Here is a 72089-nt window from a genome sequence, read left to right on the forward strand (position 1 = left end):
ACATAAAAAGCTTGCAAATTAGGAGCTGTAGAGATAATAAATGAGTTAAGGAGTTGGCCTTGCACCTGGCAAACCCACATTTTCATTCCTGACACCACATATGCCTCCCCCACCCCATCAGGCATCACTAAGAGTGATTCCTGATAACTTCCAGGCATAAACCAAAAGCCAAAAAATTGCTAATTAAATCTTTTGATATCAATACACACTTATATACAAGCTTTTTTGTCCTCATTTTTGTAGATCATCCTGTATCATCGTTAGTAGTCCTTAGACTTCAACTATTGTGGTCACATCCCCAGTGACTCTTTGTGAAAACTCTATAAATTTTTTATTTTTTTCTTTTTGTTTGTCTAAACTATAACATTAGTGTACCTAATAATAACATCATGTAGGAAAGCTACCAGAAATTCTTACATAATTATAATTGATAATCTCACCAATATCTCCAATTTATAAAATTTTTGTTTTTAAGCCTAATCTTGAAAAAAATCAGGTTTTCTTAAAGAAGAAAGAAAACAATAGATTTGATTTTCTTCAGCTATATTCCCTTTGGGATTAATTAAATCCTGTCCTTGTAAATCAGAGGGGAAAAAATAGAATTATTGTAGCAACAAATTTTCCATTCCATCACTACTGTATAACCCAATAGTTGCTTTACAAATTATGGCACATGATGAGAAATACGTTTTTAGTTAACCAAATATCTGAGCTTTTCTTCCTTCAATTCTTTTAGGTTTGTCCCCTGAAGATGAATGTGGGTGTCAGAAAGGTAAAATAGGAGATTAGAGGACTGGCCTTGCATGTGGCTGGCCAAGACCTTCAGTTGAATCCCCAGCAGACATATGGACACCAAGAACTACCAGGACTGATCCCTGAGCACCACCAAGTGTGTAACTACCCTTATAAAAAAAAGTGGATGAAAATGAAATTATGGGTGAACCTAGGATACATAGCCATGCTAGTACACTAATCCCAGCACACCAATGCTTTCACATGTATCTGTAGTCATGTGGAAATCCAGGGCAACATTAAATGAAAGTATAAACATATTTTGCTATAATGTGTGCGTTTGTAATGGTGTGTGTGTGTGTGTGTGTGCGTGCGTGTGCACTCGCGCAGAATGAAAGATAAAAATACTTCTAGACAGCTAGAAGATTAATGGAGAAAAGTTAAAAAGAAATGCCTATATTTTCCAACATACTCTTTCAGAGCTATAATTAAGTTAAAACCAAATTATTGCTTTGGGATCTACTCTGCTGTGACTAGAGTGAAAAAAACAGTGAAAAGATACCAAGAAGAGAGCATAGGAAGAAATGAACTTTACCAACACCTCACTTTCATGCTTCTAACCTCCATATCAAAGAACATTAATTTCTGTTGTTAAGATCATTTCTGTTACTGGGAACCTATGTAATATTATTATGGAAGCCATAACAAATGAACACCCAATCTATTAAACAAGAATTTTCAATGCCACCAATGTAACTTGAAAGGAAAATGCTTTGATTTCCCGTAAATATTGCCATTAAAAATTATATTTTTAAGTTCATCCATATAGTAAAGAATACATATATACTCATCTTATTTTTGATTTTTGCAATCATTCTATGCAATTTCCTATTCCATAATATATTCTCTAGATCTTTATTTGAATTCATGAAGTAGCAGGCTAATATTTTTAACCTTGTGATTCTGTACCCTTTTTTTAGTACCTTTTTAAGGGTACTGGAACAAAGAGAAAAAGTATTCAAGTGTATATGTGTCTAGAATATTTTCACTCATAATTCTTTTCCCACCTAATGCCCTCAATTGAGTTTTTTTTTCTCTATTATATAAACATTCACTTATTCTCCCAAATAAAGGTCCAGAGAAAAAAATTACTTTTGAGAAAAATGTTAATATAGACATGAATTAATGTGTATTATTCAAAATGAAAAGTTGATAGGGAAACTTCAGGTGTTTCCTTAGAAATAATATTAGAAAATGATACTCTGACTCTTCCAACTATTTTTAATTCATTCTAAATATCTTTTTTATTCTAATTAAGTATCTTTAGGGGAAATCATTAACTTCTGTTGTTAAGGTATCCAATCTACATAACATTATTATGAAAGCCCTAACAAATGAACAGAGCCTGGCAAGCTCCCCGTGACGTATTGGATATGCCAGACACAGTAACAACAAAGTCTCCAATGGAGACGTTACTGGGCCCGCTCGAGCAAATCGACGATCAACAGGGGGCCTTTTAACAAATGAACACCCAACCTATTAAGCAAAATCTTTCAATGCCACCAATATAGCTTGAGAGGAAAATGATTTTATTTCCCAGGAAATATTGCCATTGATGATTATATTTTTTTCACTTCTCCAACAGATCTGTTTTTTGAAAGGAATGAACTTTAAGGAGAAAAAACATGGGCAAAGAGGTAGGGAATAGAAAATAAATACAAATGTAAGCTGAGTTGCTAATTATTTTATAATTACATCAAAGCAGTAAAGAGAATAGGCCCTGTACGAAACAAGACAATAAAAGTTCAGAGATTCTATGAATACTTTTTTGTACATTTTCAGTGGTTTTTCATAACAGACAATACAAAATATATTATTCCGGTTGTACTTTGGGACAGGGATTGGGACTTAGGATGGAAATATCCCAAATACAGTGGTGGGAAGGTGTAATAGTGGTGGGATTGATGTTTGAATATTAAATGTAATCAAATATTGTTAACTACCTTGTAAAATTTTAAATAATTTTTAAAAAAAAAAAAAGGTTCAGAGATTGAGGTGTTCCCTTAGGCAGGGCTGAAGATTTCAGTCTCTGGTTATTTGGGATTTAGGCGGCAGTCTTTGTTTTGGATGGATCACTAGATGCAGCACAGTTCATGCTCTAACCAGACTTGAACAGCAGAATGTCCACCTGGTCCAGGTAGAAGTAGATGAAGTTTTTGGTTTCATTGTCACATAACTACCAAAGTTCCTCCCTATGATGCAGTGACAGGTGGGATTGTACTTTTTATCAAACTCTTTTTAATGGGGGCCAGGATGTCATTCTCTATGTTGTATTTCTCTAGAGCCTGAGTCGCGCACTCCACCGAGTCCTGTTGCATCTCCTCCGTCGTATCCTCATGTTTGATCACAGCCTTTGTGTTGCAGGCACATGGTCACCGGGGAGCAGGGGTTGCAACGGTCTCCTGGGGGAGGAACTGGCGAAGTTTAGACATAGTGAGCAGCACAGTTGCTCTCAAAACCATGGCGCATCTTGATGATTATATTTTTTAATCACTTAATCACTTAATCACTTAACTTCCCGTTAGTCGTCGATTTGCTCGAGCGGGCGCCAGTAACGTCTCCATTTGTCCCTGTCGCGTGCTAGTGTAGCCCAATGGCATCTCTTCGCTCCGGGAACATGGAGGGCCTCAAACCGATCGTTCATGATCTTGACAAAGAAGTCTGACCATCTGGTAGGTGGGCGGCCACGCGGTCTCTTGACATCCCGTGGAATCCAATCAGTAACAGCTCTAGTCCAACGGTCGTCTTTAAATCTCATTACGTGACCAGCCCATCTGATTTTCGACACCTTGGCAAATGAGACAGCGTCCCTGATCCTTGATCGTCGACGGATGTCAGAACTCCGGATTCGTTCTCTCATTTGAGTGAAACGTGATATTCCAAGCATAGCTCTTTCTATTCTTCTTTGGGAGACCTGAATGGCGTTCTCATCTTGTTTGCGTAGGGCCCAGGTCTCTGAGGCATATGTTAATGCAGGAAGAACAGTGGAATCAAAGAGATGTGCCCGGAGACGGAGGTTCTTCGTCCTCTTAGCTATTTCTTCGACGTTCTTGAAGGCGTTCCAAGCCGCTCTCTTCCTCCTGCGCAGTTCGGGTGCCAGGTCATTTGTCATGTTGACCTCTCGACCTAGGTACACATAGCTGTTGCATTCGGAGATGGTCGTTCCATTGAGAGCGAATGGGGCGTCAGGAACAAGGCTGTTTCTCATAAACATTGTCTTCGTAAGATTCAGCTGTAGTCCTACCTTTCCACACTCACGGTCAAAGTCGGCCAGCATTTGTGCCGCTTGGCTGATGTTTGGTGTTATTAAAACAATGTCATCATTTATTTTTTAAATGCACTCATATAGTAGGGCTGGAGCGGTAGTACAGTTGGTAGGGCATTTGCCTTGCACGTGACAGACCCAGGTTCTATTCCTCCGTCCCTCTGGGAGAGCCCAGCAAGCTACGGAGAATATCCTGCCCTCAGGGCAGAGCCTGGCAAGCTCCTGTGGCATATTTGATACGCCAGAAACAGTAACAACAAGTCTCACAATAGGGATGTTACTGGTACCCGCTCGAGTAAATCAATGAACAGGGGGACGGACAACAGTGCTACGACTAGTGCTACTCATGTAGTAAAGAAAATATACACCCATCTGATTAGTGATTTCTTCTCAAAAGGTTCTGAACTTAAATATTGAGTTATTTATTTAATGATTCAGCAAACAAACTCCTTCTAGAACTCAATGATGCTCAGCTGAGGGAATTTTCACAAAAATAACATTTTCTAACATTTGAAGAAGGTCTTTTTGTTTGTTTGTTTTTTGTTTGTTTTTGTAATCAACGTCAGTTAATAAGTTAAGGTCAGAAGTGATATCGTCTAGTTAGCAGAATCTAGAATATTGCAAGATATTCTACAAGACATATAGTCTCTTACTATAGAATCACCCAAACCAAAATGTCAAAAGTGTCAGGTATAAAACCCTTTTGCTCCACATACAGCATAAAGACTCAGTCCTGGGGTTGCAACAAGTAGGGCATTTGCATTGCACGCAGCCAACCCGGGTTTGATTCCCAGCATCCCCTGTGTCCCCTGAGCACCGCCAGGAATGATTCCTAAGTGCAGAGCCAGGAGTAACCCCTGAACATCGCTGGGTGTGGCCCAAAAAGAAAAAAAAAGACGGTCCTTGCCCCTTGAGCTTACATACTTAGGGAGATAGTAGTTAATCAAACTGCAAACAAGGGTATGTAGAATTTCAGTTTTCATCGTGACAGCGAGAAAGACGTACATGGAACCCCAAAAGGAACATTTTTTAAAGTGCATTTGGATTGAACCATTATGGCAATGATAGTTGGAAATGATCAGTCTGGATAAGAACTGCATGATAAAAGTAGGTAAAGGTATAAACATGATAAGCTCTCAGTATCTGTACTGAAAACGAGATGCCCAAAAGAAGAAAGAGAGGGAGATGGAGAGAGAGAGAGAGATAGGGATAAAAAGAGAGAGAAAGAGAGAGAGAGTGAGAGAGAAGTGCCTGCCATATAGGCAGGCTGGAGTGGGATCAGGAAGCTGGAAAACTGGGGACATTGGTTGGTGGCGGGAAATGTACACTAGTGGAGGGATGAATGTTGGAACAACGTATGACTGAAACTCACTCATGAACAGCTTTGTAACTGTATATCTCATGGTGATTCCATTAAAAATAAGTAAATCAATAAATAAAATGAAAGTGTATTCGGGCCTGAAAGTCTGTCAGATGAATCTTCCCTGAGGAAGTTGGAATAAAACTGGATGAAGGATAAATAAGAGATAGTTTTGTAGAAAGAAAATACATAGCTCACTCCAGAGTGGACAGCATATGCAAAGGTTCATGGTAAGAGGAATCATGGAGAGTGACTGCAAGAAAAACAAGGTGGCCAAGCAGGGTCAGAAAGGAGTTACACATAGTAGGGATGAGAACTTCATAGTTCTCTAAGCAAAATTATGAGGCATATTTGTCATGAATTATATTTTACTTTCAGAAATGTTAATAGTAATAAAAAACAAAAAAATAAATTGTACTTGTAAATGACACACCAATATTATCTCAATATTATCTCTTCCATAGGGTCACTGTTAAAATTAAAATAGTTAATATATCCCAAATATTGAACTACATTAAGTTAAATAAAAGTGTTATAATTATTATAATACTTGTCAGAAGTATATGGTATATTCTGCTTTTTACCTACTCTGCTACCTTTGTCCTTCACTTACTGACACTAAATATATTTAGTAAATATTATGTCTTTAACATCTGAGGTAGCTTATCCCTCCAAATACCTCTGTCTCTCTGTCTCTATCTCTGACTGCCTCTTTCTCTCAGTCTCTCTTGCTCTCTCTCTCACATACACACACACACACACACACACACACACTAAATCTAACCACACAAGATCTGTGCCAAAGAGTTGCTTGTGAAGAAAATCGGGCATATAGGTGTGTATACTCATTCATCAACATATAAATGGATGAAGCTAATTACTACAACTTGCAGGAGCACTGCTACTTAAAGAGAATTAAACATGGTATACCATGAAAAGTCAAAACACTTGAAAATTACATTTTGAGAACCTGTCAAATAGATAGCTCTATGCTAGAGCATGGGAAAAACTGTGTACTCAGAAAATCATTAGGAACACTGAGACTGCTAATAAAGGGTTTAACTCTTGTCTTTACAAAGACTTAATGTCCCCATGGTGAGATCTAACAATTTTCACAAATTTTCTTTTACTGAAGTATATTTGATAGTTCCATGAGTCGATTTAGCTGTAACAAGCAGTATCAAATAAACCATGTTGTTTCTGCTATGAGGGCAGGCTTGGGGGTGGTTGGGGAAATGGAGATAATGGTGGGTGGAAAGTGACAGTGGTGGTGGGATTGGGCTTGGAATATTGAATGACTATAACAAATGTATCCTGAACAACTTTGTAAACCATAGTGATAAAGTAAAGAGGGAAAACCTTATTTTTTTAAATCTTGCTTTGATCTCGTCAAACATATACCAGACCTTCATTGACAGGGGATTCTAAATTCACCGTTTTAGCTTGGACTAATTATCCAGCAACAGGGGAGAAGATCCTCAATAACTGTACCGTCTTCTTCTGGGAGATGGGAGCTTTGAGGCATCTAGATAGCAAAGCAATTTATTTCTTTCATGGCTTTTGCTTGGGAGGGTGCTATAAAGTCTCAGTCCCGCTGGGTAGTGTCTCCAGACTCCTGAACTCTCTGTCTCTATATAGTAGAGCATCTGCAAGGTCTTAATTTTTATCAAGATAACTGAGAAGTCTTGTTCTCTCTTCCCTTTCCTTGCTGAAGGTAGATCTACCTCTTAGCATGTCCTCTCCCTCTTAACCCCAAAAGGCTTTTTCTACTTCCAACATTTACAGCACAGAAGGAACCCACTGACCCTATATTAGAAAAGGTAAGTGATGGCTTCCTACATAGATACTTCAGGATTTATGAATTAATCCAGTCTATGAGATACGGTGTCTCTCTTGGAATTCACTTGGAAGCCCAATGTTTCTGAGTAGAATAGTAACTACTCTCAATCTAAGAAATGCTGAGAAATAACTAATGTACAATTGGATGAAATGTAAGGATTAATAAAAATATTTTACTAATCAAGGGCTTTATTCTATCCTTTACTATGAAACAAAGATATTATTGATATCATCTCCTTAAAAGATTGGAAGGACAGGAAGAGTTAACATTTGTTCCGATAGAACTGATACATCAAGGTCTTCTAAATACTTAATCTCAACTCCATTAGGTAAGTATTACTACATATTTTAACAGGAGGAACCTAAATTAACATGAGCTTATCTGCCAAGAGATAATGCTATTACAATAATAGTGCAATAATAATAATAAATTGAGATTCTATCTTGTATCTTATCTTTGCCAACTCCATTAATGAATTTCTTTGCTCAGCGCTAACTAGGCATCCGGAGAGCTTCTCTGGCTCCCTGGATTTCTAGGATGAATAATGTTTCTCATACCATTTTTGCCAAGTGGGTCTGGGCTGATTGGAGAGGTAAGAAAATAAGGCTGTGGGGTTTAACTTAAAAACAATGAGATGGGTGTGGTTTCAGGAAATGAGAGACTGACTTCTAGGTATTTATGCTAATATGTTTTTTCACCTTTCATATGTACTGCGCATATATTGACAACTTAGAATCACAAGTTGATGATATGCTGCTATAATGAATTTCATTTTAGCTGAACCATTATTTTATCTATTACCTCACTACCTTTCATTTTGTGATAAATTTTCAGGTTCAGATAAAAGGTTAAAATTTATTTCCTGAACACTATATGACTGAACCTAATCATAAACAGCTTTGTAAGAGTCCATCTCACATAGATTCAAAAAAAAAATTACTTCTCCTGCTAATTTTTTTTCTGAGAATCTTAAAATCACAAACTATGGGAAAGCCCCTGTCACTGTCACTGTCCTCCCGTTGTTCATCGATTTGCTCAAGTGGGCCCAGTAACATCTCCATTGTGAGACTTGTTGTTTCTGTGTTTGGCATATCGAATACATCATGAGTAGCTTGCCAGTCTTCGCCGTGCAAGCAAGATACTCTCAGTAGCTTGCCAGGCTCTCCAAGAGGGGTGGAGGAATTGACCCGGGTCATGATATACAATTTTAATTACAGTTTTATAATATGTATCCATATACTTCATAACAAATATACAGTCAGATTTTTAATTAATATCATCTCTCTCATTAGTATATATAACCATTAGGGTATAAAGATTTTCATTGTATACAGTGCTTAGAACTTAATTAAAAATAAGCAAGTGACTTCAGCAGGAATAATCAAGGTATAAAGTCACATATTTTTAAGCATTCTCTTAAATAAGAGGAACTCATTTTTTAAAGAGTATAAAGAAAAGACTGGAGTACATGTCTGGTACACACAGGATCCCAGATTATATCCCTAGCAACATGGCCTCCTAAGCATTGCCATCTGATAGTCCACTTCCAAGACCCCTCCGTATCCTGAAATAGAAAAGGAATATTGAAGGATAGTCTGTCTTGTGAAAAGAGAGAAAGTGACTAACTCCTGGATCTGTGCTCAGAGGTTATCTGTGTGGGTACTAGGAAAACCCTAAGTGCTGCTGGAGATCAAACTAGGTCAGCTGCATGCAAGACAAACACCTCAACCTCTGTACTATCTGTTCAATACTATAAGGAAGGATTGGTTCCTCTAAACTTCCAAGTAATAAAAGCTTGAAAGTAATATTTGTATGTTTTACATTGGATTAGGAGTTATATTTTAGGGAAGACATTTTACATTTTAGAAAAGGTATTTTAAATTTTGATTTCATTTAAACCTCACAACAACCCTTAATTCCATTTCTGAAGTATAATTATCATCCCTATTTATTAATAAAAAAATAAATAAAAAACCTGTGATTCAGATATTTCATATTTTCTAACTACCTTCACAGAATCAGGAGGTGGGATTATTCAAATCATATCATTTTCTTTCAAAAACTGATTTCACTGTGTTATGCTGTACCTCGGTGTGTTATGAGATGCTGACTATGCTAAGTGACATTACAAATAATTCAAAGCATAATTGAAAGTGCAGAGATATCATTGTATGACTGAAAGTCAATCCTGAAAGCTTTGTAACTGTATCTCACAGTGATTCAATAAAAAAATTTAAAAAAAGAAAGATCGAAGAGAAAAAAACAGTGAGAAAATGGACATCACTTGTTAGCTATTGGAAAGATAGCAGATGGCTACAACTTGTCCTCAGTGTTCTTAAACTTTGTGACATTTTGTTCTTAACATCTAATCATGTTTCTCCCTAAGCTTGAAGTGGGTTTCTGTGAGTGATTTTTTAGAAGTGTTGCTTTTTTATAGAGAGATTTATTTTCAAGGAGCATGTTGAAGAATAAATTTTAGAATTAAACAAGTTAAACAAGGTCATTGCAGCCTCTTTTCCAGCTTCTTGAAGCTAAGATGATCTCATCATAGAAGTGGAATGGGTCCTGTCGAGCGTGTGTCTATTCATTAGAAGGCTTTCAAGGAATCTATGTGCCTTGCAGGATGTCACTTGAGCACCTTAGAAGAGGAGGAAAATAAATGAACTAGCTTGGTCTTTTTGAATAATCCTCAAACTCACAGGAAGTGTTTTCAGACCTCTTTCAGCTTATGATCACATCATCTCAAGTCTCCCAAAGTCAGCAGGAGCCCTGATGGTCAAAATCCATATTACCCTAATCAAATATGGATAGAGAAACCAGGAATTTGATGGACTTTGTTTCTGAGTCTTTTAAAAAAAATATATATGTATATAATCAATTTTAGGTCCTTATAAATTCTGTGCTTTGGGATGCTGCTTTTCTCTTCAATTTAAATCGCATTACTATCCCTTCAGTTTTGCATATATTTTTAATACACAAGAAACCATTCTGCAAAAATATGAAATGAAAGAAAGAAAAGTGGCGAGTCAGTAAAAAAGAAAGAGAAGAAAAGAAAGAAGAATAAATTTAAATAACTTTTAAATTTTATCTAAATGACCCGGCTCCCAAGAATTCCAAAAATTTCTTGATAATTTCTTGTGAACTCACTGAGGAGTTAATTTTAATTCCACTTCTGAAAAATAATTTCTGAATGGCACCAACTCCTTCAGCCTCTTATGATCTGTCATTTCTTAAGTAATTTGGCTCAATTCTTAGATGAGATATTGTGAGATTCGTATTGTAGAGACTTGGCCAAAGCTCATCTCAAATAATGAATCCTTCCTGATCTTTCTGCTTTCTAACTTCAGTTCTGATTACATTTGATTCATGAGTGTGAGCCAGAACCTGTCGATCTGATTCTTCCTTCTGTCTATAACTCTCAACAGAGACCAGCTATTGAACCAATGACCTGGGAGAACCGTTCGCTGTGGCTGGAATTTGTGTTCCTGTCCTACCCCTCCAACCGAGAGCTGTGTGTCTTATCTTTCCTAGGAGTCACCCTGGTTTATATGTTTGTCATCACTGGCAATGTCCTCATCGTGGTGGCCATCTGGACAGAAGCTCGCCTGCACACGCCCATGTACTACTTCCTGGGCAGCCTCTCGGGGGTGGAAATATGCTACACGGCTGTGGTGGTGCCTCACATCATGACCAACATCCTACAGTCAGAGAAGACCATCGGCTTACTGGCCTGTGCCACTCAGATGATTTTCTTCATTGGACTTGGCAGTGCCGACTGCTTCCTCTTGGCAGCGATGGCCTACGACCGGTACGCTGCCATTTGCCACCCCTTGCAGTACCCTCTCATCATGACCTTAACGCTCTGTGTCCGCTTGGTGGTGGCCTCGGTGGTCATTGGCCTTTTTCTGTCCTTACAGCTGGTGGCCTTCATCTTCTCTCTACCATTTTGCCAGGCTCGAGGGATCCAGCACTTCTTCTGCGACGTGCCACCGGTGATGCGCCTGGTCTGTGCCAACAGCCACTTCCATGAGCTCTCGGTGCTGGTGGCAGCCACTCTAGCCATCGCCGTGCCCTTCTTCCTCATTGCCACCTCCTATGCCTTCATCGTGAACGCTGTGCTCAAGATCAACTCAGCAGCCGGCCGCCACCGGGCCTTCTCTACCTGTTCCTCCCACCTCATGGTGGTCCTGCTGCAGTACGGCTGCTGTGCTTTCATGTACCTGCGCCCCAACTCCAATTATAACCCCAAGCAAGATCAGTTCATCTCATTGGTGTATACGCTGGGAACCCCGCTGCTCAACCCTCTCATCTATACTCTGAGGAACAATGAGATGAAGGGGACCTTGGGGAAGATTCTGACAAAGAATTCCGTCTCCCAAAACAACTAGGTGGGGGGTCCAAACTAGGGTTTGTTTCCAGATCATGAAACTCCCCCATACCACTTGGATTTCTGTCATCCAATATGGAAACTGAACTTGGGAAAATGGGGTAGGGCTGGAGGGATAGTTTCTTTGCTTGTAATTGAAGCTGATTCGATCCCCAGAATAATACCAGAAGTGGTGGTCCCTAACACCACTGAACACCACTGGGTGTGGCCCCTACTTCCCTACCCCCCAAAATCAAATAAAATTTTAATGGTCAAACAATCTGTATACTCTTTATGTTCTGGGGGAACTTATTCTTATATCATTTTTGCTCAGGGATTTCTCTTTAAAGAGAAAACTAACAGGCACACTGCAATTGACATTTGTTAAGTATAAGATGTCTGAAGTATGTTCTGGAAATGCATGGTCATTTGGAAGGTTTTAGAGGAAATAAACACAAAAATGGGTTATAAATGTAAGTATGAATGCATAAACTTTTGGGAATACACATCATACTAAAATTTTCGGGAAAGCATTATCACCCTTAGATCTCAAAGGCAAAATGTGGATACAGTATTATTTATTAATCAATGGCCAATGAGAACTAGATTTATATAAAAAATTGCAGCAAACTAAAAGATCTTTTCTTACAACTGCATTAAAAAATTGTGTAAATAGACCACAGCTTGTTTATCCATTCATCTTTTGTTGGGCATTTGAGTTGTTTCCACATCCTGGCTATTATACTAAGCGTGGATTCCTTTATGCTTTCTTCTAGAGCATTATTATTTTAAGACCTAGTCTCATATTTTATATACTACATATAGTTACTTCAGTGTTCATTGTTGATCATATTTTAATTTTAATGTTGAATTACATTTTTAATTAATGCAAGTTGAGTGAGAAAGAGTGTATATATGTGTGTAAGAGAGAGATCTGCAAATTTTTTCGGCTGACTGATGAATTTTTTTCCTTATTGTAGTAACAAGAGACTATCTAAACTAGTATAACTATTTTCCTGACTTTGAATCTAAAGACTAGCCTCCAAAAATTTATTAAGGTTTTGATATTACCACTATAAGCCATATTATTTATTTCTAAAATTCATCCAAACAGTGAAGATATATTAAGTTCAATTACATTGGATTTCATTTCATTGATTTTATTGGATAAGTTTGAAAAGTAGAATTGTGTAAATTTAATGTATCCAGCATAATACTTTGATATATTAATATATTATAATGTTTCTTAAAGTAATACATTATGTTATATACTTATCACACATTGTAGATGATGTTCAATAAACTGTAACATTAAATGTGTGTGACTGTTTTATATTACAAAAGTCTCATTTGCTGATATTTACTTTCTTTGTGCTTCTTGTATTATTTCCAAAAAAAAATATTGCCAAGATTAATATCATATTGCTTTTTTCTTATGACTTTTTCTCATGCCTTCTTCTAAAAAAATGATGGTTACATGGAACTGGAGCTATAGTACAATGGATAGAGCACTTTTCTCACATGTGGCCAAATCAGGTGTAATCCATAGCATCCAACATGGTACCCAAGCTCTCCCCAGGGTCATTCCCAAGTACAGAGTCATTAGTAATGAATGAACACTGTAAGGTATACCCCAAAAACTAAATTTAAAAAAATTTTTGTTATCAGATCTTATGTTTAAGTCTTTGATCCATTTTGAACAACTTCTATTAGTGGTGTGAAATATCCATGTTTTACATTTGTTGAAGAGACTCTCTTTACCCTGTTGAGTTTTCTTTTCTCCATTTTTGAGTTGGCCATTCATGTCAGAATTTAATTCTGGGTTTTCAATTCTGTTTCATATTCTGGGTTTTCTGTTCTGTTCCATAGACCTATGTGCCCTTTCTTACACCCATTTTTGTATTTTTTGGTCTTCTACCATTGTAGTAGAGTTTGAAATAAGGAAACATGATTCAGTATTGTCCTTTTATTCTTATGCATACTTTGGATACTTGAGGTCTTCTGTCATTCCACATAAATTTTATGATTATTTTTCTCATTGTTAGAAGAATGTGTTCGATATTTTGATGGGAATTTCACTCGTCCATAAAGAGCTTTGGCTAGTCTGAACATTTTAAACATATGAATTACTCTGATCCATGAACATGGAATGGCTTCCATGTAGCTGTGTTTTCTGCAGTTAGGGAAGATAACTGGCATACTGTCGATGTCAACTGCTAGTGTATTTTTTTTATTTAGGTCTTCTCAAATAGTCAATCATCTGAGTTTTCAATTTTGACTTTTAATGGCTTCCTTATAATGTATCTCTGAAAGAGACTGTTTACAATGAGATCATAAGATCTGTTAGCTTCAGGGACTTTTCCAGTATTGAGATATTCTCACTATTTCACTATTTCTTTGAATAACTCTCCAATCCCTTCTCTTCTCCTTTTGATATCCCTATTATTCTTCGTTAGTCTCTCCTAATGGAGTTTGATTAATATTGTAAAGCTCTTAAAAATAAATCTTTGTTCTGATTCTTTTTCCACCTGAATCATTTCTAGATTTCTGTCTTCTGGACTATTTGTTGTGTCTTCCATTGAATATAATCCATTTCCAATACATGTCAATTAATTTTTTATCTCATTTATTGACTGCTATATCTTCAGAGGTTCTATTTGGTTCATTTTGAGAGTACAATTTATTCCCATAAACTTATTAGCTTAATTTCTAATTTCATCAAATTGCCTTTTTGAAAAGTTTTTGTTTTTATTTGTTTTCTTTGTAACTTGCCAGATTTCTTCATAACTCCTTAATTCTCTGACTGTTTAGATTGTGATCTTCGATGACTTTGAGTTTGGTTGCTGTGGAACTGTCATTTTCTTTTGCTGATACTCTAGCATGATTTTTCATGGTGTTGGTGAGATCTGCAACTGCTACTATATTTGAAGCAATGAACAATTTTTCTATTTAGGTAAAGTTTTGTTGATTTTTATTCCATCAGTTCAACAAGTTGACAACTAGAGATCTTTTCTTATCCCCAAAATTGGCACAGTACCTCAAGTTTTTGCTTCGTCTTTCCAGAAATGGCCCCTGGCTATATTTGGAAGCATATTCCAAGAAAGAAGAGGGTTGCAACAAAACAGAATAGTTGTGCGCTTTGCCTTTGGAATTTGGTGTGCCTACAGCCCAAATATTTTTTGGTCAACCATTTTGCTGACTCCAGACAAAATAGTAATCAGAAAGTTCCTTCTGTATATCTTAGTCTTTTACTTTCCCTCCTCCTAGTCGCAAATGTCTTTCCTCATAGGACCTGGAGCCAATGAAGAGCAATAAGATCTCTAGTCCATAGGTCTGGATAAATTTTCACCTACCTTTTCACTCTTCAACACCTCTGCCAAGGGGATCACTAACCAGGGCCTTCGCCTCTGCTGTTTCCTCTGGGGTCATAAACACTGCTGCTTCTAGTAATGTTCATTCATTCATTAGAGATAAATTGAAATATAATTGCCATCTTAATAATATTGAAACTTTTAATGCATTATCATGGTGTATTTTTATTAGTGGTATTAACTTGCCCGGCAAGCTACCGAGAGTATCTCGCCCGCACGGCAAAGCCTGGCAAGCTTCCCCTGACGTATTCAATATGCCAAACACAATAACAACAAGTCTCAAAATGGAGACATTACTGGGCCAGCTTGAGCAAATCGATGAACAACGGGAGGACAGTGTTAACTGGTCATAATTTTTGTATAATTATATCTGATATTCTTTCACTACGTGTATACCAGTATGCTATGTTTTTTTTTAATACATTTGGGACCAAATACCAGCTGCGTTCAGTGTTTACTCCTGACTATGCACTCAGAAATCACTTCTGGCAGACTCAAAGGACATTATTGGGTTCCATGGGTGATTTGGGTTTTAAAAACTACAGTAAATATATTTTTTCTGTTTTAGTTTTTTATTTGCTTCCTATCAGGACATATGAATTTATTTATTTATTCTAGTTGTTTGAAAATTATTTTTTATTTTCTCTGTGCATAATCATGTCTTCTATAAATAAAAATAATCATACTTTTTCATTTAAAGTTGCTATAATATGCAGCTATAAGAAAATGTAAAATAATGCATTTCATGGTAACTTGGATGGAACTGAAGGGTATCATGTTCAGCAAAATTTCGTTGGTAAGAGAAGAACAAATACTGGATGATCTCACCTACCTATAAATTAGAGAGAAAAATGCAAGCTAATAGACAATATCAAACAATGGCAACCCTTGGCCTTGGATTACAAAACATTAATAATGGGGGTAGTGGCTAGGAAAATGATGATAATATCATAGGTGACATAAGGAGAGTTGAAGGAGATCATGACTTTGGTGGTGATAGAGTAATTTTATACAGAAATCCTATATACGTTAGCACTATCATAACCATATTTCCTGAGCTATGTATAATATAAATAATAATACAATTTATAATAACAATTATAAATATAATACAATGTGAATAATACAATTTAATAAATTATTACTAATTATTAAATCATAATAATTTATTTGTTTAAATAATACAACTTAATTTAATCTACTTGTATAAATAATACAATTTTATAAATAAATCATTTTTAAAGAAAATTAAATTAAATCGCTATGGTTGTGTTCTCCCAAATAAAAATCCATCCTACTATTTATATCCATTTTTACAATCCTCCACAATTCTGAATTTGTATTTTTCAATGTCACATCAGCAAATAGCATACAAAATTAAAGGTTTTATAATCACTTGCATATTATACCACCTTTGAATCCAAGCCATAGAAGTAATCTCATTTATGCTGTGGTTTTTAATATATTTTAAATGATTGCAATTACCTGGCATACATTAGCCACTCAAAAAATATTAGCAATGTTATTGAAATCACTGATTTGTAATTACTGATGACAGTAGTCTTTCTGATACTAGTCTCAGATTATTTGTCATGGTAATTACTGGTGAGAAAACTTTTGAACTTGTCAAGACTAATTTTACTGGACACGAGGAATTAGGATTTATCCATGGAGTCTTAATAATAATAAGTTTGTAATGATCATTTATTTAGCATTACAATAATTGAGTTAGTTAGATGCTGTCATTGGCAAATTTATGTCTTGAACTTCTCAAAGTTGTTTCTTTGGAACATTCATTTATATTTTAAAGATTCATATATGTTGCTTCACTTTCAAAATGTTTTTATTGTGATAGGAACATAGATAAACTTCACAACTTGCCTAGCTTCAGCAATTATGACATGACAGAGTCATAATTAGACTTCAGAGCTACATATTCTTAAGTGCTGTTGAGTTTGTTCTCGACACATTTTCCATGAGCTCAAACTTAAATGAATCTTCAACAACACTTATTGAGAGAATGGAACACAATAACAAAAACCATCCCTGCTGGGTATAGGAAAGGAATGAGGAGACTCAATTGGAATTCCCTGATAATCATTATTTACAGTGACCACACAGAAGGCTGCCTGTTAAAATTGCTTAGTTTATTATCTTGAAATTTTTCTCAAATATTTTATCGAACTGAGTTCAATTTAAAGTGAACCACTAGGGAAATCGCTCATCTTTTGGGACTCATTATTTTTAAGAGATTTCATAAAAGACACTCAATTATCTTACTAAATCAGGAAAGACTGGACTCTAGGTGGTTAAATCTGAATCTGTCTTTTATTGCTAAGGAAAATACAGGTTCTTCTTATTCAGAACTTGAATTAGAACTAATATATATTATCATCTTTCCAAATGAATTCTATCTCACACTACTCTGCCTAATGACAACTTTTTAAGACGTGTCTCCTGAATTTTAGCAAAGAACACTTTTTTACCTTTCTCATCTGGAAGTATGGGGGGTACACTGTCTTCTTTGCCTCTCCCAGGGATACTGAACTTCATCAACCCTTGTTCTATTTTTTTCTATTTTACCATATAAGGGTCAGTGAATTCTCTTTCCTGAAGACAGAAATCAGCATCTCAGCAAAAAAAAAAAAACAAGTTAACTTCCTCCATAGTGAATTTCCTTAGGTGGCTGATGGGATGAACAAAATTTCAAAGTGGTAAGGGAACATCTAAAGAGATTTTATTTCTTTGATTTTATTTTTATTTCTAAAAATAGTAAAAAAAATGTTTCATAATGCTTTAAAGTTGAGAGAAATAGTATAGGGAGAGGAATAGCAGAGAAGGAAAGAACTCAACGGCCCAGGGGAGAGAAATAGGCAGGAAACAAGAGTGAGCAGGTGCCATGGAGGTCTAAATATATGGGTGGTGTGAAGGAGAGGTATAGCTAGATATCCTAACTGCAGACTCAACAACACTGAAAACAAGAGCTCCAAACTTGAATAACCAAAATTTAAAAGATGCCTGTCAAGGTGGCAGACTAGGTATTGGGGGGTGGTGGAAAAAATGGGGAAACTGGAGGAGGAAAGAAAACACTGGTGGCAGGATTGGAGCTGGAACATAGTGTGTCTAAAACCTAAATATGAATAACTTTTAAATCACGGTGCTTTCATTTTTTTAATTAGATAAAAATATTAATATGTCAAGATTGAGTTAAGAAAGCAGAAGTTATAGAGTAAACGATAGACATTATTCTTTATTTTCACAGATAGAGAAAAAGGAAATCTATCAGATGGTTAAATGTCCCACCATAATATACCATATCGGTATAAAACTGGGATGAAACTTGGAACTTTTGCCTTTTTTTTTTAATATTCTCTCACTAGGTCTACCCAAAAGTCACAGGATTTTTTTTCCCAAGTAGCATAAGCAGTTTAATGGAGTCATGTGATATTGTGAAAAACCGTTTTCCAAGGTAAACCATTATTTTTGAAAAAATAGGTAAAATTAAATTGTCTGCTTTATATGATGATCTCAGAACTTTGTTGAGTTTATACGAATTGCCGCTCCTGAGAAATGTTTCAAGGTTTTCAAACCTGACTGTAAAGTTTTTGTTTCTGGGGTGTCCCAAGAATTTTTCTTTTTGTTTGATTGTTTTTGGTTTTTTGTTTATTTTGTTTGATTTTTTAGGGGTCACACCCTTTACTGCTCAGGGCTTATTCCGACTTGCATCCTGGCGGGCTCTGGGAAACCAATGGAGTTCCGGTTATGGAAATCTGGTAGGCAGTGTGCAAGGCAAACACCCTACCCACAGTATTATTGCTATGCCCTCTTATGATATTTTTTAATGTCTGGACCACACCTAGAAATGTTCATGGATTACTCCTGGCTCTGCAACCAGGAATTAACTCCTGGCAGTGCTTGGGGGACCATATTGGATGCCGGGTGTCTAACCCAGGTCATCCACAAGCAAGGTAAAGCAAGACAGTTCCTGCTGGACTATCGCTCTGGCCCATTTTCCATCCTACAATCTTGCTTACATTTATGCCCTTTAGTACACTTATTTGATGTTCAATAAGTATCATTACCTGTGACGTATTCGATATGCCAAAAATAGTAACAAGTCTCACAATTTGTTGTGAGACTTTACTGGTGCCCGCTGGAGCAAACCCGATGAACAACAGGAGGACAGTGCTACAGTGCTTATTTCATGAGATTCTAATTACATTTAGTTTGCTGAAACCTCTCATTTTTAAAAAATGTCTTCCAAAAAAAAAGTCTTCCTTTTTAATCTTTTTTGATTTAAGGTTTAGCAAAGCAGCTACAAGGTGACGGAGGACGCAACTCCAGAGGAATTATCCTCATTGTCTACTCTGGAAAACTTAAGAACTGAAGGGTAAATATCCAAGGGAACTGCTAAGGATGAGAAAAAAAAAAGATATGGAAAGTTATGGCTATGGTTATTGGACATCTGCTAAATTCTGGGCATATTGCACATTTGAAATATTTAATCTTCAGAAATGCCCTATAAGGCTCCATATTCACACTTCTAATCATATGTTATAAAATCCAGATTTACTAAATAGCACAATTAAGAGAAAACTCAGCAAGTAAGAGGACTAGCTTTCAAATCCAGATCTAACAGACTACAAAAAATCAAGGGATTAAATCTTACCATCTTTCATTCCCAACAATAAACTAAAATTCCAAAGGATAAAGAAAATTTGTATATCTATTTATAATAATTTATAATTTATCATTTATGTCATAGCCTGGCAAGCTACTCATGGCATATTCGATATGCAAAAAACAGTAACAATAACAAGTCTCATTCCCCTGACCCTGAAAGAGCCTCCAGTCACTGGGAAAGACGAATAAGGAGAGGCTGCTAAAATCTCAGTGCTGGAACAAATAGAGACATTATTGGCGCCTGCTCAAGTAAATAGATTAACAACGGGATGACAGTGGTACAGTGAATTTATAATTTATTATAAAATTTATTATATCACTGCAAGACATGCACAAGCCACAAATGAAAAAGATCTTCAATCCCACCAGTCCATAATACCTAAAAGCAATATTTTGAGATATATTGTTAGTAGATATAATTTTTACAAATGCTATGATTAACGTTTTTTATTATATTCTTTTCCATAAACCTTCCAGATCTTATTAAGTCAATTTATGCAACATCATTATTAACTTTGAGGACAGTTCCCATTGTTTTGTTCCATCCCATATAAGTAAAAATAATTTATTTATGCATTTTCTTATTATTGATATTTAGGAAGATCAAATTTCTACCTAAATTTTGCATTGCATTGCAAACTATGATGAACATTCCTGTCAAAAGTTTTATGTATATATACTCACTGTCATTTGGGGAGTAGCCTTCTAAACAGTGTTCTGGGGGTCTTGGGTCCATTTCCTGCATACTAGGCCAACCGGCTGGTAGTTCAATTCTAGAGTCCAAGGATGTGGTACTCTGAGGGACCACCAGGACCACACCTGGCAATACTCAGGGACCTCCAGGGCTAAAGGTGGTGGTGGTGTTCAGGAACTATATAGTACCAGGAATTCACTGTCCAGTGCATGCCAGGCCTGTGCCCTAACTCTTCTACTATCTTCCACCCCTCACTATTTTTTTATAATATAGTCCTTAAGACAATTTTTCTGAATAAAATGCACTATCTCACTTTTAATGCATGCTGCCAGATTATAAATCCATAATTTTTAAAATTTTATTAAAACACTGTGATTTACAAAGCTACTCATAGCTGAGTTTTGAGATATACAGTGTTCCATTCAAACATCAATCCCACCACCAATGTCAACTTCTATCTGTCAGTATCCCCAGGTTCCCTTCCACCCCTCAGCCTGCCTCCTTGGCAGGCATGTTTTTTTTCATTGATATTCACTCATTAATAGTTTACAATACTATTATACTAAATATATTTATACTAAAATAATAATATTATACTAAAATATATACATAATTGTTTCCCATGTATATAATTTCTAAACCACACTCATCACCCAGGGTACCCTCAAGTCCTCCCTCAAGTCCTTCAACACCCCTCCTTCTCATTGCACACCCTGTCACACTTAAACACACGCTAAATTGCATAGGTCAGTTGTCTGCTAATGTGGCAGGCACATTTAAGTTTGGATGTTGTAGTTTCCAGTGTTATTATATAAGTCATAAATTTTTATAGCATGTTATAATTCCACAAGCAATATTGGAAATATGCCTCTCCTTGGTGCTTTAATCTTAATATTTCTATTCTTGTCACTTTTTGAACAAAAAATAAATAAATACCCGGTTTTGTTTAGTGTTGTATTTATTTGATACTAATTAGATTTCTCTGTAATTGCTTGCTTTTATATATTTGATTTTAGAATTGTTCTTTCCGATCCTTTGTTTTCTAAGAATAGATTCACCTTTTGCATATTGTAAAATATTATTTTCTAAGTTTTCTTTTTGCATTTTTTTTTTGTTTTGGCCACACCTGAAGATACTTGAGGCTTACTTCTGACTCTGCATTCAGGCAGTGTCAAGGGACCATAATGAGATCAAAACCAACTTGGTCATGCACAAGGCCCACCTATTTTACTATCACTCCAGTATCTTATTGCATTTTTGATCATTGTAAGTTAAGAAGTTTATTTTCAAAATATTAACAATGGAATGAACTCTGCTCATTTGATTGCAAAATATTTGGTTGTATCCTCAGATCTCAAAAAATATTCATACATTGTCTTCTCATTTTCTTCCACCTTTAATAGTATTTTAATCTTAAATGATCAGAAACAAATCTAGATGTATAGTGTACTAGTGAGCTAAGCTTTTAATCGTATGCCTTGTCTTACTGCCATAATTAGAAAACTGATTCTTTCTCATTGATTTGAGATAGTGACAATAGTTAACATACATTGGATGCATACTCTGATCTAGGCAATTTCACAAAATGATTTAAGTCTCATGTTGAAAGGTAAGTACATGTATTTTTTGTTCCATTTTATAGATAATGAAATTGGTGTGCATTGTAGACAAGTTAATACAGTGAGTAAGAGAAAAGACTAGAGATGCTCTGCCTATGTTCAAATTCCCACTTCAAAACCTACTAACTGGGTGATCTTGAGCAAGTCACTTCCTGTTTGTTTGTTCATTTCTGTTTAGGGGTCACGCCCAGCTGTTCTCAGATCTTACTCATGGCTCTGTGGTCAGAGATGACTCCTAGTGGTGCTCCAGGGACCACATGGGATGCAAGAGATTGAACTTGGTTGGTAGAAAGTAAGGCAAGGGTCCTACTATCTGCTGTACTATCTCTCAAGTCCCAAGTTACTTGATTTCTGTGTCTCAATTTTCTCACCCATAAAACAAGTTTAAGAATTAATAGTTTGGGGGCCGGAGTAATAGTATAGTAGGTAGGGCATTTGCCTTGCACACGACTGATTGGGGTTCAATCCCTGGCATCCCATATGAATCTCCGAACACCAGGAGTAATTCCTGAGTGTAAAGCCAGGAGTAACCCCCTGAAGGTCACTGGGTGTGACCCAACAAGCCAAAAAAAAAAAAATGAGTTACTGTTTAGAATGTCTTTATGGAATGAGTTAATAAATATAAAAGAAGAATATCTAACTGGTAATTAGTATGGAAGAGTTATCAACAATTAATGATTCTGTTCTAGTGTGCTATAATCTTTGTTTCTGTTTTATAAAATACATTTTGTAAAATACATAAAGCCCATTTTATGATGTATTTTATAATATGTTATTCATTATATATATTATATATATATTGCTTTTTGGGTAACACCTGGCGATGCTCAGGGGTTACTCCTGGCTCTGCACTCAGGGATCACTCCTGGCGGTGCTCAGGGGACCATATGGGATGCTGGGAATTGAACCTGGGTCATCCACATATAAGGCAAATGCCCTATCTGCTGTGCTATCGCTCTAGCCCCTCATGATATATTTTTGTCTGAGTGCAAGTTATGCTCCATTACAGCACTCTAAAAAAACAAGAATTCTCTGTCTTTTTATTTATTTATTCTTCTAGGAATTTTTATGGCTACTGCATGAAATTCACACCTTATTCCAAGTCAATTGCCATAAATTATTTGAATTTTTTAATTTCTATTTATTTAAAGAGCCATATTTACAAAGTTACTGATAGTTGGGTTTTAGGCATATTAAAACTCAATACCAATTCCACCACCAGTATAAACTTTCATCCACCAGTGTTCCCACAACCCCACCCCAACCCACCCCACCTTGACAGCACATTTCAAAGTCCTGGGTTGTAGTTTAAGTCTCTTGTTTTCAGTGTTGTTGAGTCTGTGCTTTGGATATATGGTTGTACCACACTGTCCCACATCACTGGTACAGCCAATGCCCCTTTATCCTGTTTTCTAATTACTTCCCTTTCTTCCTTCTCCTCTTGATTTATTTCCTTCTCTGTCTTACTCCTCCCTATATTCTGGGGTCAAGGATAATTTATGCTTCCCCCTTTACCATATTACGTTTCTTTGTCTAGTTATTCTACATACCACTAATAAGTGAGATCATCTTGGTTTTGTGCTTCTACCTTATTTCACTCAACATCATGTCTTCCGATTCCAACCAGGTTGCAGTAAATGGCATGAAAAAAATTTGCTATTCGATAGCACAACCGTAGGGCCTTTTCCTTGCACATGAAGGACACAGCAGACCTGAGTTTGATTCCTCCGCCCCTCTCAGAGAGCCCGGCAAGCTACCGAGAATATCTCACTTGCATGGCAAAGCCTGGCAAGCTACCCATGACGTATTCAATATGCCAAACACAGTAACAAGTCTCACAATGGAGACGTTACTGGGTCTGCTTGTGCAAATCCATAAACAATGGGAGGACAGTGACAGTGGCAGTGTAATTATTTTTATTGTAATTTTTATATTGCATGTTTTTAAGAATTGTTCTTGAATAGTTTTGCTTTTAGAAAACTCATATTAAATTCAGATTAATTGGTAATTCATATCAAATTTTATATCACAACTTTGCCAATCTTGAATTGTATATCCTACAATTGATCATCGAGCAAATTTTATTGATTTTTTTATTGAGGTAATGTTAGTTAACAAAACTGTGATTATAGGGGTACAATTTCACACTTCTTTAAAATACACATTGCCATATCATATTCCCACTTCACAGTATCAACATTTCTTTTAATTTTATTTACTTTTTTATTTTGGTTTGGGGTCACCCCCCGCCCCAGTAGTATTCAGGTTTTCATCCTGGTGTTGCCCAAGGGGACCATATGTGGTTCAAGGTATCAACCAGGTAAGATTTATGCAAAGCAAATGCTTTTCCCTCTGTATTTACTATTTTCCCAACTCACTAATATTACTCCTTGTTGAAAAATTGCTTTTGGCATATTTTAGAATAATATATTTCCTAAGCCCTTGTAAATGAGAAAATATCTCTCTTTGCTTTGAAACATAAATCACTCAAGTCTGTGTGTGGAATGCTTTCACAAGAATGTGTTTTTCTCATAACTTTGAAGATCTTGCTTTATTGTTTTTTGGATTTTTATGCTGAAAATAAAGTTGTAGCTCATCCCGGATGTGCATAATTCACAAGAATTTTTTTTCTTTTCTAAGGTGCTTACAAAACTTTTATTAGGCCATTTATTTAATGCCTACTTCTATATCATTTTTAGCTTCCTTTTACCTTTTCTTGTCTAATATTGAGCCACTTTAATTTTTACCTGCTTTTCTAGCAGTTTTCTGATGATTTTGTTCAGATCCTCAATGGTAGGCTCATGGTTGCAAATTTAAAACACAATATTTAAAAAAAAAAACACAATATTCAAATGTGAGGAAATATATAAAGAATATATATCAGAAATGATTGATATGAGAGGCATTGGCCTAATGTTGTTTAAGTCCAAATAAAATTGAAAAAGCTTAAGAGGGGATATATACAATTAACACAACAACAACTACACTGTCCTCCCGTTGTTCATCGATTTGTTAGAGCGGACCCAGTAACGTCTCCATTTTGAGTCTTGTTGTTACTGTGTTTGGCATCTTGAATACGTCACGGGTAGCTTGCCAGGCTTTGCCGAGCCGGCGAGATACTCTTGGTAGCTTGCTGGTCTCTCTGAGAGGGGCGGAGGAATTGAACCTGGCTGGGCAGGACTGGCTGCGCACAAGGCAAATGTCCTACTGCTGTGCTAAACTGTGTAGAAAATAAATAAGTTGCACCCTTAGGTCTCTAGCAGCATGTTATATTTCTGCTTATAAAAAAATATATCCATGTATCCATTTGAAAATATGTATACTCTTTAATGAAATACAAGCAAAAGTCTAGGCTTTATTATTTGGATTAAAAATGCCAAAATGTGTACACTGAGACCAAACATGCCAACAGAATTATAACACATGATCTTACTAATAGTAAGATCATGTGTTATAATTAATACATGATTAATTAATGCAAATAAATACAAAAGTATTAAATTGGGTGCGGGGAATTTAAAATAAATGAAAAAGTCCTTCCACTGGAACCAGAAACATTTTCAGATGAACCTCCCTCCGATTCATGAAGACCATTGACCATGGAAAAATGCACCGGAGGCAATTCATTTCCCCAGCACTGCCGTTGGAGACTAACTACATGGCTCTTGGAAATTTGGATAGGTTCCTTCCAAATTCAAATTCCAAATCCCTGAATCTGATCCCAGCAGCTCTGGCTTTTCCTGGCTTCTGTCTTTTTTTGTTTGTTTTTCCCTTTTCTTTCTTTCAAAATGTTTTTGAAAAGAAATTTATTAGGACTATTTTGTTATCTCGAAACACACACACACACACACACACACACACACACACACACACACACACACACGCACACACACCAACAACAACAGGGACCAGAGCGATAGTATATCGGGTAGGTAGCGAGCAATAGGATGCGATCCCAACATCCCGTGAGGTCCCCTGAGCCCTGTCCTGGCTTTTGGCTTTGCAGGAAACATGCTCGCCCGGGGTCCTGCCCTCCTCAACCAGTCTGGCCCCACCGAGTTCGTGTTCCGCCCCTTCACCCTGGTGCCCGAATTCCAGGCTCTCCTCTTCCTCCTCTTCCTCCTGCTCTACCTGCTGATCCTGTGCGGCAACACTGCCATCATCGCGGTGGTCTGCACGCACAGCTCCCTGCGCACCCCGATGTATTTCTTCCTGTGCAACCTCTCCCTCCTGGAGATCTGCTACACCACCGTGGTGGTGCCTCTGATGTTGGCCAACCTCTCCGGGCCGCAGAAGCCCATTCCCCTGGCGGGCTGCGGGGCCCAGATGTTCTTCTTCGTCACCCTGGGCAGCACGGACTGCTTTCTCCTGGCCGTCATGGCTTACGACCGCTACGTGGCCATCTGCCACCCGCTGCACTACACGCTCCTGATGACGCGGAGGCTGTGCGTGCAGATGGTGACGGGCGCCCTGGGCCTGGCGCTCTTCCTCTCCCTGCAGCTCACGTCCTTGATCTTCACCCTGCCCTTCTGCGGCCACCGGCGCCAGATCAACCACTTCCTCTGCGACGTGCCACCCGTGCTGCGTCTGGCCTGCGCCGACACCCGCGTGCACCAGGCCGTGCTCTACGCCGTGGGCATCCTGGTGCTCACGCTGCCCTTCCTGCTCATCTGCGTGTCCTACGTGTTCATCGGCGCGGCCATCCTGCGCATCCGCTCGGCCGCCGGCCGCCGCCGGGCCTTCTCCACCTGCTCCTCGCATCTCACCGTGGTCTTGCTGCAGTACGGCTGCTGCAGCCTGGTGTACCTGCGCCCCAGCTCCAGCGCCACGGAGGATGAGGACCGCCAGATCGCCCTGGTCTACACCTTCGTCACCCCCTTGCTCAATCCCCTGATTTACACCCTTCGGAACAAGGACGTCAAAGGCGCACTCAGAAACGCGGTGGTCGGCAAAGTTGGCTCTGACCTCCGTTGAGGCCCGAGCCGTGGGTACCTGGCAGTTGTTCCTTGCTCTGACAATGAAGTGCTCCAAACAATAAATCTAGGATGCTCACCAGTTCCCACGCTCTGCAGTTGATACCGCACGTTTGGCCGCATTTACCAACACTCTCTATATGCAGTTTCCTAACTAGGATTTGAAAATTTGGGCAAAACTCTTAGAATTTGCTCAAAAAGGACCACCACCAACACCTTCTTAGGCACTCTGCGCTCCTGCATCCGTGATGACGATCATGGATGGGGCCTTGATCATAATACATCCTCTGAATTGGGCTTTAAGGACTATTTATAAAGATAATATTTTACTTGAATAGATTGATTTTAGTATTGTTTTAGATGCACAAGTATGGCCAAAAGGAAAGTAGTATTATATCGTTTTTATACACCAGTGTCTGCTTTGTTCAAATGAGATACCTGTATGCCTGTCTCCATTATCACATAAAAAATAAAACATCTGGTTTTTTTTTTAATCCTATTGGAAATATTTTTACTTTGTTAGCAAAAAAATAGGTATCCATTTCTGTCCTATTCCAGCCCAACTAGCATTTTTTCCAGCCCAACTAGCAGTTTTAATTTCTCTCACTCAGAGTGCCAGAAAACGGTCTGGAATTAATATAGGCTGACTAAGCACCTACTGTGTGCAGACCAAGCTAGGGGATTCACGTGGCTTTCCAGGGGCTTTTGTAGTCTTGACTCAGGAGGTTCCTCATCACTGCTGCTCCCAGGTGCATTCAGCAGGTGGCGCCACTGCTCCATCTCAGGACAGTCTGGCTTCCATACCTGGGCAGCAGCCATGCGTAAACCCTCAAGTAGAGTAAGCTCCCCTCTCTGGCGCTCACAGTTGACTGGAATGTCAATGATAAGTACAGGCTCAAAGCCAATAGCTTGCAAATGATCAAATAAGGACCGAAAAACTAACCCAGAAGATGATGGTTCAGTGGCACTTTAACGCATTTGCGTAGTAACTGCTTGGTTGCAAGTTGAACCCCAGCATTGCTCTGTGTGTGTGTGTGTGTGTGTGTGTGTGTGTGTGTGTGTGTGTGTGTGTGTTAAGGTGATTGCAACTCTACTGTTTGGAATAGCTGAGACAAAGGGCCCGGAAATGGCTCCTTGTTGAAGGAAACTCAAGGCAAGGAGGAGCCCATGAGCTCAATCTCTGCTGTACCTGGGACATCTTGGAGGCTCCACTGTCCCAGAGTTTCCAGTGAGGAAAAGAGAAAGAAAAATGATCATCTAGAAAGATAGTAGAATGAAAAAGGCAGGAATAGTCATACTATCTATTTCAGAAAAAAATTAAATAAATTCCAAAAAAGGTCATAAACAGGGACAGACATTGTATAAAGATTAAGGGATTTACACATCAAGATTTATACATTCACGCCAGGCTGTTTTCACTCAGGGCACCCCAGAGGGGGATGGGTGAGAGCCTTCCCCACCCCAAGGGACCTGGCCTGGCAACCGATCTCCACTACCCAACTGCCACCATGCTCCAGGCCAGGCTGCTTTCCAAATCTTTGGGCCATGGAACACATCATAAAACACTTCCTACCCATTTTCCATAATTACCACACCATGTTTGATGGGGTTCAGATAGTAGGCAACAAATCATAGAGAGAAATATATATATATTTCACTGTCACTGTCCTCCCGTTGTTCATCGATTTGCTCAAGCAGACCCAGTAACGTCTCCATCGTGAGACTTTGCTGTTACCATGTTTGGCATATCAAATACGTCAAGGGTAGCTTGCCAGGCTTTGCCATGCGGGTGAGATACTCTCGGTAGCTTGCCAGGCTCCCTGAGAGGGGCGGAGGAATCGAACTCGGGTCAGCCATGTTGGCTGCATGCAAGGTAAACGCCCTACCCGCTGTGCTATCACTCCAGCCCATTTATACATTATAAATATATTTATATATAATATATTTATATATTATTAATATATTTTATTATATATATAAATATATATCATATATATGCCTCTCGGAGAGCCCAGTAACCTACCAAGAGTATCCCACCCGCATGGGCAGAGCCTGGCAAGCTCCCCATGGCGTATTCGATACGCAAAAAAACAGTATCTATAACAGGTCTCATTCCCCTGACCCTGAAAGAGCCTCCAATCATTGGAAAGGATGAGTAAGGAGAGGCTGCTAAAATCTCAGGGCTGGGATGAATAGAGATGTTACTGGTGCCCGCTCAAGTAAATCAACGAACAACAGGATGACAGTGATACCGTGATACATCAAGAAGACAATATTCATACATGCATCAAATTAAGAAGTATCAAAATTATAAAGCAACTCTTAACAGGCCTAAAGAGAGATGTGGAAAAGAGCACAGCAATGGTAAGAGACTTCATCATCTCACTCTTTCCATTGACTGGATCAACAAGATAAAAAATCAATAAGGAGTTGAAATAACTGTGCTAAATAGTCACTGATAGGGCTCTTTACCTCCCAAAGGCCAAATGTATTTTCTTCTCCAGTGCACATAGAATATTCTCCAGGATAGACTGCATGCTGGGGCACAAGGAAGAGTCAATAAAGCTATAAAGATTTAAGTCATATCAGAGATCTTTTCAAACTGCAGTGCAGTGAAGGTAGAAATTATACATTAAAGAAAAGTTGAGTATTTTCTGGGTAAAATGCAGACAACCTACTATTAAACAATTCTTGGATAAGTGAGATGTCTGGAAACAAGAATAAAGATGTGATTCTATCGACTCATGTGAGACACAGTACAAAGAGGGAAGTTCATAGAATACAATATTTACATGGGGCAGGGAGAACAAAATTCAAATAAGCACAATGGTTTAAACTGAGGCTCAGGTGTGCTAGGTACCTAAGCATTTAGCTCATCCATGCTTCCTGCGAACAATCATTCTGGCACTTAGGCACTTCACTGCATTGTTGTGCGTCTAGCCTATTCTCATTTTTTTTGCCATTACCATCTCCCTACCCCCTACAGATTATTACTTTGCTAATAAAATGTTGACTTAGGGGTCAGAGTGATAGAACAGCAGGTAGGGTGTTTGTCTGGCACACGGCCAATTCAGGTTTGATCTTGGACATCCCATATGGTCCGCAAGTCCACCAGGAATGATCCCTGAGCACAGAACCAGGAGTCCTGAGCACCACTGGGTGTGAGCCCCAAACAAAACCAAACCAAAATAAAATATTGGTTTAAATGTTTGCTTTTAAGCTCTGCTTTCTTAGAAGACCCATGTTGAGACAGTATTTGTAGTCTTAGTTCCTTTAAGCAAAATGCCATAATAAACTAGTAAGGCTGGCTGTTCAAGATCAAGATCAAGACACTAGAAGATTCAGTTTCTGGTTTGCACCCATTTCATGGGTTCTTTTCTTGCATGTCCTCATAGAGGGAAAGAACAAGGAAACTCTTGTGACTTTTATTTTTCCTAAGTACTAATCCTGATGGGATTACACGGCGCCAGGGGGCCAGGTGGTGGGTGTGACCCCCGCCTGCTGGAATTTGAAGGATCTGGATGGAAGATGCTCGACTCCAATCAGAGTAGGCTTGGAGGTCTCGGCCCCGGAACCCGCGTGGCTTTGTTCCTCTGCCAGTACCTTCATGTGTGCGGAGAGTGGTCTCAACATGGTGGTAGCTGGTCCTGGAGGTCTTCGGCTGCGGGAGCCCCGGTCAGGGCGGGGAGGAAAGCTCGACCCGCTCCCCTCCAAGGGGACGCCAAGACTCAGTGACTATAAAATCCATTGCAGCCGTGCGACATCTTATCAGAACTTTTTTTTATGACATCTTATTATCTCATTCCTACTTTGGACAAACTTGCAGGCTATCGAATGTAGCCTGCCCACAGGGCAGAGTCTGGCAAACTCCCGGTGGCGTACCAAATATGCCAAATACCAGTAACAATGATGGGTCTCATTCTCCTAAAGAGCCGTGAATATAATCTCAGGGCTAGGATGAAAGAGACGTTACTGGGGCCTGCTCGAGGCAATCGACAAATAACAGGATGATGAAAGTACTAATCCTATTCATAAGGTATCTTTCCTCAAGACCTAATCACACCCCAAAGGCTCAACCTTCTAAAACCATCAGCTGGAAGTTAGCTACAAATACATAAAGAAGGGGCACACACAAATATTCAGACCATATAGTAGAAAACTGCTTTCTGGGCATATACATAGCATTCTAATGTAACCATCAGAAGGGATGTGTTGTTTTTTACTCTATCTCTGACTGTACAGAATTTTTTACTGTTCTTATTCCTGGCTAGTTTTTTCAGCTTTCCCTACAGATCTGTGAACATCCCGATATCTTTTACAAATTAAAAATCCAAAGTTTATTCATTCATTCAAATTAATATTGGCATTGGATTCATGCTCTTGAGGACAGGAGGCCCTCAAGATCTGTTTTCACTGGAAATAGCCTCTCTCTGGAGCCAAAATCCCAAGTGTAGGAATTTACCAAAGAGGTACTTGAAAGAAAAAAAAAGAGAGGGAAAAAATAAATTCAGAGCTGCCTGCCTATTCCCCATTTACCTCATTGAATCTGAGGATGTGAAAACAATTGTGTCTTGAGGAAAACACTGTGGGACTATTATCCCAAGAGACTTAGAAAGAGCTAAATATCCTATCTGAGCCCAGTACCATGACTATTAACTCTGGTGCTTGGGGAAAGAGTCTTGATCTGGAAAACACATAAGAACCGCTCTCAGACTCCCATTGCTACCTACCCTCTCAGAAACAAGGGAGCCAATGTGTCCAGATTCCAGAAACTTCCAGAGTCCACCAGCTTTCAGAGGTGAGCCTTTTAAGACAGCAGTGTTGAACTTAACCAGGTAGGAAAGGGTCTCAGAGGTGCTGATAGAAAGAAGAGGTAGAAAGGAAAGTGAGATTAAAGACTATCAACTAAAGACTACAGTTTCCCAAGCCTGCTATACAACAGGACTTTGTAGAGGTAGTGAGGGAAAGGGATCTTTCAAAGGTGAAGGGACTTTGACAATCTGGTAGGAGACAAAATGAAGCAGCCTTGAACATTCAAAACAATAATAATAATAATAATATTGGCATTATTGTTTTAAAAATAGAGTTCTAGCATATTATTGTAAACCAGACTTTCAATCAATAAAAGAATAAAAGAAAACAGTTCTTTAAAATAAAATTATAAATAAAAGTCTTCAGATAAATAAAAATTAAGATAAACTACAGTTTCCCATTCTAGTCAATTCCACATCAGTCCAGGACTAAGAGATCATAGAAGCATCCAAGGTCGGACTAAATCCTAGCTTGAGGTTTAGATATACATAAGTCTAGCTCTTTATCTCATTTTTAGTTTCTTTTGAAGTCTCTCTTCAACATCTACTTCCCCTTTCCTCTGATTTACAAGCTAGGCTTCAACCAAAAAAAGGACAAAATAGACCCAGGGTTCCAGTGTCCACTGCCCTTCAAGTGCCAAGAATACCAGGTGGGTTTCCTGTGTTCTGGGCAGGAAACTATTTGAGTACTTAACTCTGTTATTTTTGAGAGACCAATGACTTGGGAGACAAGTAGAAGAGAGAATAAATAAGAGAGAAGCAGGTCTAGAAGAGTAGAAAGACCACACCTCTGGACTCTCAAGCTAACGTTCTTTCAGGCTGGAAAAAAGTTCTTCCCCACCCGGAAAACCAGCTTCCATCTAATTTACACTTCCACACCTCTAAGTAATATTGTGGGAGGACCCCATAGCATTCTGGTCACTTTGGGTTTTCTTTTTAAATTTTTTTTAACTGATTCACAATGACATATACAGTGTCAAAATCAATCATCATTGAGTTTCACGCATACAATGTTCCAACACCCATCCTTTCACCAGGCACATTTCCCACCACCAATGCCGCCAGTTTTCCTTTCATCTGCACCCTCCACCCCTACACCACCCCCATTACCACACTGCCCCTGCAGCCTGCCTCTATGACAAAAAAAAAAAAAATTTTCATTAGTATCAAAAGACCCACCTACATAAATTCAAAAGAACAGCCCAACTTAAAATTTCAATATCACACCCTTCAAAGCATGCATCATCCCTCCCCAGATCAGGTAGTGTAGGGACCTGCAGAAGAAGAAGGAAAAATGAAAGAACCTCAATCCAGTCAGCATAAATTATTTGACTCATGTCATGACATGACTTTTGAAATCTTCAGTTTCTTTTAGGGATTTGACTAAGTAGTTCTGTCACAAGGTCAATGTAGTTTCTTCTCCTCTCCATGTCCTCCCTCTTCCATAAAAGAGCCAGGCCCTCAGCTGGGTATTCTAGGGGAAAGGACAATTCAGATGGAGAGGGGAACGCCAAGTGGAGGGTGTTTGGAGGATCCTCCCAGGAGGGGAGATGCAGGTTGAAAGTAGACTGGACTGAACATGTTCGCCACTCAATGCCTCTTTGGCTGATCACAGCGCCCAGGAGGAGAGAGAGAACAGGGGGGAATGCCCTGCCACAGTGGCAGGGGGGGATGGGGGGATGGGAGGATGGGGGGGAGGGATATTATCCTGGTGGTGGAAAATGGGAACTGGTGGAGGGATGGGTATTTGATCGTGGTATGACCGAGATCCAAGCACAAAATTTGTAAATCTACAACTGTACCTCATGTTGTTTCACTAATAAAAAAGAAAAAAAAAAAGAGCCAGGCCCTGATTGTTACAGCCCCGAGTTTCTCTCCACCAGCAGTCTGCTTCGAGTCTAGAGTATCGAGAAGGTGGCTAGAACCCAACCACCTCCAGCAATATAACCCTGCTATATGATGGGTGGAGAGATTGAATTCTGTACCATACTTTCTGCCTACCCCTGTCATTCTGGGGTCATCTTGTAAACCTCCACTTTTAGAAGTTAAAATAAAACATGAATCTTGGGCCGGCAAGATAGTACAATGAGAAGTGTGCTTATCTTACATGTTGGTCAACTAGTTTCAGTCCCCAGCACCATTAACAGTCCCCTGAACACTGTCAGAAGTGGTCCCTAAGCACAGAGTCAGGAGAATCCCCTTAGCACAATTAGGTGTGATCACTGTATCACTGTATGACCGTCATCCTGTTGTTCATCAGTTTGCTTGAGCAGGTGCCAGTAACATCTCCATTCATCCCTGTCATGTGCTAGTGTAGCCCAATGGAATATTGGGGGCTCTTTCAGGGTCAAGGGAATGAGGACGATCATTGTTACTGTTTTTGACATGGCTGTGGCTGGGTTCTAGAGGTCTTCACTTGCAGGTGCTTTGCTCGGGAGGGAGAGGGAAACTCAACCCGCCCCCCTCCAAGGGGCCTTGGTGAAGACAGCCAGGTGCAGGGGAAGGAGATTCTGAGTTGTTCTCTTAGGTGTGATACAAAACTAAAAAAAATAATGTTTTTTAACTAGTATTAAGGATGATTTTTCTCATTCTGTGTTTGAATTATACTTGTGTAAAATATTCCACTATGTATTTATATAAAGTGTTCATCAGATGAAAAATTAGTATTAAATTCGCCTGAATATTTCTAATGTTTACTTTCAATTTTTTGTACTAGTTACTAAAAATCTTAAAATTTTGAAAATTTTAAGAAACAGTAAAAGTTTACAGTCTAAAGAAAAGTAATTTTTACTTTTATATCATCTAAACTTTCTTCAGTCACCAAATATCTACCCCTAGATGAGCTAATATTCTGATTTCCAATCCCTAGATTCATTCTCCAAGAGCATTCTGGTATCCTTCCCCGAACTATGATAGGAAGAAGGACACACACAAAGGTATAGTAAGAGAGTCAAGGAGAATGGCATCTTCCTCCAAACTCTTTGAGTTTATCTCATTTAAGTTTATGACTTAAATGGGAAAGGCAGATGATAGGAAGGCCTTGAGATCAGTTTCTTCACTTTTTAATTAACTCCTTCAGGATGAGCTAGCATCTTTAGAATATGAATGCACCACGCCTTGTGGCCTCAGTATGGGATTTTTCACTGTGCTTGAAATCTACTATGAAAAATACAATTCAAAGAATGATATCAAGTTTAGTGATGAGAATGTTACTTCATGGTAGAGCATCTACCCTGCGACTATGAAGTTCTGAATTTGACTCCTGACACTAACAAAAGTAAGTAAATAAAATGGTCTTGCTCCAAATACATAGAGTTGAAACATGTTTATTGAGAAGGATCTATCATGGGTCTTTCTTTCTAATCCAAGACATTCTCCTGCTTTATGTCCTTCTGAGTTAGTCCCTGTTGAGTCCTCTCCACTCTTCATTTCCTTTCAGCCAAAAGTGACCACTTCTGTGGACTGGTTATAGCTGCATGGTAACTCATTGGGATTATGGTGAAGGTCTGAAGAACATCCGTTCTTTTCTTCAAATAAGTAGAAAAATGCATCGAGTAAATCAAACCATCATTTCAGAATTCCTCCTGCTGGGACTCTCCAGTCAAGCTGAGCAGCAGACTTTCCTTTTTGTGCTTTTCCTGGGTATGTATCTGGTCACTGTCATTGGAAATGGACTCATCATTCTGGCTATCAGCTTGGATTCGCACCTCCACACCCCTATGTATCTCTTCCTTGCCAATTTATCCTTTGCTGATATTTCCTCCATTTCTACCTCAGTCCCTAAAATGTTGATGAATATTCAGACCCAGAGTCAATCCATCTCCTATGAAAGCTGTATCACCCAGATGTATTTCTCTATTGTGTTTGTGGTCATTGACAATTTCCTTTTGGGAGTTATGGCCTATGACCGTTTTGTAGCTATTTGCTACCCACTGAACTACATGACCATCATGCAACCCAGACTCTGCATTTTGCTCACAGTTATCCCCTGGGTTCTCAGTAACATGGTTGCCCTGACACACACCCTTCTTCTCCTCCGCTTACTCTTCTGTGATGGCAACATCATCCCACACTTCTTCTGTGACCTGGCACCTCTGCTCAAACTGTCCTGCTCAGACACAGTGATCAATGAGCTCATGTTGTTTCTCGTGGGCATATCTGTCATCGCCTTCCCCTTTGCTCTGATCCTTTTCTCTTATATCTGCATTGTCAGGGCTGTCCTGCAGATCTCGTCCACAGAGGGAAAGTGGAAAGCCTTCTCTACCTGTGGCTCTCACCTGACAGTTGTGTTGCTTTTCTATGGTACCATTGTAGGGATTTATTTCTTCCCCTCATCCACTCACCCTGATGAAACAAACAAGATTGGTGCTGTGCTGTTCACTGTGGTGACGCCTATGATGAACCCCTTTATCTATAGCCTGAGGAACAAGGACATGAAAGGTACCCTGAGAAAATTCACTGGTAGGATAAGATCCCTGCCTTTGAGGCCCTGGATTTTTAAATTCCTCTGACCCACATAACCAGATTTCATGCCATAGTTGTGATGATTCAACTCTTGATGAACTTTTAGCTACCTATACCCCATTCCAATCGTTGAGGGTTGGGGCTTTTCTGCATTACTTTAGTATTGTAAACAAGATCGAAGTTGCAGAAATAACACACATCTTGAGTCTAAGCTATGTTAGTATGTCAGCTACAAGAAATGTGACTGCACTTGTTTACAGCTTCAACAACATCAAGAACATGTAGCACCCCCCATAGAGCTGTAGAATCTTTGAAGATTGTATTTCTTTAGTCAATTTAGGTTTCTACAGGTCAGCTTTACTTAAAGTATATTTTGCCAAGGTACTAGTCAGTGAGATGTTAAATAGTTGTAAACACGAAGTCTGACAATCAAGTAATTTGGAACAACTCTAAACTAAAGGAAGCAGATCTCTATGGGTTTTTCCGTGGTTAAAAAAAAACAATGTATATTTAGAATTAGCCAGCTGGACTCAGTTTATATGATCTCAATTTTGTTGGCAACATCCACGCATTCTAGTTAGGAACCCGCCAAACATATGCCTCCTTTTCTCCAACAGGTCTGATCAGGGGATTGACCTCAGCTTCATAGAAGTCATAGGTTTTCCTAGCCTATTTTAGTCTGTTGGGTTTGACCTCTACAGTGAACACAAGTATATAGCTATCTTCTACCTTTTCATACTACTCAGGAATCAGAGGGAGTTTGATGACGGCATAGATCAAGCTGATTTCCCCTATGGGCACTCTTCTGAGCTGAGCTAACTTCTCAGCTGCAGATTCCTGGGTCCTCAAAAATTGGGGTGAGAGTCAGGTTTTGCATTTTTTGTGACAGTGTCCACCTTTTTAAGCTTTGATTTTTGGGCCTTCAAAGCTTTGACTTTAGTTTATGAGGGTTAGGGGTTCTTTCTTATTTTAAACTTGACAACTTCTTGGAGTTTTCAGTAGAAATATCCAGAAGAGTAACACTGTATCCAAAATTTCTAATATAATAAGCACACATCTTAGGAAATGCATTTCAATGGATGATCAAAGAGGATATATTTAGAATAAATCAGTTCTAGATTTGATTCTGTTCTGAATGAGCAAGTTTGAGTGTTTGAGTGTGCCAGCCCATTTTCCTGAACCTGGTTTTTTGTCTATAAAATGAGACCATTGATTCTGGTCATCTTCAACTGTGCATCAGGATTATCTGGGGGAATTTTAGCAAATTTTGCTGCTTCTGCTCAACCAGAGATGGTGGTATTGGGTTTGGACAATTAACTAAACTCAAAATATTTAAGATTTAAACTCATTAGATTTAAGAAAGCTTTCAGGAAGAATCCAGGATAATCACACAACATGTAGAGTACCTGCTTATTTGAGAGGGCTCCTGAGCCCCAGTCCTTCCATGCTTTCAATGTGATGGTCAGGAGTGAGAGTACCAAGGACCTATGGACATTTCAGTTCAAATAAACTTCAGTTCTGTGTATTAGACATTATTCTTGCTTTTAGAACAACCTCTCAGGGAGTATGTGATTGATAACCCCTTCCTGATATAGTGGTATCTCAACAAATACAAGTTACTTGGAAATTATAGATTCCTCCATAATAAATTGTAGCAAGATAGTGTTCTAATCATTTCAAAGTTATTTTAGCATGACTGTGATTTATTTTGGATACAGCATAAAACTATGCATCTCTTTAACTAGACACAAGGGAAATTTGACTAGTGGTCAACCCTCATATTTCCCTGAGACAGAGGAAAGACTATAAAGCCCTTTGACTACTTTCCCTCCAAACCTCAACCTAGATCTAGATTATCAAACCCAGACAAGTAGGGAAGGGATCAGACTTGTGTTCTAAAAATGGCCCTCAAGAGATTCTGACATGCTAAAGAATACTGGACCGCAGGAACAAAAAGTTCTAGTTCAACTCTGATTTTTATTTTTAATTATTGAATCATCTTGAGATATACAGTTACAGAGGTGCTCATGACTTTCAATCATACAACGTTCAACACCCATTTCTTCCCCAGTGCACCATTCCCGCCACCAGTGTCCCCAGTTTCCCACCACCATCACCACCACAGCCTGCCTCTAAGACAGATACTCTCTCTCTGTATCTCTGTCTCTGTCTCTGTCTCTGTCTCTATTTCTCTCTCTCTCACTCGCTCTCTCTCTCTCTCTCCTTCCTTTTAGGCACTGTGGTTTGCAATACTGTTGCTCAAAGGGCATTGCGCATATCACTTTACCCCCTTTCAGCCCTCAGTTTTTGCCCAACTGTCATTGTCATAGCGGTCTCTTCTCTGTTCAGCACTGTGATTTCGTGAACCTAGATTCCCACTAATTCATGTACCTCAAAAACTACTCTGTGGCTACCCAGAGGAGTATGCATCTTCCCGGTCCAAATCCTCTTTTCAAAATTATCTACTCTGGAATAAACTATTACTGGCGAATAAATACAATGTTTCTAACAATTTCACTGCAGTATGAAAAAAATTAGTTCCTTTTTGTCTAAAAATACATGGTTCTTATTCACTGTTGGTGGGAATGCCATCTACTTCAGCCTCTAGAGAAAACAGTATGAAGATTCCTGACAAAACTATTCCTAAGAAACGGTTTCCTAATCCTAAGAAAAGGATTCCTAAGAAAAGAATTCCCAAACAACTCTTCTTGGCATCTACCTTCAGATCACGAAAGCATTCATTTACAAAGATATGTGTACAGTTATGTTCTTCATAAAGGTAAAGGTAAAGGTAAAGGCCCTCCCGTTGATCGTCGATTTGCTCGAGCGGGCCCAGTAACGTCTCCATTGGAGACTTTGTTGTTACTGTGTCTGGCATATCGAATACTCTCGATAGCTTGCCGGGCTCTCTGAGAGGGGCGGAGGAATCAAACTCGGGCCGGCCATGTTGGCCGCTTATAAGGCAAACGCCCTACCCGCTGTGTTCATAGTACTTAATAAATAAATCAGATATGGGAACAACCCAATGTGCAATGACAGTTGAATGGATAAAAAAATATACTCATTAGACGATTATGCAGCTATAGGAAAAAAGATATAATTATTGAGTTGGCTAAAACTACTGTGTATCATATTAAACAAAGTAAGCCAGAGGGAGAAGAAAAAATATAGATTGGTCTCACTGTGGAATAGAGAGACAAAATAAGGGGGTAGACAATATTGAAAATAGACAAACACTTGGCCTTGTGTCACAAAATTTAATAATAAATAATGGGTGGAATGAAGATGAAACGAGAGGTGAGGGTGACAGAGACAGTGGTGGGGAGTGATGGACACTTCAGTGGTGGGGATGTGCTGTCATTTGTCCATCTATTCCATAAACTTAAGCACCATTGTAACCACATTACCTAAACTGTAATTAAAAAGCAATTTATAATCTGCTTCTAAATCTTGGCTTTGTCAGAAAGTTGTGATTGACTTGTGTCATCTAAGGAAATTATGTTAAGCACGAAAACTCATTTTTTCATTGTAGAATAAATAATAATGAATAATAATCTCAAATATAGTTGAAATCACTGGAGCGATAGCACAGCGGGTAGGGCATTTGCCTTGCACGTGGCTGACCTGGGTTTGATTCCTCTGTCCTTCTCGGTGAGCCCGGCAAGCTACCAAGAGTATCCTGCCCACACAGCAGAGCCTGGCAAGCTCCCAGTGGCATATTCGATATGCCAAAAACAGTAACAACAAGTTTCACAATGGTGACGTTGCTGGTGCCCGATTGAGCAAATCAATGAACAACAGGACAGTGCTACAATGCTATAGTTGAAATTTAATAGACATGCAAATACTATAGACACATTTTTTAAAAAATTTTCTTATTGAATCACCGTGAGATACACAGTTACAAAACTGTTCATGATGGGCTTTCAGTCATACAATGTTTTCACACCTATCTCTCTACCAGTGTGCATTTCGCACCACCAACCACCAATATCCCCAGTGAACCTCCCGCCACCCCTCCACACCAACATGCCTCTCTGGTAGGCACTCCTCTCTCTCTCTCTCTCTTTCTCTCTCTCTCTCTCTCTCTTTCTCTCTCTCTCTCTCTGTGTGTGTATGTGTGTGTGTATTGTGGTGTGTAGTATAGATACTGAGAGGCTGATAGGTCTGATCCTTTACCCACTTTCAGCATGCATCTCCCATCCACAGCAATCACTTCCAACCATCATTGTCATAGGGGTCCTTCTCTATTCCATCTTCCCTCATCCCCAGCACTTGAGACAGTCTTCCAATCATGGACTATTCCTCCTAGCCCTTGTTTCTACTGTCCTTGAGTATTAGTCTCATATTTTGTTTCTTTATATCTCACAAATGATTGGACACATTTTTTTAAGTGTTCATTTGTTTGTAACAGTCCCCTAGCTTCCAACTCCAATCTTCCTGCTCTCCTTAGGCTACACCCAGTCTGAACTGACTGCCCCGTGCTTCTCTAATCTAATTAATTTGTCATTTACTTAAGAGAAGATAATCATCCACCTTCCTTTCAAGATGGCATCACTTCAACCTTCTGTTGCATTTGATTTTTCATTATGAATATGAAACCCTCCAGTTTTTATATAGGTAGCCAAACTGTGCTTCCTCGAGTATCTCAAAATTGACTCAATTTCATCCACATTTTTAAGATGAAGCACCACAGGGATGTTTTTATTATTCTACATGAAGTAGTAGAGTCTTGGGTTTGTAATCAGAATTTGATTGAGGTCTGACCCAACTCAGCAGCTAACTTGGTGTGAGGTAAGCCATGAAAGCAACCTTTAGTTTATTTTCTCTCGTATCATAATTAGTTTAATATGAAAAAGAAGACTTTTTAACAGCAAGCATGATAAAACACATTTATGTAAAACTGAATATTCAGAAATAACTGAAAGTCTAAGATTTAAAAGAGTAGGAAGTAGACTGTAGCACTGTCCTCCCGTTGTTCATTGATTTGCTCGAGCAGGCCCAGTAACGTCTCCATTGTGAGACTTGTTGTTCCTTTGTTTGGCATATCGAATTATGTCATGGGGAGCTTCCCAGGCTTTCCTATATTTTACAAAAAAAAAAAATCTGGGGCTGGAGCAATAGTACAGTGGGTAGGGTGTTTATCTTGCACACGACCAACCTGAGTTGGAAGTCCAGTAACCCATATGGTTCCCTGAGAACCCCCAGGAGTGATTTCTGACTGCAGAGCCAGGAATAACCCCTGACCATCTCCGGATGTGTCCCAAAAAGCAAACACACACACACACACACACACACACACACACACACACAAAACACCTGCCTCAACAACATTTTCTACTTCACAAGCTCTGGACTAACTCCGCCTCTTTCCAAATAAGAGATGAAATGTTTCCCTTCTCTAGAAACCTGGGGGTCTCTGGGGATTTCATTTGTTAATAATACTGCCAGAGGGGCTGGAGAGATAGTACAGTGGGTAGGGCATTTGCCTTGTATGCGTCCTACTCGGATTCGATTCCCAGCATTCCATATGGTCCCCTGAGCACCACCAGGAGTAACTCCTGAATGCAGAGCCAGGAGTAACCCCTGTGCATCTCTGGGTGGGACCCAAAAAGCAAATAATAATAATAATACCCACAGAGGTAGTACAAAATGATTTTCAAGACTACCTAAAAAAAGCCATTAAGAATTTCCACTTGGGGAAACAAAGCTGAACTGCTGCGGGCACTCTCTCCTCATTCATCCAGGTACCCGCCTGGCACCAGGGCCCCTTCCTGGGCCTGCACAGCTAACTAGATCCCCTGAGATGGCTGGTTTTCATCCTTGGTCTGTGGGGGACAGGAATTGAGGCACACTGCGGGGGGGGGGGGGAGCTGAACTGCTGTGGGCACTCTCTCCTCATTCATCCAGGTTCCCTCCCAGCAGCAGGGCTCCTTCCAGGAGGTGCAGCCAAGAGTTATTCTTCCACTACATATCCGAAATGAACCATAAGTTACCCTCTTAGATGGAACTTTCACTAGGTTAGCTTAGCCACCAGAAACACATTAGCCAATAATTTATTAAGCCCATCTCAATTCATTCTGCATCTCAAGCAGAATAGTAACAGTGAAATGTGAAGGTCTAAACCACACTGATCACAACTGGTAAAGCAATGCAAAAGCCCACCAAGCTTTCATATTGAAGAGGCTAGCCCAGAAGACACCAACAGTAATGAAGTGCTAGATAACCTCTCTGACAAGGAATTTAGAAGGGAGTTACTGAGGATGCTTAGGGAGCTAAAAGAAGCAATGGAAAACAATGCCAATAAAAGACAAGTGTATTTGAAGGTAGAAATCAGGGAAATGCAAACGGAAATGTCAGATCTGAAAAACCTGGTAGGCAAACTGAAAAACTCAGTGGAAGGCCTCAGCAGCAGAGTAACAGCTTCTGAGGACAGAATCAGTGAGCTCAAAGTTGAAGTCCAGAGACTCTCCAGAAAAGAGCAGAAAATGGAAAGGAGACTCACAGTTTGGGAACAGATGGCAAGAGAAGATCGTGATGAAGCCAAGAGGTATAACATAAGAATTATTGGAGTGCCAGAGGGACAGGAAAAAAAACCCTGATGAAGAAGAAACTGTCAAAGACATCATTGCTAAGACGTTTCCAGAGCTGAAGAAAACATGTGACCACATTCAGGAGGCCCGAAGGGTACCAGCTAGAAGAAATCCAAATAAAAATACCCCAAGACAAATCCTGATTGAAGTGACCAAAATCTTAAATACAGACAAAATTCTGAAAGCAGCAAGATCAAAGAAAGAAATTTCCTGTAAAGGAGCATTAAGATTCACAGCTGATTTTTCTGATGAAACCCTTATGGCCCGAAAACAGTGGTGGGACATAGTGAAAAAACTCAATGAAATAAATGCCTCTCCAAAAATACTTTACCCAGAGAGACTCTTATTCATAATAGAAGGAATAACACACAGTTTCACAGACAAACAACAGCTCAGGAACTTCATAGACTCAAAACCATGGTTACAAGAACAACTAAATAGGCTACTTTAAGACAAGACAGGCACCTCAAGTACACCAAATTTCAACAGAAAAATGGAATAAAACCCCATAACAATAATCTCTTTCAATGTCAATGGGCCAAACGCACCAATTAAAAGACACAGAGTGGCAGGATGGATTAGAAAATTGAACCCACCATTCTGCTGCCTGCAAGAAACACATCTCAATAGTCAAAGCAAACACAGGCTCAGAGTCAAAGGCTGGAAAACAATACTACAGGCAAACAGCTCGCATAAAAATGCTGGGGTAGCCATCCTAGTATCAGACCACATTGATTTCAGACTGATGAAGATCACAAGAAACAGTGAAGGCCATTTCTTATTGATCAAGGGATCTGTACAACAGGAAGAACTTACAATACTAAATGTATATGCACTTAATGAGGGACCAGCAAAGTACTTAAAACAACTATTCATAGACTTGAAGAAAGACATTGATAGCAACACAATACTAGTGGAAGACTTCAATACTGCTTTATCATCTCCTGATAGATCAACCAGACTCAAGCTTAGCAAGGACATACTTCATTTGAGGGGAAAAAATGGAAGAAAGGGACTTAGTAGATATATACAGGACACTTCATCCTCAAAAAGCTGAATACACATTCTTCTCAAGCGTGCATGGAACATTCTCCAAGATAGACCATATGGTGAGCCACAAAACATACCTCCATAAAATTAAGAAGATAGAGATTGTATCAACAGTCTTCTCAGACCATAATGCACTGAAATTCCAAGTAAATCACACACTAACACAGAAAACTAAATCAAATACATGGAAATTAAACAGTTCACTATTTGACAACGAGTGGCTTAGAAAGGAAATCAAAGAGGAAATCAAAAAAGTTCCTGGAAACGAACAAAAATGAGGACAAAAGTTACCAAAACTTATGGGACACAGCAAAAGCTGTGTTAAGAGGAAAGTTTATAGCTCTACAAGCATTTCTCAGGCAAAAGGAGTGAGCCCACATAAGTAACCTAACCTCACAGTTTAAGAGCTTGGAGAAGGACCAACAAAAGAAGCCCAACCCGAACAGGAAGAAGGAAATAATAAGAGTCAGAGCAGAGATTAATGAGATGGAAACCCAAAAAACAATCCGAAAGATCAATAAAACCAAGAACTGTTTCTTCGAGAAAATAAACAAGATCGATAAGCCTCTAGCAAAACTCACAGAGAAAGGGAGAGAGAAAACCCTAACAAATCGAATCAGAAATGAAAAGGGGGTCATTACAACAGAAGCTACAGAAATTCAAAGGATCCTTAGGGAGTACTTTGAGAAGCTTTATGCCATGGAACATGAAAACCTCAAGGAAATGGATAAATTTCTAGATTTCTATAGACTCCCAAGGCTGAACCAGGAAGACCTGGAATACCTGAACAGACCTATCACCATCAAGGAAATTGAAATTGAAATGGTAATAAAAAGTCTCTCCAAGCACAAAAGTCCTGGCCCAAATGGGTTCACTAGTGAATTCTTCCTAATCTTTAAAGAGGACTTACTCCCAGTACTCTCTAAGCTTTTCCACAAAATTGAAATATCAAAAACACTTCCAAACAGTTTCTATGAATCAAATATCACCCTGATACCAAAAGCAGACAGAGATACCACAAAGAAAGAGAATTACAGGCCTATATCCCTGATGAACACAGACGCAAAGATCCTCAACAAACTATTAGCAAATAGAATCCAACGACTCATCAAAAAGATCATACACCATGACCAAGTAGCATTCATCCCAGAGATGCAAAGATCATTTAACATAATCCATCATATCAATAAAAGAAAAGATAAAAAAGCACATGATCATATCAATAGATGCAGAGAAAGCATTTGACAAGATCCAGGACCCATTTAAAATGATGAAAACCCTTGCCAAAATGGGTATAGAGGGCAGTTTCCTCAATATAGTTAAAGCCGCCTACCACAAGCCTACAGCAAGCATCATCCTCAACGGGGAAAAACTGAGAGCCTTCCCTCTAAGATCAGGGATGAGACAATGATGCCCACTCTTTCCACTGCTATTCAATATAGTACTGAAAGTAGTTGCAATAGCTGTACTTGCAACACCATGTACAAAAGTAAGATCAAAATGAATTAAAGACCTCAACATCAGACCGGAATCCATAAGGTACATTGAAGACAAAGTTGGCAAAACCCTCCATAGACATTGAAACTAATGGTATCTTCAAAGATGTCATGTTACGCCACTGGCCAAGCAAGTAAAAACAGAGATAGACAAATGGGACTATCTTAAACTAAGAAGCTTCTGCACCTCCAAAGAAAGAGTGATAAAAATACAACAACAGTCTACAGAATGGGAAGGGATATTCACCCAATACACATCCAACAAGGGATTGATATCAAGGATATACAAAGTACTGGTTGAACTCCACAAGAAGAAAACAACCAACCCCATCAAAAAATGGGGCAACAAAATGAACAGAAACTTTCTCAAAGAAGAAATCCGAATGGCAAAAAAGCAAATGAGAAAATGCTCTACATCATTAATCATCAGGGAGATGCAGATCAAAACCACAATGAGATATCATCTCACACCACAGAGACTGGCCCACATGCAAAAAAACAAAAGCAACCTGTGCTGGCCCGAATGCGGCAAGAAAGGGACCCTCCTTCACTGTTGGTGGGAATGCCGACTGGTTCAGCCCTTTTGGAAAACAGTATGGAGGATTCTCCAAAAATTAGAAATTGAGCTCCCATTTGACCCAGCAATACCACTCCTGGGAATATATCTCAGAGAGGCAAAAAAAAAGTAGAGTCAAAGTGACATCTGCACTTGTTTGTTCATTGCAGCACTGTTTACAATTGCCAGAATCTGAAACAAAAAACCTGAGTGCCCGAGAACAGATGACTGGTTAAAGAAACTTTGGTATATCTACACCATGGAGTACTATGTAGCTGTTAGAAAAAGATGAAGTCTTGAAATTTACATACAAGTGGTAAAGGTAAAGGTAAGGGCCCTCCCGTTGATCATCGATTTGCTCGAGCGGGCCCAGTAACATCTCCATTGGAGGCTTTGTTGTTACTGTGTTTGACATATCAAATACTCTCGGTAGCTTGCTGGGCTCTCCAAGAGGGGCAGAGGAATCGAACTTGGGTCGGCCATGTTGGCCGCTTGTAAGGCGAACACCCTACTGCTGTGCTATCGCTCCGGAAAGTAGCATGCTAAGCGAAATGAGTCAGAAAGAGAAGGACAGACACAGAAATATTGCATTCATCTGGGGAACATAAAGTAACAAAATAGGAGACTAACACCCAAGAATAGCCGAGATAAGTACCAGGAGGTTTACTCCATGGCTTGGAGGCCAACCACATGCTAGGGGTAAAGGCAGCTCAGATAGAGAAGGGAGCACCAAATAAAAAGTGTTGGGAGGATCCTCCCAGGATGGGAGATGCATGCTGAAAGTAGACTATAGACTGAACAGGATTGCCACTCAATGCCTCTTTTGCAAACCACAGCACCCAAGAGGAGAGAGAGAACAAAAGTGAATGCCCTGCCACAGAGGCAGGGTTGGATAGGGGAATGGGGGGTGGGAGGGATACTGGGATCTGTGGTGGTGGAAAATGGGCACTGGTGGAGGGATGGGTACTTGATCATTGTATAATTGAAACCCAAGCACAAAAATTTGTAAGTCTACAACTGTACCTCATGGTGTATCACTAACAAAAATTTTTTAAAAAAAGAATTTCCACTTGGCACTTCACTCCTGGGACATATGTCTCTGTATCCCTGACTTACCATGTAAGAAAACCACTGACTATGCCCTATAGAAGTTCTTTTCCAGCTGCCACCATGAAGAGACCATGTGGAGAGATTATCTAGACTTAGAAAAAGATGTCCAAGGTGCTCCAACTGTTCTAATCCACAGACTTTCCCCAATCAGTCACCCAACATTAAGGGGATCTTCAGCTATCTCTAGCCTCAGCTACAACTATGAAATCCCAAGTGAAAACTGGCTAGCTGAGTCCAGCCAACTAAACTGTGAGAGATTATAATAAAAGAACTCTCTGTAGTCTTAAGTCCTTACATTTGGGGATAGTTTGTTATAGAGCAATATATAAACAAATCAGTGTTATTTTGGGGTCATAGCATAGAGTTATTTATATTGTGTCTTGTATTGCTTTAACATTTATAGTGACACTATTTAAAGGGGAGAAAAGGCCTTTTTATCTAAAAGAAAATTAATGATGTTGCTTACTAAGCCTATAAATTTAACATGGTGCCAGAATCTTCTATTACATAAACATGAGTTGGTCAGATCTTTAATTTTCTCTCTTTATTCTGGTTTCATTTACTCAATTTTGGATATAAAACTCATCAGTGGTAAATCCAAGTCATTTAGTTTAAACTAGTTTCCATTTCCCACAGGCGTGTTTGAATTCTTTATCACCTCTGATTTGTAGGTTTCCCAGATGGCTGTGGACTAAGGGATTTGATGTATATCTGCAATATAGTACCATCTAACTGTGAGCTGATTGGTCTAGGAATAGAGTTGTATATAAACTGGGAGTTTGCCTGAGACAGTGAATTAAGAAAACACAAAAAGATAATTGATTGAATGAGAATAATAAACTTCTATGAAAAATATGACAAGTTTAGGCAGAAAAAGGTATAATCTGTAACTAGATGCATCAATTTCCTCTAATCATTCTTTTGTTGGTCATCTTCCAACAAACATTTCTTGTAAACCTTTTATTTACCAGCCTCTGTGTCTGGACCTAGAAATAAAAAAAATGAATAAATCACCTTCTTTACCCTCAAGGATCTCAAAGCTAAAGAGAGAAACTGACATACAGATTATTTAAGGCACCTGTAATACTAGATAAACAAGACCACACTTAGTCAATAATTGATGTTGTTGGATTTAAAAAGCATAAAAAATTTGGGCAAAGTGCAATTATCTGAATTTTGTGCTATTCTTATGTGTGAGCCATAGCTGAGAAAAGTCAACCTGTACTTTTATGAATAAATTAGCAGATATAAATCCCTGCCATCCAAATATAGGTACCACAAACTCAAGGGGGAAAAATGTCTAAAAAAACTTTTTTCACTGTGTAGGCACAATTTATAAAATATAATATGTAAAATGTCCATAAGAATTCATTAATTCATTTACTAAGTTGATATTTTAAGTATAAGCCACAAATCAAAAGAAATAAGACAGTATTCTAATTTTACTGGCATTACTTCTTTGGGTAAAAGATAAACAATGAGCTATAAATAAGTATATGCTGGCTAGAGCATGAGGCAGCAATAAAATGGATATTAATATGGCAGGATTTGAAGGCAGGTGACAACACAGGAAATACTAAAAATCTGTTTTAGGTTGCAAGGTTCAGGGGCTAAGAAAATTCTCTCAGATATTTGAGCACAGAATAGAATATAATAAATGGCTGAGTCAGGAGAAGATCTTCCCAAGAAAAGGCAAGAGATGGTATAAAAGGGATCCAGTTTGACTTCCTCAAGAAATGCTATGTGGATTAAACTAGTAAGAATAGAAGGGGAAGAAAATACAGTCATGCAGATAGACAGAGACCGAACCTGAAAGAATCTTGTTGACCATGGTAAATAATTTTAATTTTATTTAAATGCTTAAATATTTACTCCATGGGACTGAATGAAATTACCCAAGGAATAACAAGAGAGGTCTATGATTATGCCTTTCTCTACCAGGAGTCCTATCAACCCCCGTGGACCCCTGGGATATTCCAGCAGAGGGGAAAACATGAAAATCACATAAATGGGGACCTCTACAGGTGACTAGGAACCCAGCCAGCAAGATAGAATGGGACACAGAAAGAAAAGAAGATCAGAAGGGAACCCCAATGAAGACTGGGAAGCACTGGCCAACACTTAGGAATATAGATGTAGCAACAATCAGAGGCATTCTCCTGGAAGAAAAGAAAACCATAAAAAGAGTAGCTTGAGGAGGATTGAGGAAGAAAGAGAAAATTCTTCCAAGACGAAGAATGTTTCAAATGCCATGGTCCATGGGACCAGAGTAATAGTACAGCAGGTAGGGCATTTGCTTTGCATGTGGTCAACCCAGGTCTGAACTCCTGGCAACCTGTAGGACACCAAGCCTTTTCAGGAGTGATAACTGAGTACAGAGCCAGTACAGTACAGCCAGAACAGAGCACTGCTGGGTGTGGTTTAAAAACAAACAAAGCCACAGCCTTAACATCACTCTGAAATCTTATTTTCTGACCTGCTTTCTTCAATCCAAAGGACTATCATCTCCAACAACTTCTGCTCAGTCCTGCTTCCTCAGGGGTAAAAACATTTTAAAAGTCTTCTTTGCCTCCACCCTTGTTGTCTCCTTTGAGGGTAGGGAGGGATACACCACACCCATTTGTGCTTGAGAGCTACTCCTAGCCCTGCGATGATGTGTTTCTCTCAGCAGAGATGTAAGGGATTTGGGGCTGGCAGAACTTCTGTATACAAGGCTTGCTTTGCATGCACTCAACCCATTAGGCTCTCTAGACCCTAATCTTCCATTTTGGGGGAGTACAGTCAGGAGTGCTCATGGTTTATTTCTGGCTCTGTGCTCAGGGATCACTCCTAGCAGGCTCAGTGGACCATATGGGATGCCGAGGACCGAACTCAGGTCATCCACATGCAAAGCAAGCACCCTCCTGTCTATATTATTAGGTAAAGGCCCTCCCGTTGATCATCGATTTGCTTGAGCGGGCCCAGTAACGTCTCCATTGGAGACTTTGTTGTTACTGTGTCTGGCATATCGAATACTCTCGGTAGCTTGCTGGGCTCTCCGAGAGGGGCGGAGGAATCGAACTCGGGTCAGCCATGTTGGCTGCGTGCAAGGCAAACGCCCTACCCGCTGTGCTATCGCTCCAGCCCATATTATTTAGTCAAGCCCTAAATCTCCTTTTTTAATAAAGGAATTTAGATGATTACAACATACACACCCCCTTTAAAACTGACATATGACTAAAAATAGTATCATCTTTGGTCTTTTTAACCAACCACAAACATGCCAAAACATGTTTTACTTTCTTTATAACAAAAGACTAAGACATCATGATCCAGGGCAACTTATCTCAGAAGTTTAAGAATCATTTAGCATTCCAAAATGTAATTCACCAACTCAACAAAAAAAATAAGTGTATATGATCATGCCAGTGCATGCAGTAAAATCTTTTGACAAAGCCAAACTCCAACCCTCCATATCCATATGATTACTCTGTCCTCCTCCTCTTTCCTTCCCTCCATCCCTGCCACTAATTCCACCAGAGGACTTGGCTGATGGTGTGGGAGCCACGGGCTGCCACTGACAGGTGAGGGAATCTCTTGACCCACTCTAAGTCCTATAGGTACTTGAACGGGCCTTTGTCGTGTCTGCAAAAGGGCAGCTTCTCTAATCTGATCTGATCCAGAGGCTGCACTCATGTCTTTGTACTCACAGCTCCTTCTCCTGTAACCAGCTGTTTTTATGGCAAATACATCTGAAGCCCCAAATTTGTGAGTCTTGGTTTCCATATCAAGGTATTCCAATCTCAGAATCCCTTTACGTATACAGACCCTGTGGCCCACCTCATAGGTCCTCCAGATGGACTCAGGAGCTCTTATCCCTAATGTGCAAAGAGAATAAGCTGAAATGCTCCACAGAATGTCAGGACATGCCTAAGAACCCCCTGTGGTCCTGCATAAAATGACATGTGTCTGGCACTTGCTTTTAGAATTAAACAGAGGAATATGGGGAAATATGGGACCATTCCAAAATCAGCCAAGAGTTGAAAATGGTTGCAACTGAATGCTAACTCTCTGGGAGTTTCAGTTCTCAGACCCAAAGCTATTGCTCTGCAAACTGCCATTGGTCTGTGGAGCATAGAAATGGAAAGGTTTAAGAAGCTTCTATAGTGATTGGGCAGAGAAGTCTACATCTGTTGAATCTAATAATAAGTAGACTTGAAAGAAAATTGGTAGGGAGTTCTCTACTTACGAAGGCTAATTTGGGTCCAAGAAAGACTGCTCCAGATTTCCGAAATAAGGAGGCCCCCAGAACAGCAGTGGGTCCCTCTGTCCAGCAATGCTTATTGGGTTATGAGGTTGGTTAATAGCTCTAATATTTATAGAACTTCACATAGAACTTTCCCATTTTCCACATGCATCAAAGTGCTGTGAGAATGAATAGGTTTGAATAAAGTCTGGCCCAGAGTAAAAGCTTGCTAAGTACAATTTCACAGTTGAGAATGCAGTCTGTAAAGGCCTAACTCATCTGAAGCCAGAGCTGTGAAGTGACAGACCCTACACTTTGGTGTCCAATTCTGAATTTCCTTTACAATACAAATGACTCTATCACCTGCCACACAAGCTGATGTGCCAGGGAAACATTTGCATGATACTTTTCATTTGAAAAATGAGCCCCAGAGCTCACTCAGTGAGATTGCTCCCTGCCATTCTACAGTTTTCAAGTGATTTGTGCAAAAAAGCAAAACCTAGTGTGATCCCAAATTGTTTGACTACAGGTGCGATTTTCCATAATCTTCTCCTAAATGTGTTTTCTGCTGTGTTTGCCATATGTCCTTAAAATGAAAGTTCCTAGGTCTAGGGCTGTGGTTAAAAGTCCTAAAGTTAACATTTTGCACTAAGGGAGCCTTAGGTTTGATGCCCCAACAATTCATGATCCCCTCAATACCAGTGGGAATAGCCCCCCAAAAAGAAAGTTCCTAAAATTTAAAGAGAGACATTTACTTACACTGCACATGTCATTTTCTCCATACCATTGGAAGTGCCCCCCAAAAAGAAAGTTCCTAAAATTTAAAGAGAAGCATTTACTTACACTACACATATCATTTTCTCTTACACAAGAATTACATGCCCCCCCTTTCCCTCCCACACACACCTACCAACACATGCTGTTATATTATACAATGCTAGTCTAAGAGCAATGTTATGAAAGTTGTTGACAGCCTTATACCTTACAGATTGGACTTTCATCTTCTCTTCATGAGGTAAAAAGAAAAAGAAAAATGCAATAACAATACATTTCAGGTTATATAATTATATGGAGTGGGCAGTAGATCATAGCAGGAAAAAATATATCAAGCAATAAGAAAGGCACTAACTGGCTAGAAGTCCCACATTACCACTTGCTTGCTGACCTTGAGAAAATTATTCAACCTATCTAAATCTCAGGTGCCTCATCTACCTATAAACAAACATAATAAAGGAACGTGTCTCATAGGATTGTTGATAATTTACAAAGATTTTCATAGTTGGTTTTATATGTTTGTTTTTTGTTTCTTGGTTTGGTTTTCTTTTTTTTTTTTCTTTTTGGGTCACACCCCGGCGATCATCAGGAGTTAATCCTGGCTCTGCATTCAGGAATCACTCCTGGCGGTGCTCGGGGGAACCATATGGGATGCTGGGTATCGAACCCATTTTGCAAGGCAAATGCCCTACCCTGCTGTACTGCGGGAGGGCGTTTGCCTTGCACGCAGCCAACATGGCCGACCCAAGTTGATTCCTTCGCCCCTCTCGGAGAGCCCAGCAAGCTACCGAGAGTATCTCGCCCGCACAGCAGAGCCTGGCAAGCTACCCATGATGTATTCAATATGCCAAACACAGTAACAACAAGTCTCACGATGGAGACGTTACTGGGCCCGCTCGAGCAAATAGATGAACAACAGGAGGACCGTGACCGTGACCGTGGTTTGGTTTTCAATTTTTTGTTTGTTTATTTATTGGTTTTGAAGCCACAGCCAGCGATGCTCAAGGGTTACTCCTGCATTTGCACTCAGGAATTACTCCTGGCAGTGCTTGGAGTGCCATATGAAATGCTGGTGATCGAACCTGGGTTAGCTGCGTGCAAGGCAAGCACCCTACCCACTGTGCTATTGCTCTGGCCCCCACAGTTGGATTTTAAACATACTATATTCCAGCACCAATTTTACCAGTGTTTCTTCCCTTCACCACAGTTTCCAAGTTGCCTCCTACCCATCACCTCACCCCCAGCCTGCCACCGTAACAGCCACATTTTAAAATTTGGATATCTTGTTTTCAATGTTATTGACTCTGTGGTTTGAATGGTGATGATCCCCTAAATACCAGTGGGAATAGCCCCCCAATAGTTATAACCCTCCTTTACAAAGCCAATGTACTTGGATTCCCTTGACCACTGTTCCCATTGCTTCCCATCTACCTCTTCTTCCTTTCCTTAATTTCTTTATTTCTCGTTCTTCCTGATCTAGACATCCTCTCTTTCAAACATTACATATGCTATTCCAGTTAGTCTATATATGCCACATATAAGAGAGGTCATCCTGCGTTTTTCACTCTTAAGACTTGCTTTATTTAATGTATCTTCCAGTTCCATACATATTGCAGCAAATTGCATAATTTAAACATTCTTTACATTTGTATAGTATTCCAGTGTTTCACTGTGTATATATACCACATCTTTATGATCCATTTATCTATAGTTGGACAGCTATATTAATTCTAACCATGAACATGAATTGTAATTGTAATTCTGTGCTAATTCCAGCTATTACACTAAGTGTTGCTATGAATAATGATGTACATGTTTTTTTGAGTGAATGTTTTTGTGTCCTAGGAGTAGATATCCAGAAGTGGAATTGCTGGGTCATATGGCAGCTCAATATCACCATACTGTTTTCCATAAAGGTTGAACCAGGCAACATCCCCCCCCCATCAGTGCATGAGAGGTAGGTCCTTTTGCACCACAGTACCAGCAACACATATTGTTCCCAATATTTTTGATGTGTGCCATTCTCACTAGTGTGATATCATATCTCATTGTCTTGATTTGGATTTCCCTAATAAGTAAAAATGAACACTTTTTTCATGTGCCTATTGGTCATCCATTGGTGTTTCTCAGAGAAGTCTCTGTTCATTTCTACTCCCCATTTTTGATGGGATTTTTGGATTTTTTGTTATTGTTAATTTTTATGAGTACTTTATATATCCTGGATATAAAGCCTTTATCTGATGTGTTGAATGTATTTTCTCCCTTTTAGTTAGTTGTATTTTAGTTTTAGCCAAGTTTCTATTGTCGTGCAGAAGCTCTTTGTTTGATGTAATCCCATTGTTTATATTTTATTCTGTTGCCTTTGCCAGTGTCATTGTATCATTAAAGATATCTTTGAGGTCCAGATCTGGGAGTATTCTGCCTATATTTTCCTAAGTGTACTTTATATATTTGAGATAGACCTTGGTCTGACTCAAGGTCTTTGACTCACTTTAAATTGATTTTTATGTCAGGTGTGAGATATGGATCCAGCTTTAATTTCTAATGTGTGCTTATCCACTTTCCAAGGGCCATTTTTTAAAGAGACTGTCTTTACTCCATTTCATGCTCTCAGCTCCTTTAACAAAAATTAGTTGAACATATATGTAGGGGCTTGTCCTTGGATGTTCTATTCTGATCCAATTGGTCAAAGAGTCGATCTTTCTTCCAATATCATGCTGTTTTTATCCCTGTAGCTTTATAATATAGTTTGAAGCTAGATAATGAAATACCTTTATTTTATTAATATTAAGATTAAAATGGTACACAGGCTAGATTTGAAGTCATCTCTTCTTCTGTACCTCATGTTTTAGTTGCACAAATTAAATCTTCAAAAGTTAATGATTTAACTCTTTTTTAAAGGTTTTTTTTTTTTTGAGGGGTGGGGATGGGCTACAAACAACAGTGTAACAGGGTTACTCCTGGTCTCTGCTCAGTAATTACTCTGGACAGTTCAGGAGAACATATGGGGTGCCAAGGATTGAATTCGGGTCAGCCATGTTCAAGGCACCTTCCCTGTTGTACTCTGTTGTGCTCCAGTGGTTTCTCTTGATATGGCAGCAGTATAATTAATTACCTGACTTCTAGACAACCTCATTTCTCCCTCCAATTCTTCGACTTCCCTTCCCTCAATTTCTTACAGCCACTCTGATCATTAAAACTTACTGTCGATGTCTTTTGTTTGTTTTTTAAAATTTAAGGTAAACAGCTATAGTGTGTATGTTGTCATTATTGAGATCAATATATTTGAAATATTCGCAAAGATGTTGGTAAATATTACACAAATTTGAAAGTATTGGGTAGGAACTAAATTAGTTAAATTCAAATGGATATCTTTACCAATCGTGGTAAAGATTAAACTTCTTAGAAACTTTACTCGGCTTGAGCAATAGCATAGCGGGGAGGGTGTTTGCCTTGCACGTGGCTGACCTGGGTGTGATTCCTCTGCCTCTCTCTGAGAGCACGGCAAGCTACCAAGAGTATTCCACCCGCACGGCAAAGTCTGGCAAGCTACCTGTGTTCTATTTGATATGCCAGAAACAGGAACAAGTCTCACAATGGAGACATTACTGGTGTCCTCTTGAGAAGATCGATGACAACAGGAAAACAGTGCTACAGTGCATAATTTAATCATGTAATTCCTTTAATAAGAATTGCAAATCATGGAAGTTGAAAATTATTTAACAAATGTTATGCTACCTAGCCCACTATTATCATTGTCATTGATGTTAAGTGTTAAAATTCACAAAAACAGTAATAAGGGAAATAACAAAAAGAACGATGGACACTAGAAAAGATCTTTAAACTAGGATACTAATTGCGTTTGCAATAACTTTTTTATTTTCCAAGTACCTTTTGTTCCATTTGTTGAATACTTCTTGTGCCAAACAATGTACTTCTTTCAACAGTCACTAGTTCCTAAAACACACATGATCCCTCTCATTCATGCTTTAGTTCCATAAAATAGACAAGACCACTTAGCAGGCAAGAAAACTAAAACCTAAGAAAGTCAAAATGTAAAATATAGACAATGGAACCAAAGGTTTGTTCATCAAATATTTATTGAGAGATTTTCATGTGCTAGGTGGTTTGCTAAGCACTGGGTAATAAAGAATCTCAGGTTAAAATGCTTACTTCCAGGGACTGGAGCAATAGTACAGAGGGTGCTTGCCTTCCACGCAGCCAACCCTGGTACCTCTTAAAATCCCCCAGCCCTGTCAGGAGTGATCCCCAAGTACAGAGTCAAGAGAAAGTCCTGAAAACCTCCAGAAGTTATCAAAAACGTATGAAAAAATAAAATAAAAATAATATTCTTCCTTGCATATAGTGTATTTTCTAGTTGTGATATTTGGACAACATCAAATATGTGCAAACATCACAGGTCAGACAATGACGGGCATGGCATCGAGCAATAAGTCACAAAAGTCAATGATGTGGGAAGTTCAGGAGCGATTACAAGAAGGGCTGACTGGAAAGTCGTCCACGTAGGTAATAGGTGAAGAAAGACAGAAAGGATGGAGAAGTTCAGGGATGACTCTATTTCAGAGTCCATCTAGGACATTCTCAAGGTCTTGGATCGGTTGAGAATTTTCATCACAGCATCCTTTACCTCCTTATTCCTCAGGCTGTAGATAAGGGGGTTCAGCATGGGCGTCACCACCGTGTAGAGCACGGACACCACTCGGTACTCCTCGGATGATTGGCGGGAGTTATCTCGCAGGTACATGAAGATGAGGGTCCCGAAGAAGAGAGCCACGGCGGTGAGGTGGGAGGCGCAGGTGGAGAAGGTCTTGGACCGGCCCCCCGCCGAGCGAATCCGCAGGATGGCCAAGACGATGAACAGGTAAGACACCAAGATGACCACGATACACAGAGGCATGACAAAAAGGGCAAACACCACGATCACCACCTCCTGGGTGTAGCTGTCCCCGCAGGTGAGTTTCAGCAGAGGCGGCAGGTCGCAGAAAATGAAGTTGATCTCGTTGTGGCCACAGAAGGTGAGGCTGAAGGCCGAGACGGTGCGCACGAACGCACTGGAGAAGCCGGCCAGGTAAGCGCCCACCACCAAGCCCGAGCGCGCCTTCTCCGTCATGATAGTGACGTAGAGCAGGGGTTGGCACACGGCCACGTAGCGGTCATAGGCCATGATGGCCAGGAGGTAGCAGTCGATGGATGCCAGAAAGGTGAAGAGGAAGAACTGAGCGGCGCAGCCAGCCAGGGAGATGAGCACACCGTGATGCAGCAGCACGGCCAGCAACTGGGGCACGATGGCCGAGGAGTAGCAGATGTCCACGAAGGACAAGTGACTGAGGAAGAAGTACATGGGCGTGTGGAGCCGGCGGTCTTTGCGGATCAGGAGGAGCATGGCCGCGTTGCCCAGCAGAGTGAAGAGGTAGAAGCTCAGAAACAACAGGAAGAGGGGAAGCCCCCATTCGGGGTGCTCAGTGAAAGTGATCATGAAGAATTCGGTCACCGTGGTGTCGTTCTGGGGGGCCATCCATTGGGTGGGCGCTGCACCTGCTTAGGGCTAAGCCAACAGAGCCAGGTGAAGGGCCACAGAGATAGCACAGAGAGTAGGGCGTTTGCTTTGCGGGTTCTAGCTCTGGCATCCCACAAGGTCTCCTGAGTACCACCGGGAGCTAGTCCTGAGTGCAAAACCGGGAGTAATCCCTGGTGGTCCCCAAACAAAAACAAACAAAAAAGCCCCCTCAAGCAATAATGGATGGAACCGGAAGATATCATGTTAAAATGAAATAAGCCAGAGAAACAGGATAATTTCATTTACGTATGGTAGCGATAGCACAGCGGGTAGGGTGTTTACCTTGCACTTGGTCAAACTGGGTTCCATTCCTCCACCCCTCTCGGAAAGCCTGGCAAGCTACCAAGAGTATCCCGCCCGCAGGAAAGAGCCTGGCAAGCATCCTGTGGGGTATTAGATATGCCCAAAACAGTAACAACAAGTCTCACGATGGAGACAGACATAACTGGTGTCCGCTCGAGCAAATCAATGAACAACGGGAGGACAGTGTTATAATGCAGTGGTGTTTAGAACAATGAGTTAAGGGAATGCAATGTTTAAAGAGAGGATATCTAGGCCATTCTTCACCCCAGAATACAGGGAAGAAAAGGAAGGAAAGCAAGTAGAGGTGAAGAGAGAATCAGATGAGAAACAATAGGGGCAGGGGTCAAGGGGACCCAGGTATTTGGGGGTATTTAGGCATGACAGAGTTTACTCCAAACCACAGAATCAACAATGCAGAAATCATGAGACCCAAACTCTAACAACTAAATTAGAAAGGTACCCATCAAGATGGTAGGCTAGGGGTGAGGGGGTAGGGGAGGGACCCTGGGAATCTTGGTGGAGGGAGGTTGACACTGGTGGGGCTAGTGCTGGAACAATGTTTGTTTAAAACTTAGCTATGAATAGGTTTGTAAATCATCATGCTTTAATCAAAATTTTTAAAAGTCACTTGTAATAATCAAGTTTTCAGTTAGATGTCCCATAGGTGAACATTGCAATCTAACATGAAATGAGGTAACTCTTGAGCTCATAGTGATATCAGATAGAAAGTGATGAGTGTGTGTATGATAGTAAGAATGAAACGACAAATTATTTTATGGCTTAAAAGTCAGCACTTGAATTCACCACTTTATCCACAAGTAGCTGTTGGGTCTTATTCAAGGTGCTTAACCTCTCTAAATCTCAATTTCCTCTTCTGCCAAATAGGAATCATAAAATCTTCCCTGTTTATGAGAAAGGGCTAATGCATAGAGTAAAACTGAGGCAACTGAAAGTAGACTATAGACCGAACAGGATTGCCACTCAATTCCTCTTTTGCAAACCACAGCACCCAAAAGGAGAGAGAAAACAAAAGGGAATGCCCTGTCACAGAGGCAGGGTGGGATGGGGAGGATGGCGGTGGGAGGGATACTGGGATCAGTGGTGATGGAAAATGGGCACTTGTGGAGGGATGGGTACTCGATCATTGTATAACTGAAACCCAAGCACAAAAATTTTTAAGTCTACAACTGTACTTCATGGTGTTTCCACTAATAAAAATTTTTTTAAAAAACCGAGGCAAGCATGCACTAGAATAAAGGTACTCCACAGATAGATGGTGACTGTTTACATTTTTAATGATTGTTTTAAGGAAGGAAAATGTATAGCCCCTGAACAAAAGAGCACGAACCAAGACAAAAAAAAATCCTTGGCAGTCAGCAATGGTCTCTGCTTGTAGGAATATTTCTATTCTTGGTTCAACAACGTGTTTCTTAATAAGCAGCTGTTATCCTAATTAGAGCAGATGGGCTTGTGAAGGGGTTTTTGTTTGTGTTTTTGTTTTTCTAAGTAGCATCAACCTTGGAATCAGAAGAATAAACATAAGCCCCTTTTAGTACCTAACAAAGCTCCTAAGTCATTATTTGCTTGTTCTCACAATCCCTAATAAAAGCAGTAGTTGGGGAATAAATATAAATTTAAAGCAGAAATAGTTCTGCAGCCTGGTATTATCTAAGTGCTGTTGGGAGAACCTGGGTTAATGGATTTAGGGACCTTTAACAGAGTTCTAGAATAGGCTGAACAGTTATTTGATCATGTTTGATTACTTGATGCACCAGTATCAAGGCCAATCCTGAGCTAACTCATTAGAGATAATAAAATAAAGTAAAGTAAAGTAAAGGCCCTCCCATTGATCGTCGATTTGCTCGAGCGGGCCCAGTAACGTCTCCATTGGAGACTTTGCTGTTACTGTGTTTGGCATATCGAATACTCTCAGTAGCTTGCCGGGCTCTCCGAGAGGGGCGGAGGAATCAAACTCGGGTCGGCCATGTTGGCCGCTTGTAAGGCTCCAGCCCAATAAAATAAATAAAATAAAATAAAACAGAAATTAAATCTGGGAGCCAGGAGCTGAGTTTGAACTATACATACCTGAATTCCACGTCCTCAGTGCATTCCTCCTTTGTTTAGTATTTCCTCTGCCAATCCATCGAAAATCTACTGAAGTTTCAGTGCACCCAAACTAGATGCCTAAACCTGCAAAAGTCATTAAATGAGTCTTGGTTTTCTTTCAATACACAATAATGCTCTATGAGTCCAAAAACATAGCAATGTGTCTGAGATGGCTTTTCTCCCAAAACGTCTATATCTTAATCTCACTTTGTAGAGTCCTTAGTTTTGCTCTCTTCCTTGGCAAAACAGTACATCTCTGTCCTAGAGATTCCCAAAACCCTTTTCAGACCCAATCCAGGATAATAGTGCTATTCTATCTGTCTGTCTCTCTCTCTCTTGTTCTCGCTTTTTCACACTCTATCTCTATTTCTCACTCTCTCTCCCACTCTCTTTCTTTCTCCTTCACCTCCTCCTCCTCTCTGAGCTCTAGTTCTTGCTGGTGGTGTGTCTTGTATTCACTAACCCAGCATCATACCCTAATTGGTTCCTGAGGTGAGTCCCCAGAGAGACTCAATTCATTACGTGATTTCCTAAAAAGGAAGCTAATATATTTTGATATTTTGCTTCTGTTTCCAACTCCCCAAAGCTCCAGTTGATATCCTGCCATCTCTCAGTAGGTTCTAATGAGACTGGTTCCTATAGCAGTCTCATTTATGCCTTATATCAAAAGGACAGTATTTTTCAAGGTATCCTATACAATCATTAAGAATTTTGTCAAATATTTTTCATAATCCTTCCCTATCTGATAATACTGAAGCAGGAGTGCAGTGGGAATTTCTCTGATTTGTCTTGCTTTCATGTGGTGGAAATCCATTCTTTGGGGAATAGAGGGACCTTTTGGGATGTGATCCCTCAAGGAAGCTGTTTTTGCAAAAACAAACTCTGGCTCTCCATCGCCAAAACATGCTATAATTGGTGACTCTGAAAGTTTACCACTTGGCTAGAATAGAGAATGGTAATGCAGGATCATAAGATGAAATGTAGGAGAGGCAAGTGTGAGCAGATTACAAATAGACATTTGCTAGGAATCAGAGAAAATTCTTTACAATGACGGATATCTCCTCCAGAGCTCTAGTTCTCAAACTTCAGTGGGCATAGATTGGAACTTATTCATAGTCCCACCTCTCACTTGCCTCCAAATTCTGATTAGGAGCATCGTCCAAGAAACATAGGCCTCTGTATTATCAAGAACTTCTCCCCAGGGAGTGTCAAATATAGCTACTCTCCAAAGATTCTATACAGAGATGACACTGCTTTGGAAAGTATTCTCAGGAGTTTTAGACTTGTGAATCCTCTGCACACTAGGGCATAAATAAAAAAAATATTTCTTAAATGTGTGCTTATAGAATATGATTTCCCCAAATTCCTATCAGCATTTTTCTTCCTTACAGCAGACATAAGATTGTTGGGGTGGGGTTAATGTCTCTCTGTCTCATACATTTTTTAAATCTATCTAGATATGGTCAGAGCAATAATACAGTGGATAGGGCATTTGCCTTGCATGTGGCTGAACTAGGTTTGATCCCTAGCACCTTAATGGTCCCCTTAGCCCACCAGAAATGATCCCGGAGTACAGAGCATGGAGTAAGCCCTGATAACTTCCAGGTATGACCTCAAAACAAAATAAAACAAAAATCCTACCTAGATACAGATAAGATTATACATCTACTTGTTGGAAGAGCAAAACTTGAATAAGATCAGTGTTCTGTTGCCTACGCATATTCAGAAAATCATTGCACATCAGACTATTTAAGGATCATAGAGATCCTTTAAGAAACCATGTCAACTTGCTTTAACAGACCATTGCACAAAACATTTGACCACAGAGCCTTTCTTTGATTGAAAGCAGATTAGCATCTTCTAGAACGAGAGCTACTCAGGAAGAATGCTCCTTCAGGCAGTGCAGCTCTCAAACAGTTCTGCAATTGACCAAATGCCAGCCAGCAGAGCCGTAAGCATTCCAAGAACAAGCATCTCCTGATGACTCATCCGAGGATCTGGCTCCTTTGAGTCTGTCGGGCTGGCTGCCCCTAGAGCAATTGTCCCTGTTGGAGAAGAAATTGGGAGAGGGCTGGGTATGGGGCACATCCTTCCAAGAAACTGTCTTGCTCTTTAAAAGAAACTGCCCTTCAACTTGAATAGTCAAGGCAATGACTAAACTCCTGAGTGCTGTTTCAAAAATGGTACAGCCTCATCACACTCAGTACCCCAAGTCAAATAAGCTGTAGAGGCCATCAGGACCCTACTTTCAGGAAGCTGCAATAGAATTGAAAACCATTACTGGGTAGTTACTAAAATGATTCAGTCACATGAGATCCTCTTTCAGACAGGAAGCAGAATGAATTTCAGAAGCATAGATCAAAATTTCACACACTCTAACAACTGAGACCTCTAAAACTAAAGTAAAAGTTTAGTAGTTTGTTCCTAAGGCCAGCTTTGATTTCCTGCAGGACATGGAAATAACTAATACAGAATGTAAAAAGGGAAGTTCGACAGGATAACAGTGGCAAGAACTATTTAAACTGCTCAACCAATGCCAATTCACTCTTGTAATATTATAGGAGATACATTAATGGATGGCAAGAGAGAGGGAAAGAGAGAGAAGTATTAGTTAATTTAGTCCACAAAACAGTTTGGTACTGTTTAATCCCAATTTTAAAGAGATGAGAAAATTTAATTGCAGAGTTTAAATGGGTCACCCCATATCCCAGAGAAAAGGGCAGATCTTGGATTTGAACCTATGTAGCCTGACTCTTGAATGTATAGTCTTAAATCCTAAACTATTCTATAGTGAAAACCCTCAAAAGAAAATCCTTGAAATCCAGGTTTGAAAAGAGTTGGGGAGTTGGAAATTTCTTCCCTCTACATCTGCACTTTCTTGTCTGTTAGAAAGGGACTAGACAGAGATAGATCTAAGTTTCAGAGCAAGCAGATTATAGTAGAAATCTCTTCAAGTATTTAGGCATGCTTTTGTTCCTCTAAGATGTATTGGAGCCAGGGAGAAAGGATAGACTAAGCATTCTTCTTAACCCCATATGGTTTCACTTTTCTAAACATAAATGATTGCACAATCTGACTGTATTGTCAGGATTAACTCTCTTTTTCCAAAATTCCCTCTTTAGGAAGGAAATGTGACTCACTGGTATAATACCCACCCTGCCTATGTGAAGCCCTAGATTCAATTTCTGGTTCTTGGGAGGGGGGATTAAAATTTTTAGGCACCATAATTTACAATAATATCGTTAAAAATAGAGTTTCAGGCATACAATGTTCCAATATCACACTCACAACCGTACAACCACACCATCAGTGTGCCACCATCAGAGTTTCAGCAACCTTTTACCAATATCTCAAGGCCCTTTCCCACTCCTACTCCCCACCCAACCGTGCATATTCAGTTCTCTAAACTAACTCTCAGATTGGACCTTTGTTAGTCCCTTGCTATGTTTCCTTATAGTCCACAGATGAAAGAGCTCTTTCTTTATCCCTTGATCTCCTTATAACTGACTATTAGCGATAGCACAGCGGGTAGGGCGTTCGCCTTACAAGCAGCCAACATGGCCGACCCGAGTTCGATTCCTCCGCCCCTCTCGGAGAGCCCGGCAAGTTACTGAGAGTATTCGATATGCCAGACACAGTAACAACAAAGTTTCCTATGGAGACGTTACTGGGCTCGCTAGAGCAAATCGACGATCAACGGGAGGGCCTTTACCTTTACCTTTACCATCTGGGTCCATACAGGTAGCAGCAAAGTGCATGATTTCATCTTTTCTTATAGCTGAGTAATATTCCATTTTCCACGTTTGTTTGGTGTGTGTGTGTGTGTGTATACAGGGTGGGAGGGAATAGTGGGGGGTGGAGCCATACCTAACAACCTGGTTTACTCCTGGCTCTGTATTCAGTGATCACTAGTGAGCTTAATGGGGTGTCAGGAATTGAACCTAGATCAGCTGCACACAAGGCCAGTGCCCTACCCACTGTACTATCACTATGGCCTCTAAACCGTAGTTTTTTTTTATCCACTCATCTATTCTTGGGCACTTAGATTGTTTCCATATCTCAACTAGTGCAGATAGCACAGTAATGAACATAGAGGAGCAAATATCTCTTTCTTGGGTAAATGCAGTAGGTTTTCTGGATCATCTGTATGATCATATCCATATAGAAACCCAATTATTTTAAATTTTATTTTTATTAGTGAAACACCATGAGGTACAGTTGTAGATTTACAAATTTTTGTGCTTGGGTTTCGATTATACAATGATCAAATACCCATCCCTCCACCAGTGCCCATTTTCCACCACCATGGATAATATCCCTCCCGCCCCCCCATCCCCCCCCCCCCCAGCCCACCCTGCCTCTGTGGCAGGGCATTCCCTTTTGTTCTCTCTCTCCTTTTGGGTGTTGTGATCTGCAAAAGAGGCATTGAGTGGCAAACATGTTCAGTCCATAGTCTACTTTCAACATGCATCTCCCCTCCTGGGAGGATCCTCCAAATACCCTTTAAGAAACCCAATTCTTAATATTTTCAAAAGGTCTTCAGACACTTTAAAAAGTCCAGTACTTTAAAAAAAATTTTTTTTGAATATCCATAAGATAGACCATAACAAAACTGTTCATGGTTGAATTTCAGTCATACAATGTTGCAACATCCACCCTCCCACCAGTGTACATTTCCCACTACCAATGCCTGCCTTTTCCCTCCCACTGTCCCCCAACACACACACACCCCAAGCCTGCCTCTATGGCAAGCACTTTTTTTTTCATTCTCTCCTTTTATGCATTGTGGTTTGCAATACCGGTGCTAAGAGGTAATTGTGTTTGTTCAGGGTGTTCAGTATTTTTATTTGGAAGGTAAGATTGTGGTAGCTTTTTTAACTAAATGGCAGCCTTCAGGTGTGTATGTGACAGCCAAGGTTTCCAAAAGTACAGGGAAATACATGGAGGTAGCCCATCTCAACTTCAAGAAAGCCTAAAGATTTCAGACACAAAACCCACTTATACAAATTTTCAACAGGTGAATATCTTGGTGAAGTCCATCCTGTGACGTTAGAGTCCAGCCAGGGGCATGATGGCAATTTTGGATTGTGGAAGCAAGCAGCTGCTGGGGCTCTGCTTGGGTGGGCACCAGGCTGACCTGCCCCCTTCAATTTACCTTGGTTTGTTCAGTCTTTGGGGTATCAAGAAGCCTGAGGTGACCATCAGGCTGCTGATGGACTCGGCTAGTAGGTAATATAGGTTGAACTTCTGGTTGCACTGCACCCCCTCAAAAAAAAAAGCTCACTTCTTGACTTCTTGAACATCTTTACATGGAAAACTATTCTTTATAGTCAGAGTCATAATTTGCAGCTCAGAGGAAGTATTAGGTTTTGTGCAAGTACGATGTATTTCTCCCACCCATATTTAGTGAGATCTCAGGCCAATTCAATAGGACTGCTTGAATGCCTATAATTTTCTTTGGAAAGATTTATCCTGCTGCATCAGTTCATCCATTGGTAATCCTGCCTTCACTCACATGTAGAGATGCAGAATTTTATAGGCTCTTATAATACACAAGAATTTAAAGGTAATATTAGTAGTAAAAAAAGAATCAGATTTTCTTCCTCACAAGAAAACATACTGAAGTTTCTGAATAGGAAGACAGTTAATGACTGAATTAGTTCACTGAATTCCCAAGCTGTGACATTTTGAGGCCAGACTGGTTTACCCAGTGATCCTTGTTTCATCTTAAATATAGAAGAGGCTCCCAACAAAATGTGACCAAGTCATCAAGCAAGTTCATCTGGATTCAGTTATAATTCTTGAAAATAACTCCTGCCCTTATTCTCCAGTTTCTCTCAGGAATATTTAGGCCTAGGTCAGGTTTCTTCCACTGTATTTTTTATGAGTTTTCTCAATACTTTCTCAGAACTTCTTTTATAAACGTCCATGAGTGATATAGAGTCAGAAGGAACTTAGCACTACAGTTAAACTCCTCACCTGACAAGTACAAAGAATGAGGTGTAAATGGGGTACAGTTGGGAGCTGGTTGACTTAACCCCTCAACTTCCTTGGAAGCACGATAATACCTAGATAATACCTATGATTCTGTGGGCTACTTCCAGTAATACTTGGAGAACCATATAGTACTGGGGATCAATCTGGGGGTTCCCACAATTAAAGCACGTACTACTCTAGTCTTTTGATATATCTCCCGATCCCCACCCCTGAGTTTCTTTCTGAATATTTCCCAGTTATAATTCTAAACACATCATGGCTTAAACAGAGGGAATAATTCACTCAAGGTATCTTAATATCTTAGGAAACACAATCAGGAAATAGCTAGAACCTCAATAACAGGGGGCTAGAGCGATAGCACAACGGGTAGGGCGTTTGCCTTGCACGTGGCTGACCTGGCCCGGGTTCGATTCCCAGCATGCCATATGGTCCCTGAAGCACCTCCAGGAGTAATTCCTGAGTGAAGAGCCAGGAGTAACCCCTGTGCGTCGCTGGTGTGACCCAAAAATCAAAAAAAACCCTCTAGGACAACTCAGTACAGAAACTCTCAGGACTTTAGTAAACATCAGCAAAATCACTCTTTTTCATCACTGTCTCTTGGTATCAGTCTTTTCATTCTAAAACTATTTCTTCTGCAAAAAAAGAGAAAAAAAATAGCTCCTGGTTTTACCCTTACTTTACTAACCCAAGTTTACCATGACAAAGAAAAGGGAAATCGCTCTTTCTTGTATCATTTTTAAAACTTCCCAGGAAGTCCCCAGATATCATATAGTTAAGAAATAGGTTATAGGGTATATATGCTGCCTGAGACCATGTGCTGCTTGTGCCCACATGACTGAGCACATGTGGTGCCCGAGCACATGTGTCACCCACATCTCTTCCCCTCTTGAGATGTGTACTTTCATGCTTTCATGTCTAATGCTGGGATGTGTGTAGGGGCTCTCTCCACCCTTGGAGAAGCCCACATTATCTCTTGAACACATCACTCTCTCTCTCCCCTACCCCTCACTCACTTCCCCTCAACACCTTCAAAAAACCCTCCAAATAAAATCTGTCTTCTTTCAAAAATAAATAAATAGGTTACAAAGTTGACCAATGTTGGTCAAGTTCCTGTCTCAGATCTATCACCAGAGACCAGAAAAAGTAGCAACAGGGAAATAGAAATATCAGTGGGAACTTAAGAGTGAGACCAAAGAAATACTCCCTTGCCAGATAAGAGTAAATGATGTTCTAGAAACACAAAAGAATAGCTTTCCACCATTCTAAGAAGAATGAGAGAAGTTCCCACTCTAACTCAACTTCTGAGATGTCCAATGAGGTGTAGGTAGACTAACAACTCGGGGTGATTATGAATGACAAACTGAGGGCAGACAAACCCCAGTGGTGCTCAAGCACTTAATGTTTATTTCTGCCTTCAAGTCTGGCTATCACCAGCAGGGACTGGAAAGACAATAACTTTTGGTGATTTCTTTTAAGCTTTATGTGTACCCTTTCATAAAGCATGGAAAGTTCCTCTCTGGATCTCTTGTCTTCTATGACCACAGCAACACCCCATACTTCTCAGTTACCTGATTCTCACCAAGATGACTCACTTGTCACCCTAACCCAGGCTCCCAGAAGGCTCTGATAGTCCCTGTCAGAAGGAAATGGGTGGTAAGACTAATGTGGGGTGTCTTCTCAAATATTCTATACTTCAATAGAATTAAAGCTTAGATATACAATGTCAGCCCACAAAGGTCTCGTAGAATCCTCCTATTCCAACCGCTCTAGCACTTTACAGTTGGAGAAACTGAGCAACATAATGGGGCCGCCCTTATCACAGGATACACACTTAGGGGCAGACCATCTTCTCCCTATATTCCTTTTATCTTCACCAACAATCACGATCATCCTGTTGTTCGTCGATTGCCTCGAGCAGGCACCAGTAAAGTCTCCTTCGTCCTTGCCCTGAGATTTTAAAAAGTGCCATATTCAAGGCTCTTTCAGGGTTAGGAGAATGAGACCCATCATTGTTACTGGTATTTGGCATATTAGGTATGCCATGGGGAGTTTACCAGACTGCCGTGTGGGCAGTTTACATTCGGTAGCCTGCCAGGTTGTACAAAGTAAAAAGGGCCCTCCCGTTGATCGTCAATTTGCTCGAGCGGGCCCAGTAACGTCTCCATTGGAGATTTTGTTGTTACTGTGTCTGGCATATCGAATACTCTCGGTAGCTTGCCGGGCTCTCCGAAAGGGGCGGAGGAATCAAACTCGGGTCGGCCATGTTGGCCCCTTGTAAGGCAAACGCCCTACCCGCTGTGCTATCGCTCCAGCCCAAGAAAGAAATAATAAGATGTCACACAGCCGCAAATGCAGCCGCAGGCTTCTGGGAGCTAGGTTTTATAGTCTCTGGGTCTTGGCCGTTGATGGGATTACATGGCTCCAGGGGGCCAGTTGGTGGATGTGACCCCTGCCTACTGAAGATGGAGGATCTGGGTGGAGGATGCTCAGCCTTGAACCGAGCAGGCTTGGAGATTTCAGCCCCAGGACCTGCATGCCTTTGTTCCTCTGCTGGTACCTTCACCAACAGTACTCAAAAAAAGAAGAGTACATAAGCTTATTTCAAGTGAAAGAATTAGAAACAAAAGGAAGGAAATCATGGTCCTTTTTGGTGCCTTAAAAACCAAGCCCTATCACATGCTGGTTGAAAAGGCAGCTCAGATAGAGAAGGGAACACCAAGTAAAGGATGTTTAGGGGACTTGCTCAGGATGCAAGAGGTGTGCTGAAAGTAGACTATAGACTGAACACAATGGCCACTCAATATCTCTATTGCAAACTACAAGACTCTGAAGGAAAGAGTAAGCAAAAGAGAATGCCCTGCCACAGAGGTGGGGGGGATGGGGTTACTAGGATCATTGATGATGGAGAATGAGCATTGGTGGAGGGATGGTTACTTGATCATTGTATAACTGAAACCCAAGCACGAAAGTTTGTAAGTCTACAACTGTACCTCATGGTGTTTCACTAATTAAAAAAAATTAACAACACTAATTTTAAAAAAAAGTGTCCAAGAACAGTTGAGAAACTGGAATACTGCTTGGCTCTCAGATCAAATCATCCATCTGCCGCTACAAGGGTTTGACTGAAGATAATCGGGCTGAGTGAAGTTAGAAGAAGAGGGGCAGACACAGAACATCCTCCCTTATATGTGGTCTATAAAGAAACAACAATATTCAAGAACCACATATTCAAAAGCAGCAGAAAAGGAGAACTAGCCTTAATAGAACGCTTATCAGTATAAGGAGTGAGGGTATAGGACAATGGTGGAGGGTGTGTCATTTGAAACCCTGCCATTATCAATATTGTAAGTCATGGTGCTTAAAATAAAAAAAAAATAATAAAAGCATAAATAAAACCTTCCAAAAAGGAAAAAAAACAAACCCAAGTATGTTATAACCCAAGAACGTACTGTCTGGAGGACTGCATTGTCCCTGGGAGGATTGTAGAGTTCTTCTTCCCATTCCCCCTCATGTAGTAAGCATACAGATTTCTCTTAAAAGTCTTGGGATAAAGAGGACATGGAGTCATTGGCCAGAGAGATAGTACAGCAAGTAAGACACTTGCCTTGCATACATCAAACACAGGTTCAATCCCTAGGACCTCATATGGTCTCTTGAACACTGCCAGGTTGATCCCTGAAAACAGAGTGAAGAGTAAGCCCTGAGCACTGACAGTTATAACAAAAAAAAGAATACAGTCTCCAGAAACTACCAAAGAGAATCTGTGATAACTGTAAATCCCTTCCTATACCTGTCTCAGGGTAATGGAGTTCTCACAGAGGAAAGTGAACTGACCTTGAGATAATGGGGAAGGAGTCTAGTGAGAGCTAGGCATGGGACAAGACAGAAAAAGGGTAGGGTGTTATTCACACCATCCCCTTATGGAACTGAGCATCTAAGGATATCTCTCAGAAGACATTTTTTTTATTTTATAGCCACACTCAGAAGCTTCCAGAAGATGAAGTTTTCTGTCTACTATTTTCTAAGCATATATTTTCCAAATATTTCTCATTGGATACGGATTTCCTATTAAAATAGAACTTTTATAACTAAAGTAGCTCATCATAGTTTATTTTATTTGAATGAGTTTAATAGAAGGCATAGCAAGATTTAAAGAAATACTAATACCTATGTGCAGCCAGGCAATCTTCACATTATCAACTCTTCTTCAAATTTTACTCTCTTTCCATCAACATGTAAGTGGAAAATACTTTGTAATCCTCCTTGAGTATGCTGTGCTAAATTTTAAAGAGTAAAATTTAAATATATATATATATATGGAGAGAGAGAGAGAGGCAGAGAGAGGCAGAGAGAGAGAGGCAGAGACTAAGAGACAGAGAGAGACACACAGAGAGAGAAAGAGTCCTATACTGGGAGGTAGCCCCTAGTTCCTATAGTCTTTTGAATTATCCCTTCCTTCTTAAATAGAAGTCTTTGTTTGCCTGCTTGTAATTAAACCAGAAATAGACATTTAATTGTCTCCATGTGCTAACTCCTTCTAGTTGTTGCTCAGCTCATGATGTTCTCCAGTTCATGGCAGGTTCTAAGAGGGCAAATAATTCTTGTTTACACTGATCAGATCTAATAAATAAATAATGCCTTTTCTAATAAGGAGGCAATTCTTTATTACTAATCCAAACTTTCTGTCTCCTTCTCTTTTACCATTAGTCATAACACAATTGACACAGCAACTATTATGAGCCACCACCCCACCTGGGTTTTGATAGCCAGACAAAGTACTTTTAAAGGGATTAAATATTTCTCATGAAAATGATGGTACATAGTTTAAAGCATCCTGTCTTCTATAATAAATGTAATGTCTCTTTGAAGAATTAAATATATTTTCATTTCCTCTAAGTGCTCTTAAGTTGAATGTCCTTTGGCCATCTTTACCCCATAGCTCCCACCCTTCATCTGTCTGATCTTTCTGATTGAAAATCCTGTCACTGGAAACCCAGATAAGATGCAACTGTTTTTGTTGGCTGAGCATGTACTCATCCTCTGTTTATAAAAAACTGTGAAGAGGACTCTTTCTTTCTCTCTCTCTCTCGCTCTCTCTCTCTCTCTTCTATGACTGTTTATATTATTTATATACCTGGGATTTTGATATTTGGTAATCCAAGAAATGGAGAAAAAGAGCTTGAGTTCCAGGAATAATATCTAAGCAAAAACAAAAAATAATGAGATGATGGAACATGTTTCTTTCAGTGCCTGAGTCTGATTGAGCTGCTTACAGATAGAGAAAGAAACCAACAGACTGTGGGAAACTGTTTATGATAGCTGAGCTATTGCAGAGCACAGAGATGTAGGGCAGGCCAGGATTCCCTCCTGCCCATTCCTGCTGTGAATGCAGCAATGTTTGACTTCCCAAGGTCAAAAACACTAAGAACATAGAGAACTGATATCTATGATACAGACTCTGCAGATGCTATTATGGGCAATAAGAATGGCACAAATCCACCAAATGAATTTGGAAGGAATGATGTGAGAATGGGAACTGGAAGAGATAAAGAAGGAAAAAGAATAGGACATTTTTCTGGGTGAGAACCATAGATGATAGATATTATGAGAATTTTTTTTTAATCCATGAGTCCTCCTTGGGAATAACTACAAGAGTCTAAAGAATACTTGGAGCAGGGTCAGCTTTATTAGCTGGATCATCAAATAACTACCTTAATTTAACCATTAAAAACAAATGTAGTCTAAATAGTAAATCTTAATGATGTAATTCGGAATGAAAAGCAATGAAAAACACTAATTTTCTATGACTTATTAAAATGTATCAGAAAATTAGGTGGAATAATGGATGAATTAATGGAAGGATAATATGACTGATATCTATATACGATGAAGCAAATGTAACATATTAGCTTTTGCAGAACCTAAATCTTGTTTGAGTGAGTTCACTAGACATAATTTTCAACATTTTGATATGAGATATTTATATTATATAAATTTTCTGGCAAAAAGATATAATTGTGTACTATTTCTCAATCTTATGAGGTGTGCCAAAGCTGGGTGACA

General features: G+C 39.7%; 4 protein-coding genes and 1 pseudogene across 4 annotated transcripts; 3 read left to right on the forward strand and 2 right to left on the reverse strand.

The window, feature by feature from the left end:
* Nucleotides 1-2813: 2813 nt before the first annotated feature.
* Nucleotides 2814-3161, reverse strand: LOC130041798 (dynein light chain 1, cytoplasmic-like; annotated as a pseudogene).
* Nucleotides 3162-10700: 7539 nt separating this feature from the next.
* LOC130016479 (olfactory receptor 10W1-like) lies at nucleotides 10701-11645 on the forward strand. Its single transcript, XM_056107190.1, has one exon. It carries the CDS (start codon nucleotides 10701-10703, stop codon nucleotides 11643-11645), a length of 945 nt encoding a protein of 314 aa, XP_055963165.1.
* A 14356-nt stretch (nucleotides 11646-26001) lies between these two features.
* Nucleotides 26002-26964, forward strand: LOC130041807 (olfactory receptor 10Q1). The gene has a single exon (XM_056134076.1). The coding sequence runs from the start codon at nucleotides 26002-26004 to the stop codon at nucleotides 26962-26964; it is 963 nt and encodes a 320-aa protein (XP_055990051.1).
* An 8322-nt stretch (nucleotides 26965-35286) lies between these two features.
* Nucleotides 35287-36285, forward strand: LOC130041817 (olfactory receptor 1S1-like). Its single transcript, XM_056134088.1, has one exon. It carries the CDS (start codon nucleotides 35320-35322, stop codon nucleotides 36283-36285), a length of 966 nt encoding a protein of 321 aa, XP_055990063.1. The 5' UTR covers nucleotides 35287-35319.
* Nucleotides 36286-56633: 20348 nt separating this feature from the next.
* On the reverse strand, nucleotides 56634-57578 carry LOC130046096 (olfactory receptor 9Q2-like). The gene has a single exon (XM_056139004.1). The coding sequence runs from the start codon at nucleotides 57576-57578 to the stop codon at nucleotides 56634-56636; it is 945 nt and encodes a 314-aa protein (XP_055994979.1).
* Nucleotides 57579-72089: the final 14511 nt, after the last annotated feature.

This window comes from Sorex fumeus, unplaced genomic scaffold, assembly GCF_029834395.1.
Source record: "Sorex fumeus unplaced genomic scaffold, SorFum_2.1 ptg000007l, whole genome shotgun sequence".
NCBI lineage: Eukaryota > Metazoa > Chordata > Mammalia > Eulipotyphla > Soricidae > Sorex > Sorex fumeus.

Coding starts and splice junctions, on each gene's coding strand:
- LOC130016479 (XM_056107190.1), top strand. CDS start 10,701: ATGACCTGGGAGAACCGTTCGCTGTGGCTGGAATTTGTGTTCCTGTCC.
- LOC130041807 (XM_056134076.1), top strand. CDS start 26,002: ATGCTCGCCCGGGGTCCTGCCCTCCTCAACCAGTCTGGCCCCACCGAG.
- LOC130041817 (XM_056134088.1), top strand. CDS start 35,320: ATGCATCGAGTAAATCAAACCATCATTTCAGAATTCCTCCTGCTGGGA.
- LOC130046096 (XM_056139004.1), bottom strand. CDS start 57,578: ATGGCCCCCCAGAACGACACCACGGTGACCGAATTCTTCATGATCACT.